Below are 72089 nucleotides of genomic sequence, written 5' to 3'. Positions count from 1 at the left end.
TTTAAAGGCACAGTCAAACTTAGTGTTTGTAAACTTCTGATCCACTGGAATTGTGATACAGTGACATAATCTGTCTGTAAACAATTGTTGGAAAAATTATTTGTGTCATGCACAAAGTAGATGTCCTAACCGACTTGCCAAAACTATAGTTAGTTAACAAGAAATGTGTGGAGTGGTTGAAAAACGAGTTTTAATGACTCCTACCTAATTGTATGTAAACTTCTGACTTCAATTGTACAGTTGCGGTCATAGCCTATAGGCTTGTGTTTACATTGTATAGACAAAGCTAATCACACAGCTGTATAGGTTTTATTTTACTATTTAAGACATATAGCTGCAGCCACAGCCACAGCCTATAGGCTTATGTTTACATTGTATAGACAAAGCTCAGTGTTATATTTTATTATTTTCTACAATTTCTTATTTATGTTAATGTTATATTAACTTATCTTAAGATTCTATAGAAAATATTATATTCAATAAATATTGTTTGTTTATACCTCATTCTGTTCTATATAGGTCCACTTATTCTTAGACCAACAGATGGAGCAAACTGTTTTAAAGGAGGGAGGATTGTAGTGGGAGCACTGGGGTGTCAGGTGTGACTGTGTGGCAATAGCAAATGGTTTACATGGCTCACAGGTCAAGTAGGAGTGCCCCTTAGCAGATTTTTGCTTAGGGCCCCAGGGAGGTCAGGACCAGCTCTGCTGCCCAGTCATGTGAAGTCCATAGATTAGGGCCTAGCGAATTTATTTAAATTGACTGATTTCCTTATGAAATGTAACGCAGTAAAACCATTAAAATTGTTGCATGTTGCACTTATATTTTTGTTCAGTAAATCAGCACTAGAGACGATAATCTGTTTCTTGCATATCTAAAAAATATATTTCATACATCTGCAATCCCTGCTCGTCACATGAGCTCTGGCTTTGATGACTGACTGACATGATGTGTATTGGAGATTTTTAATCCTGTAACATTTTAATCTGTCTCTGTCTGTCTGTCTGTCTGTCTGTCTGTCTGTCTGTCTGTCTGTCTGTCTGTCTGTCTGTCTGTCTGTCTGTCTGTCTGTCTGTCTGTCTGTCTGTCTGTCTGTCTGTCTGTCTGTCTGTCTGTCGGTGTGTGCCTCACCTTCCCACATTTTGGGAATTATCAGGTTGCCATGGTAACTGAATGAGTTTTGTAACAACAGCACCAGTATTTGTAACAGTGTTGCGGCCCTAAGGCAGAGAGGGGTTGGTGTGTTCCAGAGAACCAAATATTTTAGCATTTTCAGGAAAGAGATGTGATTTCACTTCAGACGCAGCGGAACTTAAAATCCACTGCCCACAAATCTGATCTTGATCTCATGCCATCCTTCTTCTCTTGCGTATTATAGTCACGCCTGCTCCTGCTCTTTGCCCCTGGCGCTCGAGGGCGCCAGGCTGCCCTGCATCACGCACTCCTGTCATCATCAATTACGCACACCTGCCTTCCCTCGTCACTTGCATCAGCGATATTGGACTCACCTGGACTCGCTCAATCACGTTTATTACCTCCCATGTATTTGTCAGTTCCCCAGCTCTGTTCCCCGCTACTGCATTAATTGTAATTTGTCTGTGTTACCCGTGTGCTGACGCTGTTCCTGTCTGGTTCTATGTCCGTTCCCTATTAAAATGTTTGACTCCCTGTACCTGCTTCGCCTCTCCAGCGTCATCCCGTGACATTTATTTTCTCATAGCTTTTCTAGACAGATGATAGTCTTGCCCTTGATCATACTACAAGAGCAACACTAGGTCTGACAGTTGGTCTGTCCCCGGTAAGCTGCCTCTTGGTCTAACTACTGTATAATAGTCTCCAGTTTGGCTAGAAACGTCGACTTGTCACAATCTCACCTGCAGTCCACCAGGTTTTAAGAGCTTTATGAGGCTCTACTGAGAATGATAATTGTATTAGGCCTTTCATGATGTTGGCTACTGATAACATTAATAATGATGCTTATTAAGACCTGGCACCAAGTGATATGGGGGATTTGGCTAAAGCTGCTAGTGTAAGTCTCAGTATTTAACATGGTACATGATTTAACCTCTTGCTCCTTGCTTTAAATGATTAACCACAACTAACCTTTATCTTTCAACAGACTAGGAAGGCCTCAGTCATTTAGTATTGGTTGATAAGTAGTTAATGAAATACACAATGGGACATGATCTGTTGAGTGCCGGAGACTTGGGTTTATTGTAGGTGAAGGCATCCAAGGTTCTGGAGATTGTTGTCTGGGCTGATGTCATTCACCTCAGGCCGCCCTTTATCGTCTAGACTTGTACCATCAGCATTGTACTTTGTTTGTGTGCTTGTGTTCACACAAGTATGAATGTGTGAGAAAGAGGAGCGCCCGCTTTAATAAACCAAGGCCGTGCTGTGCTTGTCGTAAACTGTGAACGTTTTGAGACGAGCTGTTGGAACAGGACATTCAGCAGAGTGACCTTAAACACTGGCAAGATGTGACTCACAGAGTACAAAGGCCATGCACACGTGAAACAAATCACATCACATTGAAAGCACCATATACAGCACAGGTCTGCCTACATCAGGGTTGTTGATGTAATCAGTGTGACCCATAGAGGTACCTATAGCTGAGAGACAACCAAAAGTGTTGTGTTGGAGAGTAAGACGTGAGCACTGTGCTGTATCTGAACAGGTGCTTATTTTACCTTAGAATTATATCACAGCCTGTTAAACAAACCACTTCGATCAAGGCTTTAATAATACCGCTACACAACCTCCGGTCCAATGGGCCCTGGAGATCAGCTGAGATCTGGCCGTCTATTGGTCACTCTGTGTGAATGTGGGCTACATGACACCTGTTCTGGAGCTGTACACACTGCCCTCTGCCCCTATTGCCCATGGCCCACAACAATATTAGGTCTTATGACTTTGCCCCTCTGCTGCAGTCATAGATTTAGAATGGAATAGCTGATATGACAGGTGTTATATATTGAAAATTCAAAACCTTGTACATATTTTTATTTTATACACTGTGTTTTGAGATTCATCACACCTGACCATTAAAACCCATGATACAACACCAGTATAACAAGTAGTAAGGTTAGTAGGAGGACACTCCAATCATTGACAGACAATACCAGAGATCAGGGCTGAATTGGTACACTACATGACCAAAAGTATGTGGACACCTGCTCGTCGAACATCTCATTCCAAAATCATGGGTATTAATATTGAGTTGGTCCCCCCTTCGCTGCTATAACAGCCTCCACTCTTTTGGGAAGGTGTTCCACTAGATGCTGGATAATTTCTGCGGGGACTTGCTTCCATTCAGTCACAAGAGCATTAGTGAGGTCGGGCACTGATGTTGGGCGATTAGGCCTGGCTCGCAGTCGGCGTTTCAGTTCATCCCAAAGGTGTTCGATGGGGTTGAGGTCAGGGCTCTGTGCAGGCCGGTCAAAATCTCCCACACAGATCTAAACAAACCATTTCTGTATGGACCTTGCTTTGTGCACGGAGGCATTGTCATGCAGAAACAGGAAAGGGCCTTCCCCAAACTGTTGCCAGTTGGAAGCTCAGAATTGTTGGAAGCACAGAATCGTCTAGAATGTACGCTGTAGCATTAAGAAAAAAAATAGAATGGGGTTTACAAGCTTTATTTTCTGATGGTGTTTTCAAGCTTCTGAGTCTAGCGGGTCACATTGAGATTGACTTTCAATTTAAAGGTAGACTCGAAATAAACATGTATCTAACCCCCATATCACGCACTCACAAATGGAAATCATAATATAATATTATGTATGTACACATTGTACAATCAATCAGTGGTTGACAATAGAGCCGCCCACAATGCAGGCAATGGCTGCAGAATGAAGTCAGTATGGGACGGGTCGTTAAACGGGTGTCCTGACTCTCTGTGGTCACTAAAGATCCCATGGCACTTATCGTAAGAGTAGGAGTATTAACCCCGGTGTCCTGGCTAAATTCCCCATCTGGCCCTCATACCATCATGGCCACCTAATCATCCCCAGCTTCCAATTTGGCTCATTCATCCCCCTTCCTCTCGCCTGTAACTATTACCCAGGTCGGTTGATTTACGCTGCTGTTACTCTGTTTATTATCTATGCATAGTCACATTAACTATACCTACATGTACATATTACCTCAATTAGCCCGACTAACCGATGCACCCGCATATTGACTCTGTACCGGTACCACCTGTATATAGCCTCGCTACTATTTTCACTGTCATTTTACAGTTTTTTTATTTCTTTACTTATCTATTGTTTACCTAATACCTATTTTTTACTTAAAAATTGCGCTGTTGGTTAGGGCTTGTAAGTAAGCATTTACCTGTAAGGTCTACAGCTGTTGTATTCGGCACACGTGACAAATCAACTTTGATTTGAAATGAGAATGTGTTCTCAGTCAACTTACCTGGTAAAATACAAATTAAATAAAAGGAGCAACTGTGGAAACTTGCAGTCCACTGCAGTCAAAACTTGATGACCTTTGATCACATCATTTTGTAAAGTTCATGCAGTCATGTATTCCCAGAGTGCAACACACTTTGAGACTTGACAAAAGGGATCTGCTCGAACACGTCTATTCAGACGAGCTTGCTCTCAGACAGAGTGCACGGTTGTGCTTCACGCTGGTACAACATGGTAGCTAGGGGACCAAAACAGTGGAGAAATGTAGCTTTGCCCTTCAATGCTCCTGGTTGTTGCAGACATTTACTCACTACTACTGTTTACTTCGTGCATCTAAGTCATCTCCCTGAGTCTACCTTTAACCTCCTACCAGGAATTCTAATAGCATAATACAAAAATCCCCATCAAAATCCATCTGTTTTTTATTATTATTGGATGCATCTCAATCCACCTCATCTGCTGATGTAGCCCTTCTGGTGAAAGGTGGCAGAGCTACAGGATGCTTGTCAGACCATGAGACATCCTGAAAATCCGTCTTCTCACGGACACCTATGTAGCGCCCAAACGATTTGGCCTGCAAAATAGTACTAAACTTAAATTAAATAAAAACTAGTAAAGTGAAAATGAAAACGAATTGAAACTAAACAGAATTTCTAATAAAAATCTTTAAATGAATATTAAGACACAAAACTATAATGACCTTGAACAATACCTCTATAGCAAATATAACACACTGGATCCACTATAAACACACCATCACACTTTATATTATTGTCCTTTTTTGTTTCTCTGTTTCTTCCTCTCTTTCTCATATACACACATTTTTACATCAATCTTTCTAAAGTTTGTAAACACTACATGTACAGCACTGGCCTTACATAACCACAGACTGATTTGACAAACACGCCAAACAAGAGCTTTGTCATTACTGTACAGCTCAGGCTCTGGCCAATGTAATCTCACCTCTATTCACAAAACACAGGAAGCCCTTCTTATTCATTCACTGAATGTGTAACTCGGGCTGTTATGGGGACCGTATTGAGGTGACGAGTCATGATGGCAGTCAAATTCGACATGACCGTTTAGTCACGGTAATTAGGATTCTCCAAGCTCTGATGCTGCGGATAGTCATTAGTAGCCTACCAAACTTGCTAACTGCCTGGTACCCTGCACTCTATTGTCGCTCTAATCACTCTGACATCAATGCAAATGTAATCGGAAATCTAATCAAACACTTCATGACAGCCCATGATCTGATGTTGCGCAACATTTCTTTAGGCTCTGCAATTGCATGAGGAAACAGAGTGATGGCCTCTATTAAAAAGACGAGGATCCCATCAGCTTTCTATAGACTAGGCCTACTATATTTATTTCTCAACTTTCCTAATATTAGGCACATTGCTTCACTTTAAAACTATAGCCTACCTGGCTGGCATGAAAATTAACCATGGAAAAGCATCCTCCATTCACTATTTAAGTGCATCGATGACATGTATTGATAGGTGCATGATAATGGTCCATTCTAAATCAAAACAAATTTCACACAAATAGTATTTAGTATATGTAAAGACAAGATTAAATCAAGAATAGTGTGATGGGCGACAATATTAGCTTGTGAATGATGCCCAGTTTAATGCAAACAGCGCATGCTTTTTTTTGCGACTCTTTCAAATCAAAGTCACACACCTCATGTACCCTAGCCCATAGGCCTATATGTTTTGATAAGGTTTGTATCACAACTAAAGTGGCCAAATAACTTCTTAAAATTAAGCACATTAATCCTCTTTACAAGGGGTGTAGAGCCTAACTGGCATACATAAGCAGCGCAGGAGTTTCAAGCTTGCAGAAGATCATTTTCACCATAAAAATGCACCTTTATAATAAAAGCATTACATGCATAATCGCATTTGTGGTCACTTTCGAGAATGGTGTTTTCCTGCTAATGGAACATACATGCTTATAGCCTACTGCCGTGTGTGCATTGCTGCGCTTATAATATGAAGAAATAGCCTAGTAGTTTATCAACATTTTAAGCTAAACGTTCTCATTTGTTGCGTCAGACTCATTGCTTAAAACAGTTTTTTTGATGCTAGTGGTTGTATTCATTTGGGATCCATCACATCCCACAACTGTCCCAGACTATGTTTGGAATATTTATTTCTCGCACAGAATAGGAGTAGATCAACTTTGTACTATGGGGGATAGTAGATTGACATAGGCTAGTGCTTTTGCTGTTCGTTAGGCCTCCTCATCTTGTTGGCTAATGAAAAGTAAATGTGAACAGTTCTTCCAATATCTTCAATATGTGCCTCGGAATTGGAAAAGGACGCACGCTGTTGCATCCCCAATGTGTCTGTCTTCACTTGTAGCCCGTGAGAAAGACCCGATCACGTGACTGAGAGCCATGTGAGTGAGAGGTGCTTCCACATGCAGCCAAGAGAAGGGAATTATAATTATTATATTCAAAGGCACAACGGCCACTGGCCGCAAAAGGCATGGATTTCTTTAGGGGGCATTATGGCCACACAAATGGAATGCAGCCGGAAACTTCAAGGCATTATCAAGTGCTTGTCAAATTGTGAATGAGAGACTGATGAAGTGTGTACAGCCTGCTCAAAAAACAAAGCAGAGCTCATGCCTTTCATGCAACTTTTTTCAAATCATCATTAGAGTCACATCATGCAGCCTTAGAATGTATTAAAAATCAAAACATATAGGCCAGCATTTGTATCACAACTAAAGTTACATAAATAACTCTACATTTAGCATATAGGAGTACCTGTTTCTTTGTTAACCGCTCAACACAGAATAGCTGCATGGGTGGACTCCCTCAAATCGTTTGGAGAAAATATCCTTTCTATTTTATTCAGCTATGTTCAATTGTATTCTTCATACTATGAAATAAAACAAAAGAATACCATGGAATTCTAAGCAAATCTTGACTGCTAAATGAACAAGTGTAGCCCACAGCCATATGGCAGAGTATTCTGTTGTTCTGAAATAGACGACATTTTCTTTATATCATGTTTCTTTAGACCTGTCTAAAATAAAGAATGGTTTATTGTGATGGTGTAGGTTATATTAAAATGTAGATGTTCCAAAGGTCTGCATCAGTGGCTTGTAGGCAATGCGTGGAAGCCAGGAGATGCTAAATGTGTTTATGCTAATTAACGGTCAATTACCTTGAGACCGGCAGTTATTTGCTTGACAATCACCGGCTGACAAAATTTCATGACCGCCACAGCCCTACACTCCTACGTTTAACCTCCATATCTAATTGGGTAAGTGGCAATTAAGGGCAGATATGCTGATTGGGGCTTTAATAAAAATATTCAATGCCAAAAAAGTCTTAATACAAAGGGAATGATAGGACAGGGCTCAAAATCATCAGATGAGTATAATATTACAAATATGTTACAAATATATTACAAATATGTTATTTAAAGTCACTAACTGTGACTTTAAATAACACAGAAAGGACTAGAGGGGTTGGGGAGCTGTCTTTTACAGCTCTGCATGAGTAGTCTTGAATAATCTGGATTAAACCTTTGGACTGGACAGCAGTACTGAAGGACTGTGCTTACTGCTGTTGGGTTATGTCGTTCCTCCATCTATAACACCACAGTCTGTCAATCAATGGTAGAGAGATACTGCTGACGCTCCCAGGTTAAGTGGGTTTGATTCTCATTAGGTTTAACCTGAGCCATAATTCTACAGGTCAGAACACAGGCCCTGAGCCCCAAGCATTTCTGAGAAATGAAGAACAAATGGCTCTACAGTAATTGTAGATAAAAAGATGTGGTGTTATACTGTGCTGGACAATTGAGCTAAAGGGTCATTAAAAAATATGATAGTTTTACATAGCTCCATATGATGTGTATAGATGAGGTACACAACGTGTATAGATTATAATTAACCATTTAATGGTCATGAACATTACAAATTATGTTTTTCATGGAATTGGATGATATTTGAAGGAAACCAGAACAAAGTATGATGACCAAAGTATAGAAAATGACTCTTACTTCAACACTGATAAAGTTTGATCATAAAGTTACTGGTCCCCTCCCACATGTCAAATCAAATCAACTTGTATTTGTAACATGCGCCGAATACAACAGTGAAATGCTTACTTACTTAACCAAAAATGCAGTTTTAAGAAAATAGAGTTAAGAAAATATTTACTAAATAAACTAAAGTAACACAATAAAATAACAATAAGGAGGCTATATACAAGGGGTACAGATACAGTCATTGTGCGGGGGTACAGGTTAGTTGAGGTAATTTGTACATGTAGGTAGGGGTAAAGTGACTATGCATAGATAATAAACAGCAAGTAGCAGCAGTGTAAAAACAAAGCGGGTGGGGGGGGGGCTTGGCCCAATGATATACTGGGCTGTACGCACTACCTTCTGTAGCGCCTTATGGTTGGATGCCGAAGCAGTTGCCATACCAGGCGGTGATGCAACCAGTCAGGATGCTCTCGATGGTGTAGCTGTATAAGCTTTTGAAGATCTGGGGTCCCATGCCAAATCTTTTCAGTCTCCTGAGGGGGAAAAGGCATTGTCGTGCCCTCTTCACAACTTTGTTGGTGTGTTTGGACCATGATAGTTTGTTGGTGATGTGGACATCAAGGAACTTTAAACTCTCGAACCGCTCCACTAAAGTCCCATCGATGTGAATGGGAGCGTGTTCAGCCCTCCTTTTCTTGTAGTCCACGATCATCATCATCTTGCTCACGTTGAGGGAGAGGTTGTTGTCCTGGCACCACACTTCCAGGTCTCTGACCTCCTCCCTATAGGCTGTCTCATTGTTGTCTGTGATCAGGCCTACCACCGTTGTGTCGTTAGCAAACTTAATGATGGTGCTGGAGTCATGCTTGGCCACACAGTCGTGGCTGAACAGGGAGTAGAGGAGGGGACTAAGCACGCACCCTTAAGGGGCCCCAATGTTGAGGATCAGCGTGGCAGATGTGTTGTTGCCTACCCTTACCACCTGGGGGCGGCCGTCAGGATCCATTTGCAGAGGGAGGTGTTAAGTCCCAGAGTCCTTAGCTCAGTGATGAGCTTTGTGGGCACTATGGTGTTGAACACTGAGCTGTAGTCAATGAACAGCATTCTCACATAGGTGTTCCTTTTGTCCAGCTGGGAAAGGGCAGTGTGGAGTGATAGCATCGGTTTGTGGTGGTAAATAGATGGCTATGAAAAATATAGATGAAAACTTGGTAGATAGTGTGGTCTACAGGTTATCATGAGGTACTCTACCTCAGGCAAGCAATACCTCGAAACTACCTTAATATTAGACATCGCGCACCAGCTGTTATTGACAAAATAGACACACACACACCCCTCATCTTACCAGATGTAGCTGTTCGGTACTGCCGATGCATGGAAAACTGTATATTATCCGTTGTCATTCAACCACGACTTGGTGAAACATAGTCTCGAGTGGAGCTTCTCCAGTTTATTCTCCAGTGATTGCACATTGGCTAATAGAATGGATGGTAGAGGCAGGCTACCCACTCGCCAACAAATTCGCACAAGGCACCCTGATCTCCGCCTCCTGTATTTCCTTATTTTCTTCATGCGAATGACTGGGATTTGGGCCTTGTCTGGGAGCAACATTATATCCTTTGCGTCCGTCTCATTAAAGAAAGAACGTTGTCCAGGTCGAAGTGAGTATTCGCTGTTCTGATATCCAAAAGCTATTTTCGGTCATAAGAGGCGGTAGCATCGACATTATGTACAAAATAAGTTACAAACAATGCGAAAAAACACACAAAATAGCACAATTGGTCAGGAGCCTGTAAAACGGCAGCCATCCCCTCCGGCGCTATTGGTGGAGTCAAACACTACTTGGATTGATTGTTAAGGGGACAAGGTGACAACACCTTCATTCTAATTTTAATTCACCAATGGTAACATGATATTCTCTTACCTAATTTAAATAAGTATCGCCTTGTAACCAACACACTCTACTGGTGCCAACATTTTACTGTAGGGTGTCAGCAAATACAGAACAATTAAAAGTTTACCCTATTCATCTATGGCAAAGATAGTCATACTGTATGTTTCCCCTTTAATCTGTGTCTCATGTTAGCTAGTTGCTGGCTAGCTAGGTCTTTAGCCAGCATGGAAGAAAAGGGGGGAGGGTCGTTCAAAACTCAGACACAGTTGTCAACTGCATCACAATAGACATGCCAAATGGGAGATGAATAAAAAGAGTGATGTCATTGATGCAATTTCAACGTTGTTTGAGTTGCTTTGTGTATGACCAAATTTGATTGAGGGGATTTTACTGCAACACTGCTCACTGCATCCAAGTTGCTTGACATAGCTGTTTCAAAGAGCTGTCAGTCATGAATATAAGCTCCACGCCCACTCATGACTGTTCAGGACCTTTAATGATTGTGAGTGAGTGGATGAGTGAAGGCAAACTGAAGACATTAAGGTAGTAGAGTGAGAGTTCTCCATTGCTGTATTGTTTATACAGCAGCAGAATGGTGGTGAGAGGGACTTTCTACTCTGTCAGTCATGTTGGACTTCTCTACTCTGCCTGACTGGACAATATGTCGAAAAATAACACCCACATATAGTACTACTGATTCCAGTTCAGTGCTTAAGGGTAACTCCTGTCAGCGTCATGGCCTACTACAGGTCAGAGAACAGCAGCTCAGCTACTTGTGTGTAAGTGAGAGAGTGTTTGTGGGTGGATGTTTAATCTAGAATTTTCCTGCAAGTTACACAACACTTGAGGTTGTGAGTGGCAATGAGCACTCTGTTTCTGAAACCTAGTTGGGACCAGCATTTAACAAACAATAGCACTGTCCCCTATAACCAGTAGTAATTCAATGTGGATAATCATGTTCATCTGCTTTCTAAATATAACCATGATTTGGCAAAGACTATTACCAAGGGGAACATCCCTAATTTATTACTGCTATATCCTGTGTTTATACAAAGAGCAGCAGTGATAGGATGGTTTTATGCAAGACACAACACTGATTACATTTAGTTATAGACTCTCTGATTGGTAGGAAACAGGATGAAAACACAGACAACTGCCCATCCCTTTCCATCCCTGTGACTATGATGTGATATCAACCAAGCTTAGTCCAATCCCCACCTCTCTGACAAATATTGTCCCTCCTATCTCACTCCCAATAACTTCTATCACACACAGACCTATGCACACAAACAAACCCACAGAGTTAAACACACACTGCAGTCAGTCAGAAGAACAATGTTTTTCATTAGTAGTAATGGTAGCGGGAAAGAGAATGGGACAACAGACAGAAAGCAGGGGGAGGGATTATTGATCTCTAAGATGTTTACATAGTCCCAGGGGCATGAGGTCAGCTGGTTACGGACACAATGTTCTTCTGTCTGACTGACCACTGCTGCCAAGGATTATGGGACAGATTAAGCCCACTGAAGTGAATCACTCTGGCCTTGACCTCTGTGGAATGATTGGCGACTGATTGGCGATGGTGGTCTGACTGACAGACAGCTGATCGTATATGGGACACATCTCATCTCTGCGGGTCACCAGGAAGATCATGGGGGCTGTTTACTTGACGTAGACTAAATATACAAAATTAGTGGAATCAGCTATTTCAGCCACACCCGTTGCTGACAGGTGTATAAAATTGAGCACACAGCAATCTCCATAGACAAACATTGGCAGTAGAATGGCCTTACTGAAGAGCTAAGTGACTTTAAATGTGGCACCGACATAGGATGCCACCTTTCCAACAAGTCAGTTCGTCAAATGTCTGCCCTGCTAGAGCTGCCCCGGTCAACTGTAAGTGCTGTTATTGTGAAGTGGAAACGTCTAGGAGCAACAATGGCTCAGCCGCGAAGTGGTAGGGCACACAAGCTCACAGAATGGGACCGCCGAGTGCTGAAGGGCATAAAAATCATCTGTCCTCGGTTGCAACACTCACTACCGAGTTCCAAACTGCCTCTGGACGCAACGTCAGCACAAGAACTGCTCGTCGGGAGCTTCATGAAATGGGTTTCCATGGCCGAGCAGCCACACACAAGCCTAAGACCACCATGCTCAATGCGAAGCGTCGGCTAAAGCGGTGTAAAGCAGTGGAATAGCGTTCTCTGGAGTGATGAATCACGCTTCACCATCTGGCAGCCCGATGGACGAATCTGGGTGGACGAATCAGGAGAACGCTACCTGCCCGAATGCATAGTGCAAACTGTAAAGTTTGGTGGAGGAGGAATAATGGTCTGGGGCTGTTTTTCATGATTCACGCTAGTTCCAGTGAAGGGAAATCTTATTGCTACAGCAATGACATTCTTCCAACTTTGTGGCCACAGTTTGGAGAAGACCCTTTCCTGTTTCAGCATGACAATGCCCAGTGTGCAAAGTGAGGTCCATACAGAAATTGTTTGTCGAGATCGGTGTGGAAGAACTGGACTGGCCTGCACAGAGCCCTGACCTCAAACCCATCAAACACCTTTGGGATTAATTGGAACCCCGGCTGCGAGCCAGGTCTAATCACCCAACATCAGTGCTCGACCTCACTAATGCTCTTGTGGTTGAATGGAAGCAAGTCCACGCAGCAATGTTCCAACATCTAGTGGAAAACCTTCCCAGAAGAGTGGAGGCTGTTATAGCAGCAAAGGGTGGACCAACTCCATATCAATGCCCATGAGATGTTCGCCAAGCATACTTTTGGTCATGTAGTGTATGTTCCCCTGAGCAGGGTCCAAAGGCTATAGGCAGGGGCTAACCAAACATAGAGCAGCAAACCCTACTCAGTACACACAATACACTACAGCAACCTATCATTCCTCCTATACTGTACAGTACACTGTCAATCAGAGAAGTCTGTCTGCATGCAAAAGTAGTAACCCAAGCCAAGAATAGAACAGAGATAATCTGTTATGAGTTAGATGTTATAATACAGAAAAGAGAACGATGTTTGACCCAGCAACAGGGGATATTATATTACCTAATAATAGAAAAGAACACTGCTTGATTGGGCTTATGATTTCAACATATAGAATTCTGATAATAACAGGCTAGGGTGACAATCATAATCAATCGTTATATCTGGTATTATTACTGTCAGACGAAAGAGCAGTCAGAGAGAGGACAGAGAGAAAAGGAAAATGATCAAAGGGAGAAAGACAGGGAGAATAGAGAGTTAGAGACCATCAGAGTAAGAGAGGGGTAGGGAGAGAAAATGAGAAGAGAGAAAAAGACTGGTAGAAGAAAGAAAGTGAGTCCTTTGAGTAGGGTCATGTCCTGGGCTGTTTCATTGTTTCTGGTGTGTTCCAGTTAGCCATCAGACAGATGGAAGAGAAAGAGGAGGAGGTGCCTCTATTAGATGAGAGAAACATGGTAGTCATGAGATTGTGAACTGTGAGCTTGCTATTGGTCTATTTGAAGTAATTGGTTATGTTTGGGTTAATTGATTGCAGGTGTGATCGTGACCAGCATCTCCACCTGTTATCTTAATGTCTGCATTTCCTGGAGCCAGGGAAAGGGCCTAGATGGTTAGTGACAAACTATGAGGCCTGGAGAGGGAAGTCAGGAAGCGAAATGGTGGCGAGTACTTAATAGGAAATTGAGAAAAGTTGATGAAACAACAGCTGTGCTGGAATGCGAACAATATGGGTGCTACTTCGAGAACACAGACTCTCGCATCTTTCACAGCAAAGAGCGAGGGAGTCTGGGGGATGACTGGAGGAGCAATGGCAGAAGTATTGTATGATTCTTTTAGCGTGAGTACAGTTGGTGAGAATGAGTGGACGATGGTGAAGAAGAGTAGAGTGAAAAGGGCTAAAGTTGGAAATGAACAGCAGTTTATGGTTAGTGCGATTCAGAAGCAAGTATGTTTTTTTTGGGTGACCTGTTTGCAGTCTGGAAGATGGTGAAGGACAAATTGGGGAAAATGGAATTGGTTCGAGTGACCAGGAGCAGTATGATGATGATTTTGTGTGTGTCAACAGCGCAAAAGGAGAAGGCTCTGTGGCTTAACAAGAAGTCAATGTATGATGTGGAAAGCTATGACTTTCAGAGTAGGGCACCGGTTGAAGGTGTCATCTCTGGTGTTTCGCTGGACATAGAGGCTGTGTGGATTAGGGATAACATTCCAGGAGTGGTAGACGCACGTCGATTGAATCGAGTGATAGAAGGAAGGAGCAACGCCTATCGGTGTCATTGTCGTTTGGTGAAGTGGTTCTCCCAACTTATGTAAATTTTGTGTATGTGAGAAATGCAGTGAGACCATACGTACAGAAGCCGTTGCAGTGTTAGTTGTGAAAAGTTTGGACACGTGGCAAGCATTTGTCGAAGGAATAAATATGTAGTAGTTAAAGAGTCAGATGAAGCATATTGTAATTGTGATGGGAATCACGTTCCCAGGGTGCCCTGTACGGATGGAGGTTGCAGAATCTACGATCAGGACCATCTAGTGAGTAGAGAGGAGATGATAGTGGATGTCCCACAGTCTGCAGTGAATGCCATGCACGAGAAGAATCCCGACATACTAATAGTGAAGAAGGTGTACTTTGTTGCGTTCATAGCGCAGGTGATAAATTGCACTAGTCATTGTGAAGGCGGCAAATAGATTTCTGGCTCTCCAGGACTTTACAGCCAAAATGTTACAGGGAGTACTGAATGAAGAGGTTCCCCACTCCCAAGTTCCTGAGCCTGTGTAGGGATCTGAATAGTACAGTTTTTGTTTGAAATTCAGGGTAGTGGTGTGAATTTGGTTTGTGTATGATTTGTTCATCCAAAACATTTTTTATTGTTGGTGTTTTTTACTACCCCGTACAGTAGGAGGCAGCAATACACCTTATGAGTGTAGTCTGCAAATAAACCTCAGAAGGGAAGGGACAGGGACAGAACTGCTGCTGTCTCCAAGTCCTTGCAAAGCTGCACCAGCCATAGGACGTGTTCCTCTGCTCAGACGTTGCTGGCGCATGCCAGATTTTACAACGCCTAGATAAGTGACGGCACAGTCGATGATGTGGCACGCAACCATTGGTTGATGCATGCAATGTCTGAGCAAGGGAGCATGACCATAGTCTGCAAATCTACATTTCCAGTTTGCTGTTGACAATCCCTTTTCACTCCATGTGTATTTGAAAGTGCTAAATGTAAGTATTCTTTCTGAGTACAACTTGTTTGGTGGCTGTGTTGGACTTGGAGACAGCCAGCAAAGGTATTGCTTGTGTTTTAATGTGTATTTGTACAATGACCTTATTTATTGCAAGAGCAGTCTGTTTATTTATCTCTACTTGAAGTATTGTGTGTGAAGTTTGTCGTGTCTACTTTGGAGATTAGCTGTGCCTTTTGAGATGCGTTGATTATTTAAGAACAGAACATTGCATGCAAACATTGACTTGAGATTCACCATAAATTACCTTTGAGCTCTTTTCCAAGCCCACCCACTACAGACCTGTTGTGCTATTTTTAACCTTAGATCATTGTTATATAAGTGACATTTCTATAATCCTGTGTGTGTTCCATACTGGTACCCAGTTGGTCTCTATTGACCCTGCTCAATCCTATAGCCTGTGGTTGTTACAGGAGGATAAAACAGCAGGGAGGAGTGACTCACTGCTCAGTCCCGTGGTGGTCTTGTGAGCTCTACTCCTGTCACGACCTGACCATAGAGAGCCCTTGGTTCTCTATGGTATAGTAGGTCAGGGCGTGACTGGGGGTGTTCTGTTGTTTATTTCTATGTTGGTGTGCTTGGTATGGTTCCCAATCAGAGGTATCTGTTTAGCGTTGTCTCTGATTGGGGATCATATTTAAGCAGCCATTTCCCCACTGTGTTTTGTGGCATCTTGTTTTTGTGTAGGTGCCTGTTTGCACTTTACCGTCTTCACATTTCGTTTGATCATTTATTGTATTTTGTATTTTGCTGAAGTTTCACGTTATAATAAAGATGTGGAACGCTGTGCCTTGGTCCAATCAATACGACGAGCGTGACGACTACCACTAGTCACACACAGACACACAGAGAGAGAGAGACTTCTACCGTGCAGAAACACAACGTGGTGTGGTATACTGCGTGTGTCTGCGTGACTGCATCTGTGTATGAAGTGAAATATACCCGACACTCTTATCTAACCTTCACTGCACCTGTCCCTACCACACAACCCACTAATGCCTTGCCTTGAGAGAATCTCAATTGCATATTCCTCTCTCCTCACCTCCTTCTCAAAACCCATTGGAAGAGAAGGTAGCTTTCTCATCCAGTGGGTTTTGAGAAGGAGAGAGGACGTGAGGAGTATGCAATTGAGATTCTCCACTAGACTTCCTCATACTGTCCTCCATTAACCCCCACTTTCACTTCCTGGTTTAAGAGGTGGCTGTCTGAGAACAAACAACAAGAACAAGCCAAACAAACTCTCAATCAGCCCAGTCAGGAAGACGAAGAACATCAGTACAGACAAAACATGGTAGTAAAACCAACATTTGTATTGTAGTCCAATGTTTCATTCTGTAGAACGATGATCTATTCCAATAATTCCTTCAGGTGTTGAAAACAATGTTATTACACTAAAGGCCTACTGTACTGTAGCACACCATGAATGACTGAAAGGGTGTGAAATACATGAAAGAGGTAATGTATAGTGGATCGTAACATAGGCGTGTGCTCTATGACCTAGTTTAGATGGAGGACAGACTAGCTGATCTGTGGAGAAACAGAATGAAAGAATCACCTGCGTCAGCAGCAAGGTGCTGGAATGTCCCCTATAGACAGACGAAGAAAGGCAAAGAGGATGAAAAAGGAAGTGTGGTGTGTGACAAATATCCTGTCACGTTTGAATATCACAAGTAATTCCAGGAAACCATCACACAACTGTTTGTCATTTGGTGATTGTGCCGATTTACATTTACATACACATTTCAACATTTCACACATTCCTATTTCACAACTGTTTGTGTTTCCTGATCAACAAAATTACATTACAGCTGGGGGTCTGCATTTTTTTCTCAAGATAAATAATATAATTGAAAAAAGTTTTTTTATGAATAAATCAAATAAAATTATATTTGTCTCATGCGCCGAATACAACAGGTGTTGACCTTACAGTGAAATGCTTACTTACAAGCCCTTAACCAACAATGCAGTTTTAAGAAAAATAAGTTAAAGTATTTACTAAAATAAAAAATAAATAAAAATAAAGACGAAAAATAACATAATTAAGGAGCAACAATAAAATAACAGTAGCAAGGCTATATACAGGGGGTACCAGTACAGAGTCAATGTGCAGGGGCACAGGTTAGTCGAGGTAATATGTACATTTAGGTAGAGGTAAAGTGACTATGCATGGATAATAGCAGCTGTGTAAAAATGCAGGTGTGGGGGAGAGACAATGAAAATAGTCTGGGTAGCCATTTGATTAGCAAATAAACACATTTTTAATAACATACCTAGAGGAGAATATCTTATTTCTAATGATGTCAACTTTATAACGCCTAATATTAAGCAAATTACACTCTTTGGAGCCAATTACACTCTTCAACCTAATCTATAATTATAAAAACATATTTATGAAAATAATTATATTTCTTATTCCGATTTTTCAGGGGGTGCTGCAGCACCCTTACTTTTCGCAGCTATGCAGACAGGGGCAATATTGCCAATATCAGTAACATCAGTAGTATAACGGTTAGCCCATAATCATATACACATAATTCATTAAGTATTTCAAACACTGAACCTGAATCTGCCAGAAGGTCTATGCACTGAAATACTGATTGGTAAGAATATGTTAGATGTACTGCTGTAATAATAAGGATGTGCTGTTTCCTGTTGGTGACTTTGATGACATTATCTGAGGCTCTCAGACAAGCAAACCCACAGCTGAATGTTGCCAGACAAAACACGTTTGCCTAAGTAGACTAGAATGAACAGAAAAGTTAAATTTTTGTCCCATGCTGGGCTCTTCATTGAAATAAAGTGATTCACTTGTATTCCTTTGCAGGAAGTCATCCATCTTTTATTTAACGCCAATGACGTGTCCATGTTTTTATGTCTCTATATAATAATAATAATAATAATAATAATATCCATCAAAGACATCAAATTTTTCATTGAGACAGTGAGATTTCAGTGAGATTATGAAAAAACGGACCTACACTGTACTGTAGACTACTCTATGTAAACTGGAAACCACATATCCTGAGGCTGCATTTATTGTAGCTGGGGATTTTAACAAGGATAATCTGAAAACAAGGCTCCCTAAATTTGATCAGCATATCGAATGCGTGACCCGGGCTGGCAAAACCCTGGATCATTGTTATTCTAACTTCCGCAACGCATATAAAGCCCTCCCCCGCCCTCCTTTTGGAAAATCTGACCACGACTCCATTTTGTTGCTCCCAGCCTATAGACAGAAACTAAAACAGGAAGCGCCCGTGCTCAGGTCTGTTCAATGCTGGTCCGAGCAATCGGATTCCACGCTTCAAGATTGCTTCGATCACATGGACTGGGATATGTTCCGCATAGCGTCGGACAATAACATTGATGAATACGCTGATTCGGTGAGCGAGTTTATTAGCAAGTGCATCGGTGATGTTGTACCCACAGCGTCAATTAAAACATTCCCCAACCAGAAACCGTGGATTGATGGCAGTATTCGCGCAAAACTGAAAGCGCGAACCACTGCTTTTAATCAGGGCAAGGTGACCGGTAAACATGACCGAATACAAACAGTGTAGCTATTCCCTCCACAAGGCAATCAAACAATCAAACAATCTAAGCATCAGTATAGAGACAAAGTAGAGCCGCAATTCAACGGCTCAGACACGAGAGGTATGTGGCAGGGTCTACAGTCAATCACGGACTACAGAAGGAAAACCAGCCCCGTCGCGGACCACGATGTCTTGCTCCCAGACAAACTAAACAACTTCTTTGCTCGCTTTGAGGACAATACAGTGCCACTGACACGGCCCGCTACCAAAACCTGCGGGCTCTCCTTCAATGCAGCCAACGTGAGTAAAACATTTAAAAGGGTCAACCCTCGCAAGGCTGCCGGCCCAGACGGCATCCCCAGCCGCGTCCTCAGAGCATGCGCAGAGCAGCTGGCTGGTGTGTTTACGGACATATTCAATCAATCCTTATCCCAGTTTGCTGTTCCCACATGCTTCAAGAGGGCCACCATTATTCCCATTCCCAAGAAAGCGAAGATAACTGAGCTAAATGACTATCGTCCCGTAGCACTCACTTCCGTCATCATGAAGTGCTTTGAGAGACTAGTCAAGGACCATATCACCTCCACCCTACCTGACACCCTAGACCCACTCCAATTTGCTTACCGCCCCAATAGGTCCACAGACGACGCAATCGCAATCACACTGCACACTGCCCTAACCCATCTGGACAAGAGGAATACCTATGTAAGAATGATGTTCATCGACTACAGCTCAGCATTCAACACCATACTACCCTCCAAACTCGTCATTAAGCTCGAGACCCTGGGTCTCGACCCCGCCCTGTGCAACTGGGTCCTGGACTTCCAGACGGGCCGCCCCCAGGTGGTGAGGATAGGTAACAACATCTCCACCCCGCTGATCCTCAACACTGGGGCCCCACAAGGGTGCGTTCTCAGCCCTCTCCTGTACTCCCTGTTCACCCATGGCTGCGTGACCATGCACGCCTCCAACTCGATCATCAAGATTGCAGACGACACTACAGTGGTAGGCTTGATTACCAGCAACGACGAGACGGCCTACAGGGAGGTGGTGAGGGCCTTCGGAGTGTGGTGTCAGGAAAATAACCTCACACTCAATGTCAACAAAACAAAGGAGATGATCGTGGACTTCAGGAAACAGCAGAGGGAGCAGCCCTCTATCCACATCGACGGGACAGTAGTGGAGAAGGTGGAAAGTTAAGTTCCTCGGCGTATACATCACAGACAAACTGAAATGGTCCACCCACACAGACAGCGTGGTGAAGAAGGCGCAGCAGCGCCTTTTCAACCTCAGGAGGCTGAAGAAATTCGGCTTGTCACCAAAAACACTCACAAACTTTTAGAGATGCACAATTGAGAGCACCCTGTCGGGCTGTATCACGGCCTGGTACGGCAACTGCTCCGCCCACAACCGTAAGGCTTTCCAGAGGGTAGTGAGGTCTGCACAACGCATCACCGGGGGCAAACTACCTGCCTTCCAGGACACCTACACCACCCGATGTCACAGCAAGGCCAAAAAGATCATCCAATAACAACAACCCCCCGAGCCACTGCCTGTTCACCCCGCTATCATCCAGAAGGCGAGGTCAGTACAGGTGCATCAAAGCGAGGACCGAGAGACTGAAAAACAGCTTCTATCTCAAGGCCATCACTAACATTGAGTGGCTGCTGCCAACATACTGACTCATCTCTAGCCACTTTAATAATGAAAATTGATGTAATAAATGTATCACTAGCCACTTTAAACAATGCCACTTTATATAATGTTTACATACCCTACATTACTCATCTCATATGTATATATTGTACTCTATACCATCTACTGCATCTTGCCTATGCCGTTCGGCCATCGCTCATTCATATATTTTTATGTACATATTCTTATTCATTCCTTTACACTTGTGTGTATAAGGTAGTTGTTGTGAAATTGTTAGGTTAGATTACTTGACTAGATATTACTGCATGGTCGGAACTAGAAGCACAAGCATTTCGCTACACTTGCATTAACATCTGCTAACCATGTGTATGTGACAAATAAAATGTGATTTGATTTGAATACACACCTGTCTGACCAATGCATTATGGGCCAGTGCTGTGCTAAAAAGACCAAGGGGAACAGGATAAAAATATTGTTCTTACTGCATTGTTTTCAATTACATTTTCACTCTAGAAACTAAAGAAGCCAAAGATAGTGGATAAATGAAGATAATTCACTCGTTCAGCCATTTAGGCGGGCCGGCGAAGAGATGTGGCAGGTTGATGGCGGACGCACGGTTCTTTTGAAAGGGATCCAAAGTTTATCAACAAATATACTACCAGGAGATGATTGAACTTTGCTGTCGGGGGTTCCGCAGGTAAATCAAATCAAATTTTATTGGTCACGTACGCGTTTAGCAGATTGTGGGTGTAACAAAATGCTTGTGTTTCTAGCTCCAACAGTGCATTAATATCTAACAAGTAATATCTAACAACTTCACAACAATACACACAATACAATACACACTTATCTAAAGGAATGGAATTAAGAATATATAAATATTTGCACGAGCAATGTCGGAGTGGCATAGACTAAAATACAGTAGAATAGAATACAGTATATGCATATGAGATGAGTAATGCAAAATATGTAAACATTAATAAAGTGACTAGTGTTAGCGAGGGGAATGAGAGGGCAAGAACGAGATGTGTGTTAGGAGAAGTACAATAATATCATAGGGAGACGTATACTTGGAACTGCATGGCCAGGCACGACTCCAACACCATCATTAAGTTTGCAGACGACACAACAGTGGTAGGCCTGATCACCGACAACGACGAGACAGCCTATAGGGAGGATGTCAAAGACCTGACCGGGTGGTGCCAGAATAACAACCTAACCCTCACCGTAATCAAGACAAAGGAGATGATTGTGGACCACAGGAAAAGGAGGACCAAGCACACCCAAATTCTCATTGACGGGGCTGTAGTAGAGCAGATTGAGAGCTTCAAGTTCCTTGGTATCCACATCACCAACAAACTAGAATGGTCAAAACACACCAAGACAGTCCTAAAAAACCTTGACAAAACCTATCCCCCCCAGGAGACTGACAGGATTTGGCATGAGTCCTCGGATCCTCAAAAGGTTCCACAGCTGCAACATCGAGAGCATCCTGACTGGTTGCACCACTGCCTGGTACGGCAATTGCTCAGCCTCTGCCCGCAAGGCACTACAGAGGGTAGTGCGTATGCCCAATACATCACTGGGGCTAAGCTTCCTGCCATCCAGAACCTCTACACCAGATGTTGTCAGAGGAAGGCCCTAAAAATTGTCAAAGACCCCAGCCACCCTAGTCATAGACTGTTCTCTCTGCTACCACATGGCAAGCGGTACCGGAGCGCCAAGTCTAGGACCAAAAGGCTTCTCAACAGCTTTTACCCCCAAGCCATAAGACTCCTGAACAGGTAATCAAATGACTACCTGGACTATTTGTATTGTGTCCCGCCAACCCCCTATTTTACGCTGCTACTACTCTCTGTAATCTAGGCATAGTCACTTTAACTATACCTACAGTTGAAGTCGGAAGTTTACATACACCTTAGCCAAATACATTTAAACTCAGTTTTTCACTATTCCTGACATTTAATCAGAGTAAAAATTCCCTGTTTTAGGTCAGTTAGGACCACCACTTTATTTTAAGAATGTGAAATGTCAGAATAATAGTAGAGAGAGTGATTTAATTCAGCATTTATTTCTTTCATCACATTCCCAGTGGGTCAGAAGTTTACATACACTCAATTAGTATTTGGTAACATTACCTTTAAATTGTTTAACTTTGGTCAACCGTTTTGGGTAGCCTTCCACAAGCTTCTCACAATAGGTTGGGTGAATTTTGGACCATTCCTCCTGACAGAGGTGGTGAAACTGAGACAGGTTTGTAGGCCTCCTTGCATGATGCTGCCACCCTTGTGCTTCATGGTTGGGATGGTGTTCTTCGGCTTGCAAACCTCCCCCTTTTTCCTCCAAAAATAATGATGGTCATTATGTCCAAACAGTTCTGTTTTTGTTTCATCAGACCAGAGGATATTTCACCAAAAACTACGATCTTTGTCCCCATGTGCAGTTGCAAACCGTAGTCTGGCTTTTTTTATGGCAGTTTTGGAGCAGTGGCTTCTTCCTTGCTGAACTGCCTTTCAGGTTTTTTCCTTTTTTTTCTGAGGTCTTGGCTGATTTCTTTTGATTTTCCCATGATGTCAAGCAAAGAGGCACTGAGTTTGAAGGTAGGCCTTGAAATACATCCACAGATACACCTCCAATTGACTCAAATGAAGTCAATTAGCCTATCAGAAGCTTCTAAAGCCATGACATCATTATCTGGAATTTTCCAAGCCTGTTAAAGGAACAGTCAACTTACTGTATGTAAACTTCTGACGCACTGGAACTGTGATATAATGAATTATAAGTGAAATAATCTGTCTGTAAGCAATTGTTGGAAAAAGGACTTGTGTCATGCACAAAGTAGATGTCCTAACCGACTTGCCAAAACTATAGTTTGTTAACAAGACATTTGTGGAGTGGTTGAAAAACGAGTTTTAATGACTCCAACCTAAGTGTTTGTAAACTTCCGACTTCAACCGTACATGTACGTATTACCTCAATTAGCTCGGCTAACCGGTGCCCCCGCACATTGACTCTGTACCAGTACACCCTGCATATAGCCTTGCTACAGTTATTTTCAGTTTTAGTTTTTTGGGGGGGGGGGGTGTTCTTTCTTTACTTGTCTATTGTTTATCTAATACCTATTTTTTTCCTTAAATTGCACTGTCGGTTAGGGCTTGTAAGTAAGCATTTCACTGTAAGGTCTACACCTGTTGTATTCAGCGCACGTGACAAATAAACTTTGATTTGATTAAGAATAATGGTGGAAAATGTAAGCAGAGTGAGCTGTATGTTGGATCGAATACAGGAGAAATTATGAATCTGTTAAAGATGATTTTGTGATGGAGTGACATTTTTGGAAAAAGTGGACAGTTGTCTTTTGGCTGATCCATGTGTGGTTTAAGGGTGGGTGAAAACAGAGTTGGGTACTGTGGAATCAGTGAGGGTAACCAGAAGTGGTCTTGTGATAATTGTGTTTCTGCTGGTCAGAGGGAGTAGGCACTCCACGTCAAGCGAATGGGGACAAGTGATGTAAATTGTTTTGATCTCAAGAAAAGGGCCCCATTGAAAGCAGTGATTACTGGGGTAGCGGTGAATGTGAAAGTTGACCAACTGAAGGGGAAAATTCCGGGTATTTGTGATGCTCGTTGTTTGGTGCGATGCAGACAGGGTGGCGTGAATGGTGAAACAGAAAAGTCGTTGTCTGTTATTTTGAGTTTTTTGCCGAATACATTACATTGTTACAGGTGTCTAGCTTATGGGCATGTGGCAGCTGTGTGTAGGAGGGAGGTTCCTACGTGTGAGAAGTGTGAAGGGCATGAGACAAAGGAATGTGTAGCATTGGGGAAAGAAGCTGTATGTGTTTATTGTAGTGGTGCCCATGTAGCTGGGGATCAGAAATGTCCAGTGTGAGAGAAGCAGGTTGAGGTTTCCAGGGTTAGAGTTGTCGTGTTCTGAGGCAGTGAAGAAAGTAGAGGAAGATGGGTCAAGGTGGAGGTATCCTGAGAGGAGTGGTATGAGTAGTAGATTTGTACAAGTACAGAGGAATAGGCCAATAAGTGATATGTTTCAGTAAGATTGGATTTTTTTGTTGTTGCATTTATAGCAATGGTTATCAACTGTACTGAAGGTAAGTCGCAGAAAATTGAGGTTGTGGTGGCAGCTGCAGAGAAGTATTTAGGTGTACGAGACTTGACGTCAGAAGGGTTACAGAGTGTGTTGGGTGATGGTGTCCCATCCTTTCAGGCTGTAGGCCTGAGGTAGGACTTGATAGATTTAAATAGTGGAGTATGGTGGTGGGTGTTTAATGAGTGTAAGGTTAGATGTTAGGATATTCGTTGATTTATTTCGTAATTTTGTATTATTATTTTTTTTTAAGCAAGGTATAAGGGAGTTATACTCCAGTCTAGTACGTGGCGGTAATGAAACATTTATTGGATGCCGTTAACCATTGAAAAAAAGGTTAGTTCCGGTCTACTTAACTGGGTGTGACACCAATGCCATAGTAGCTGGGTCTGGTATTATTTAGTTCATTGAACCAGGGAAAAAAACGAGTGTGTGTCTCGCTTCCTCTTCCGTCTCTATTGGAGCGCTTGTGTCAAATATTTTTTATAACTAAACCAAGATAGACCACAGCTTGTCGTTTCCAATGGGAAGAAATTCGTCATAGTGGGCAGAACAAGCAAGGATGGGGCAGAGCCAAGCGTGCATTAGCGCGTTCTAGTATATAGCGGCATATTTCCCGTCAGGGAACGCCTACTCTGTGAAATGCGCGTGTGCAATAACTACATTAGCCTTTGCACTCCTAAACAGCGCGATTTCTATTTTTGCAAGGGGTAAGGTCTAGAAAACGTAGCCCGCCCTGTTCATAACCGATTTTGGGAACAGAAAACTGCATTAAGATCAAATGTTTAATCGATGAGAAAATGTGCAGAATGTCGGCCAAAATCAACCTCATCCCCTCTTCTCCCACTGCGCGCCAGTAGGCTTCCTCTCGCTACCATATTTGGTAGTGAGTGGAAACGCCAACCGGATGCTTCACATTTATACATCCAGTGAAATATCTGTTTCATTGTTCTATCTTTGCTTGTGTAGTGTTGACGTGTCTCTAAAGCGCTTTCTTTCTCAGCTGTAGAGCGTTTCGCCGGTAGTCAGACCGAAAGCTGGAGAGACCTATTGACACATAAGGATCACACACTCAAAGATCGTAACGCTTGAGAAATCATCATGGGCAGTGAGTATCCCCCAGACTAAAGTAGCTAGCTAAAGTAAAGGACGATTTCATATAATCGGGGAACTTTTGATGAATCCGATGCAGGCTATGTCATTTTTCAATGATTGGATCTAAGGCCATTTTCATTGTAGCTAGAGCTAACTGTTAGCTAGCTGGATGACAAGTGGTCTTTGTTTCAAGCATATTTTTAACTCCTGTCTTCAACAGCAATGTCTGCATGAAAATGGCTAGTTTTGTCAGTTGTCAAGAAACGGAAGTTTAAAAGAGCTAGCTAGTTAGCTAACGCGTTAGCTGGCTATCAGTGTCACTTGCTAACTAACGTTAACTATCTAGTTTGCTAACGTTAGCTGTACAGATGTGAACTACTTTTTATTATGTCCAGTCAGCTAACGTTACATTGATAACTATATATCAACCAATGTTACATGGTAATTGATATCTCGGAGCATGATTTCTACGGCATACTAGTTAACATGTAATGTTATCTAGCTAGTATAGCTAATGTTAGCTATATTGGATGCAGACCAACACATCCAGATTAGTGATGACGACGCATAGCAAACAGCCGGTGTTTGACACGGGTTTAAATATCTTGTATCATAAGCAGTACATGTTTACTGAAACACATTTGCTGGTATGTTAAATGTTTTAAATTGGATTAACAATTGTGTATAGAAAGATCTGTTTTCATTGTGAATTCGCTTAGTTTATAGGCGAAGATCCAATCCCCTATGTATGTACCGCTATGCCACGTCCCCCTATAAATTGTTAGGTCATTCACTGGTCTTGATTTATGTTTATTATGGCGAGTCTATTGAATAACATCCCTCCTTTTGTCTGTTTTCAGTCAAATTCCTGGAGGTAATAAAGCCGTTCTGCGCGGTATTACCTGAAATCCAGAAACCTGAAAGAAAGGTACAGTATTTACTTTATGAAGAAAAGTATGTTTTACTTTCAACTGTATAAACCTCTGTTGTGCCTGCTGTCATTGTTGCTTCCATGTCTCACTGTAATTGCTGTGTTCAACAGATCCAGTTCAGAGAGAAGGTACTATGGACAGCCATCACTCTCTTCATTTTCCTTGTGTGCTGCCAGGTAAATATCTGCTGTATTGTTCACACACTCTCTTTTCTAGCATTTTAATTGAGTAGAATAAAAACTCACGCCTGAATGTCTGTCACCTATCCTCCAGATTCCCCTTTTTGGCATCATGTCCTCAGACTCTGCAGATCCCTTCTACTGGATGAGAGTCATTCTGGCCTCCAACAGAGGTGGGTTGTCACTTTTGCAATGTAGAAACAACAAGTGAATAAATTAATCTCTCTGTGAATTGATACATCAATCAACGGACATGGCAATGAATGAGTCAATTAGTAACTGAGTGTGTGAATTGATAGTCTTGAGTGAATGATGAATGACTTGAGTGTGTAATTGGTATCTTTTCTGATTGAATGGCTGAACAACTCTATGGCTCTGCTCTCCCGTTAACGTCCCCTGGGTCTCTCCTGTCCATCCAGGTACCCTGATGGAGCTGGGTATCTCTCCCATAGTCACCTCCGGCCTAATCATGCAGCTCCTGGCCGGGGCTAAGATCATTGAGGTGGGAGACACCCCCAAAGACAGGGCCCTCTTTAACGGCGCACAGAAATGTAAGACCACAATCCCCACTTCTTGTTCTTAGTTTGACCTAATTCTGTCAAGTTTAAGCATTACTGTGAATGAGGCCATATCATTTCTAACCCATTGCTATCTCCTACAGTGTTTGGTATGATCATCACCATTGGTCAGGCCATCGTGTATGTGATGACTGGAATGTACGGAGACCCCTCCGATATGGGCGCTGGGATCTGTCTGCTCATCATCATCCAGGTGAGCCCTCCACTCCACCCCTCTGTCATATTCTTATCCCCCCCTCAGATTCAGGCCTTGGTCCAATACTCCTTTCTTGCTACCTTTTCAGAGGTTATCACTATGAATCTGTAAGTGATTGGATAATTTTAAAGCGAGGTTCACATCCTACTTTTTAACCAATCCAACCTTCTCCGATTACTTCAATGAATGTATGAAGAAAAGGTCTATTTAAAGGAAGTCAAACAGGCCTCCAGTGTGAGTGGTTTGTCTCGGTCTCTAACTCACCTGTCTCCCCCTCCAGCTGTTTGTGGCAGGTCTAATCGTGCTGCTGCTGGATGAGCTGCTGCAGAAGGGCTATGGTCTGGGCTCTGGTATCTCCCTGTTCATTGCCACCAACATCTGTGAGACAATTGTCTGGAAGGCCTTCAGCCCCACTACTGTCAACACTGGCAGAGGTAAGACACCAGAGCAGACGGCTGTGGGAGAAGGACAGCCGGTCTCACGGGCTAAACTGAGGCATTGAAAATGATGTGCCCTGTCTGGGTGTACATTTAGGACAGACTCACTAATTTCCACTATCAGAGATAATACCTGGCAAGTGGTAATTTCACATAAGACCAACTATCAAATCAAATTTATTTATATAGCCCTTCGTACATCAGCTGATATCTCAAAGTGCTGTACAGAAACCCAGCCTAAAACCCCAAACAGCAAGCAGTGCATGTGAAAGAAGCACGGTGGCTAGGAAAAACTCCCTAGGAAAAACTCCCTAGAAAGGCCAAAAACCTAGGAAGAAACCTAGAGAGGAACCAGGCTATGAGGGGTGGCCAGTCCTCTTCTGGCTGTGCAGGGTGGATATTATAACAGAACATGGTCAAGATGTTAAAATGTTCATAAATGACCAGCATGGTCAAATAATAATAATAATCATAGTAGTTGTCGAGGGTGCAACAAGCACGTCCGGTGAACAGGTCAGGGTTCCATAGCCGCAGGCAGAACAGTTGAAACTGGAGCAGCAGCACGGCCAGGTGGACTGGGGACAGCAAGGAGTCATCATACCAGGTAGTCCTGAGGCATGGTCCTAGGGCTCAGGTCCTCCGAGAGAAAGACAGAAAGAGAGAATTAGAGAGAGCATATTTAAATTCACACAGGACACCGGATAAGACAAGAGAAATACTCCAGATGTAACAGACTGACCCTAGCCCCCCGACACATAAACTACTGCAGCATAAATACTGGAGGCTGAGACAGGAGGGATCAGAAGACACTGTGGCCCCATCCGATGATACCCCCGGACAGGGCCAAACAGGCAGGATATAACCCCACCCACTTTGCCAAAGCACAGCCCCCACACAACTATGGCTCCTATAGATCGACTTGGACTTGAGAAGAACCCCAAGGGTCAGGTTAGTTTAGGTGGACTCTAGATGTGAGGCTGATGTTTTAGTCTCTTGTGTTTAGGTACAGAGTTTGAGGGAGCCATCATTGCCCTCTTCCACCTGCTGGCCACGCGAACAGACAAAGTGCGTGCCCTGAGAGAGGCCTTCTACCGCCAGAACCTGCCAAATCTTTTGAACCTCCTCGCCACCGTTTTCGTCTTTGGTGTAGTCATATACTTCCAGGTCAGTAACTGTCTTTCTTTCTTAAAACCTGTTAAAGGAGTTGAACACATTTGTTATTGTCAGAAAACAACACATTGCATAATTTTTTTTAAACGTTTTATTAATGACCATTTAGACATTAAATATTTATGATATGGGTATGTTCTACCCTCTCTTACCATGTCTCTCTTCCTCCCGTCTCTCTACAGGGCTTCAGGGTGGACCTGCCCATCAAGTCTGCCCGTTACCGTGGCCAGTACAACACTTATCCCATCAAGCTCTTCTACACCTCCAACATTCCCATCATCCTCCAGTCTGCCCTTGTGTCCAACCTGTACGTCATCTCTCAGATGCTCTCCACTCGCTTCAGTGGCAACTTCCTGGTTAACCTGCTGGGCACCTGGTCTGTAAGTACACACCATTTTAAACCATTTCCCTGAACTACCATGTCTCAACTCTAAACTCAGGGTTTGTCACATTAACATCCACACAGTACCCTGAACTTAAGTCACTGTTACTAGCCCGCTACCAGCCGGTATTCATCCCTGCACCTTAGACTGCTGCTCTATGTACATAGTCATTAAACACTGGTCACTTTAATAATGTTTAAATACTGTTTTACCCACTTCATGTGTGTATACACTGTATTTTATAGTCAAGACTCATCATATATAACTACCTGTTGTACACACCTTTCTATCTATATACTGTCCATAATGTCAATACACACCATCTTATACATTACACTATATATTTATATTCCGGACTCTGACGTTGCTCATTCTAATATTTCTTAATTCCTTATTTTTATTTTGGGGATTTGCATGTATTGTTAGGTATTACTGCACTGTTGGAGCTAATACACCTGTGATAACATCTGCAAAATATGTGTACACAACCAATCAAATCTGATTAGATTTGAACATATCCAGCAACACAGAATGTATAAGCTGACCAGACTTGTGTGTTTGTAGGACACATCGTCAGGCGGTCCAGCTCGTGCCTACCCAGTGGGTGGGCTCTGTTACTACTTCTCTCCCCCGGAGTCGTTTGGCTCGGTCCTAGACGACCCCATCCACGCTGCCATCTACATCTGCTTCATGCTGGGCTCCTGTGCCTTCTTCTCCAAGACCTGGATCGAGGTGTCTGGCTCTTCTGCCAAAGATGTAAGTCCTTCTACCACATGTGCTGTACATTTCTTAGACTATGTCATCATAAATTCATAATTTTGATGTAGGAATCTCCTAAAATGTCTAGGGCTGTCTGGGTGTAGAGGACCTGTACATGTGTTATGTAATGTAATCCATGAGTGTGTGTTTGCTTTCGCAGGTGGCTAAGCAGCTAAAGGAGCAGCAGATGGTGATGAGGGGACACAGAGAGACCTCCATGGTTCATGAACTCAACAGGTAAACTATCTTAGTCAAAACTATAACCTTTTAGCCACAACAATCCATGTCTTAATTTAACAGGGTTTAATATTACACTTTTCCAAACATGCTTTCTTCAGGTAATGATTGGTGCGCTACTACTTGAGTTTGCCTTCTGTATCAAGCTGGAATCTTGCCTCTGTGCTTTCCAGGTACATCCCCACAGCGGCGGCCTTTGGTGGTCTCTGTATCGGCGGTCTATCTGTCATGGCGGACTTCCTGGGTGCTATTGGCTCAGGCACCGGTATCCTGCTGGCCGTCACCATCATCTACCAGTACTTTGAGATCTTTGTCAAGGAGCAGAGTGAAGTGGGCAGCATGGGAGCACTGCTCTTCTAGTCAGACACCTGGCTGCAACACCTGTGACGAAGCAACCCTCTTAATGCACATGGACATGCCCCAGATCAGACCAAGTCCTACCAAACTCTTATTATTCACATTCTTTTATCTCCATTTAGATTTTTTTTATCTGCACAATGAATCTGTTCTCTCCTGTGTCATTTTCCGGATGCTTTCTGGCATGTCCCCTGACATGGCCTACAGGAGGTTCAGCCCAAACAGAATGGTGTGTGTGTGTAGTGAAGTGGTAGGACTGACTACATCCTGACATTCACAACACTCCGATCAACCGCTCTGTACCAGTTTGCCTGAGACTGGTTAGCCTCCTCAGGGTCATCTGAAGTGTTTCATATCTATTAAAATGGTCTGATCCACAAGCGTTTATGAGGGGGTGGAGGTGTTGTCCCTTTTCAGACTGTGACAACGGCTCTGTAGTATACAAGCATGTATACTGCACTGGGATGAGAAGTCCCTCTTACTGGACTGACTTCATCCACCCAACACAGTATACATAGGAATGCTTTGGTTTTCTGCTTAAATTCCATCGCCTCAATTACCTGGAGGATATAGGCGTGAATGTAGAGTGTACCTTCACAACTGGGCTCTTTGGTATGTTCTTTTGAGTGGCCATCAGATTTTGACCTGATGGCCACTCATTTCTCTGATTGAGTAGCAAGGGAAGGTTTGGTCAAGAATCTCAGAATATAACCATGTTTGTCCGCCAGACATGTGACTGTTTAAAGCCGCGCTCCAATAATACTGTAGGATCAGAAAGTGGAGCGTAGGGCTCTTAGAATGTGGTGCAGCTTTGTCAAGTGTTTACTTTTTATGAAAGTGTGCATTGGAAGAGTTATCAAGTGAACCACTCATAGGTCCTCTCTGTTGAAACTGGGCTGAAGGGAGGTGGTGTACGTTTAGGGAGATGTAATCGTACTTATATGCCACATTCATACCTTTTTGCCCATTTTGTTGGGTGAGGAAAGATTTATTTTTATTTTTATTGTCTGCTTTGAGCATGACAGTATTAAACACTTTCACACCGTGAATTTTGGTTTTCTGTATATATATATACTATGCATTGAATTCATCTACAGTGTAAAATAACTTTCTTTTTTTATATGTAAGAATGTTGTTCTGAACAAATGTATTCTGGGCAGAAAAACAATTTTTGTCAATAAAAACTCATTTTGGGGAAAGTTTTAGTATTTTCTTTGTGTGAAGACTGTAGAGATTTTCTTGTTCTCTGTTGCATGTTTGAGTTTCTAGCCATTCTGTACCTTTCAGCTCACGTTGTCGGCCTCGCTGGCCTAATGTACATTTTGTCACAAGTCCTATTTAATAAGCACTCGAGGGGAAAAAGGGGCATTCCCTCCTTTCGTCGTAATGTCTGTGCTCACGTGGGTGTGGTCACTGACCGGTTAAGACTTCATATGAAAAATAATTATCTCATTTAGAAGGCTAACATTACATCTTCTGACAAATAATTTAATCTAATATAAGTCCACAACATCTAGATGTGAATCTGATCACTGGGAAATATACACACTCAGAGATGCAGTTATGTTGTTCTACTGTCCTTAGTTACATCACAAATTAGTAAAGAATTCGACATGATTGTTCTTTAAGTACCCAAGTATCCAACTGTTTGGATTACAGAAATATTGTTTAATTATTCAACCTTTTGATCTTACCGTACTGCAACGTCTCTCTCTCGTAACAAAGGGATTTAACTTCCATTTCTGAAAGAGTGGGAGAGAGTTTTCCTTTAGGTATTTATGACCGTCATAAAACTGGTGAGAGAGAGAGCGAGAGAAGGGGGGATCTGGCCTATGATCCTCGCCTAAAAGGGCAAGTCATGACAATAGCCATCACTAGCCGGCTTCCAACCGGTTATTCAACCCTGCACCTTTAAAGGCTGCTGCCCTATGTACATAGACATGGAATCACTAGTCACTTTAATAATGTTTACATAGTGTTTTACTCATTTCATTTTTACCTTTTTTTTAACTAGGCACGGCAGTTAAGAACAAATTGTTATTTACAATGACGGCCTACCCCGGCCAAACCCAGACGACGCTGGGCCAATTGTGCACCGCCCTATGGGACTCCCAATCATGGCTGGATGTGATACAGCCTAGAATAAAACCAGGGACTGTAGTGACACCTATTGCACTGAGATGCAGTGCCTTAGACTGTTGCGCCACTCAGGAGCCCTAAAATTTCATATGTATATACTGTATTTTAGTCAATGGCACTCCGACATTGTCCGTCCCAATATTTAGACATTTCTTAATTCCATTATTTTACTATTAGATTTGCGTGGATTGTTGTGAATTACAATACAGCAATAACATTGCTAAATATGTATATGTGACCAAATAAAATGTGATTTGATACTCTGGTCGCCATATTGAGATGCAGCTACCCCCTTCTCTATCAGTGTGACAGTTCACTACGAATTACATCAGGAACTAAGAGAGGCAGATAAAAGGGGTCCTTCGTTCTTATGTCCTGCCGTCTAAGATTTGTATTACTAAGCCAAGATAGACCACAGCCTGTCGTTTCCAATGGAAGCAAATTAATCATAGCGGAGCAAGCAAGGCGGGCAGACAAGAGCAGGCAGAGCCAAGCACGAGCTAACAAGATGCTTTTGGCTCATTCTAGCATATATTTGCATATTTCCGTTAGGGAACGCCTACTCAATGAAGTGCGCATGTGTACTAATTCAATTCGCCCTTGCACTCCTAAATAACTCCGTTTTTTTAAACTTTGGCAAAGGGTAAAGTCTACAAAACGTAGTCCACTCTGTTAGTAACAGATTCTAGTTTTGGAAACAGAAATGTATTGAGATCAAAAGTTTAATCGATGAGAAAAGGAGCAGAATGTCAGCCAAAATCCATCTTGTTCCATCTTCTTCCACTGCCGGCAACTGGGCTTCCTCTCATCACCATATTTGGTATTGAGTGGAAACGCCAACCAGATGCTTCGTATTTTGGTTTATTGTTCTATCTGTGACAGTACAAGATAGGTAGAAACTGCTTCTCCAATAGACATCCCGATCACCCTTGTAGACGATGTCATGGTGACATTGGCTAGCTGAGCTCATGCGCAGAAACACACCGGCGCGAGAGGATGTTAGTAACGTCGTCTTGCGCCGAACTGTGCATGTGCATGCCGTCAAATCATTTTATGTAAAGTTGTTTTTTTACAGAAATAAAACGTGCCAGTTTGTCACTTTCACGAGGTTGGAGTAATAACATGTTCAACTACATAAGACATTGGCTCGAATCTAGGTTGTGCCTTTAGATTTCGAGAAAATGAACAACTAAGGAAAAATTGACTTCTCATTGAATTCTCAAACCCCGGCCTGGTCTGCTTGGGTTCCCGGAAGTCTCGCGATCTTGCGCCTCTGGGTTGAGAAACTCTGTGCTGACGTCATCAGATGCACCAATACAAAAACAGTGTACTGTAACCCTTTTCTTAACCTTAACCTAAGTCTCCTAACCTGCTGTAAAAATGATCCTAACCTGCTATGAAAAAGTCACTTCAGGTCGTAGCTGTACTCCCTCTAGTCAGAACAATATGAAGGAGCTAGAAACCAGTGGCGGCTGCTGAGGGTAGGATGGCTCATAATAATGGCTGGAACGGAGCAAATGGAATGGCAATTCACCATGTGTTTAATGTATTTGATACCATTCCACTGATCCCCTCCAGCCATTACCACGAGCCAGTTCTCCCCAATTAAGTTACTCACAAACCTTGTGTGTTAGCTACCTAGTTGTGAAACTTATCTCCAGGAAACTCGGGACCACATTGACACCTAGAACAGCAGAGATAGATACCACATCGAAGAAATGTCCTGGTCAAGGAGGAAGGTAGCCTAACGTTTACTTTACGTATAGCCCAAAGCGCAGCAGATGACGATATTGAGTTCATCTTACCGTCCAAATGACTTGTATGCAGCCGGCAAAACAGTCTTATCCCTTGTGGACCAGTTGGAAACCTAAAACATTCTCCATTCATGCTGCAAAGGCTTCGATTTCCTCAACTTTATTTCATGGCAAAAATATGCATACTTTCTTTATGAAACACCATTTACACCACCATGCTAGAATATTGTTCTTGACCAACTACGCATCCACCAAATCCAGCTCCAATAAAATCACTCAGCCTATCTATAAATATACAATCACTGTAAAAACATACCCTATATTGTCTACCTAATCTACTTACATGAAATAGTATATATAGTTAGTGTGTGTAATGTAGAAAAAGTATTGTTGTCCATCAATAATGAGAAACCACCTGGTATTGACAACTTAGATGGAACGCTACTGAGGATGGTAGCGGAGTATATTTCTATTTTTTATTTATTTTATTTGAGTCTGGAGAAAAATGTTTGTCCTGAGACCTGGAGGGAAGCCAAAGTTCTTCCACTATCCAAGAATGGTAAAACACCCTTTACTGGTTTTAACAACCGACCAATCAACTTACCAACTCTTAGCAAACTTTGTAAAAAATAGTGTTTGACCAGATAAATGCTACTTCTCTGTAAACAAATTAACAACAGACTTTCAGCATGCTTATAGAGAGGGGAACTCAACATGTACTGCATCGACACAAATTACGGATTATTGGTTCAAATAAAAAAGAAGGTTATGGGCGCTGTACTGTTAGATTTCAGTGCAGCCTTTATATTATTGATCATGACCTGATTTTGAAAAAACTTGTGTTATGGCTTTTCAACCTCTGTCAAATCGTGGATTTAGAGCTATCTATCTAATAGAACACAGAAGGTTTTCTTTAATGGATGCTTCTCTAATGATAAACATGCCGCATGGCAGCTCTCTTGGCCTTCTACTCATTTTTACCAATGACCTGCCACTGGCATTAAACAAAGCCTGTGTATCTATGTATGCTAATGATTCATCCCTATACGTGTCAGCAACCACAGCTATCACTGCAACCCTAAACAGAGAGTTGTAGTCAGTTTTAGAATGGGTGGTTAGTAATAAACTAGTCCTAAATATCTCTAAAACTAAGAACATTGCATTTGGTACAAATCATTCCCTAAGTTCTAGACCTCAGCTGAATCTGGTAATGAATAATGTGGCTGTTGAGCGAGACTAAATTACTTGGTGTCGCCTTGGATTGTAAACTGTCACGGTCAAAACAGGGCAGCAGCTCCTCTTCCTGGGGTCCAAACACACCAAAGCACCCACTTTACATATAAAACAAAAGATAAATCAGTTGAACTATGTTTGTAATGAATGAGCTAAAGATAAAACAGTACATCACATAACATCCCTACACCACCACATATCCACAACACAAAAGGTTCAATACCACCATACAACAATACCCCAATTTGTGCATATTGATTCAATGGTTGTGAAGATGGGCAGAGGTCTGTCCGTCATAAAAAGATGCTCTGTTTTTTTGACACCACACTCCACAAATCAAGTCAAGCAGGGTCTAGTTTTATCTTATCTTGATTATTGCCCAGTCATATGGTCAGGTGCTGCAAAGAAAGACCTAGAAAAATTACAGCTGGCCCAGAACAGAGTGGCTCATCTTTCTCTTCACTGTAATCAGAGGGCTAATATCAATACTATGCATGCCAGTCTCTCTTGGCTAAAAGTAGAGGAGCAACTGACTGCATCACTTCTTGTTTTTATAAGAAACATTCATGTGTTGAAAATTCCAAATAGATTGCATAGTCAATTTACACACTGCACTGACACCCACACTTACCCCACCAGACATGCCACCAGGTGTCTTTTCACAGTCCCCAAATCCAGAACAAATTCAAGAAAACGTAGTGTATTATATAGAGCCATGATTGCATGGAACTCCATCTCAGATTGCTCAAGTGAACAGCAAACCTGTTTTAAAAAAAAACAAAACAGATAACGCAACACCTCACCGCACAACGCCTCTCCCCTATTTGACCTAGGTATTTTGTGTGTATGTACTGATATGTAGGCTATGTAGGGGAGAATATAATATCTATATAATGCTATGTTTTAAATGTATGTAGTTCTGTCCTTGAGCTATTCTTGTCTCTTAATGTTCTGTATTATTTCATGTTTTGTGTGGATCCCAGGAAGAGTAGCTGCTGCCATCACAATAGCTAATGGGGATACTAATAAAACACAAAATACCAAATGTAACAACACAGTGTGGTCAAAGACTTAGTTGTAGTCATGATCTGGTTACCTATAAGTACAAACATCGTTATGTTTTGGGGTTATTACCTATTTATTAACTTATTTCCGGATATCTTCTAAACTATCCACAATGTACTATTTCTCAACATCATATGTAGGATCTACTCGGTGCTATCTCTGTAGCTAGCTCAAGCTGACTAATGTTAGCCACACCTCATGCTCTTCACAGACATTGTGCTGTGTTATCTAGTGGGAACCCTTTAGCACGGTAGGCTCTGGTGCCTTCTTGACATGGGCTCAAAATGAAAGATAAATTCATACCTGCTTCTCTTTGTCTAGTACCTCGTCTGTTCTTTTAGTTTTGTAAACTTTTCGTCATGTTCTCTGTGAAGTAGGCTTCGGGAGTTTTGTAACTTTTTCCACCTTGGCTTAGTGCTAGAGCACTAGCTGACTGACATCTGGAATCTATCTATTTTGGATATTTTTTTCAGGATTCCCCTGACTCTCTATCGGCCCGTTGAAGCACCGCCTCCCCCTCGCTTTGGTTGCTAACTCAGCCTGCACTGCATGGATGGGCCCCAGCCATCAATCTGTAAGTCTCTGCTCTCTCTTTGTTTATGTTTTAGTTGTGTATCATTAATTGGGTTCTAGCTGGTCTCCAGTAGTTGGGCTCTAGCTTGACAACCATAACCATGGTGGTTGGCTAGGCTGGTTAAGCTAATAGCTAGGTGGCTAAATAGCCAATGTTAGCTTGCTGGCTAGCTTGCTGGCTAAGATAACTGCATAAAGCTAACATTCTTCGATAACTGGTTAGATGGCGTTATGTTTTTCCAAAAACGTTGGTTTATTTTAATGTAGCTGCAAACTAAGTGTTGATAGCAACTGGCTGACTCATTCAGTGATAACGTAATGTTAGCAGTCTGGTAGGGCTAACATTAGCAAGCTAGTAGGGCTAACGTTAGGAGGCTAGTTGGCTGGCAATCTTGCAAGTTGATTTGTACGTTTTCGTGAGAAGACAGACTTTCGGGATGTCTCACGGTCTGACAAACACTGCTGTAGCTCGGCCACCATCCACTGCAGATGCGGAAGGCTGACATATGCTGATGCGGTGGATTGAGACGCAGACCATGCAAAAAACATGATATCTCTAGCTTAAACTGACGGATTTTGATGGGGATTTCTTTATTATGTTACTTAGATTGACTCACGGGTGGACTCTTAAGGATTACAACACAATCTATATTTGAACTCCATTCAACTGGCCTTGAGTTCTGGATCAGCAGTGTGTGGCTGTAAACTGACTACTTCTACAGAAAGGAACCTTGTCAGTTCTGAGCATGTGCATGCTAAATGATGAAGACAGGTAACCATGACATTTCTTGGGGGGTGAAATGAAGAAGAAAATGTTTTTAAGTTGATTGCATCCTGGACATAATTGCTTCCTACCCTTATTAATTCTCAAGCAACCTATTTTTTGTGGTTAATACTTAGTTATTATTATAGGTGGTTCCATTGTATTTTCCTTATTAAGGTGTGTTTGAGTGGGGGTAACATGGGCCTGGCCAAAGGTTCTGAGAAGCGCATGTGAGTGTTTTTATTTTGTGTAACTGAGTTACATGTTTTAGCTGAGAGGTCAGAGGTCAGTGCCAGTTTGTGTCCTAAATGGAACCCTATTCCTTAAGTAGTGCACTACTTTTGAATAAGGCCCATAAGGCTGGCTCTAGTCAAAAGTAATGCACTACTTAGGGATAGGGTGCCTTTTGGGATACATCCCCAGTGTTTGTCGACTGAAGCGTGTGCCACATCATGTTCACTAGAAAATAAATTATTACCACACACCCTTCTCTGGCTCTGCCCTGCTATTGGTGGGGTGAGGAGGGGAAAGAGGCCAGATAGCCAATGGAAGTGGCGAGAGGAGGGTGACCCTTATCTCAATCTTATACCGGTAGCTGTCCCACAGACTACAGACCCTTTACTCTGATAAACAGTGGTCAGCAGTGAGCTACAGAGCTGCGTGCCCATTTTTCCTGCGTTCCCAGACATTGTGTGTCTCTCTGGGTTTGTCGCTCCTCTGATCCTGCTTAAATCCCCCATAGTGTGACAGGACACAGTGGACAGGATGTCAAACCTGAAGGAGTTGTGTAGCGGCCTGCCTCTGGACCCCATGCCATCCAATCGGGGCCGGGACCCCAGTGTGCCACATGCACCCGTCAGGACGCCCAACCTCACTCCAGAGGAGGAGAGGGTGAGTCCACAGACATATTGTCACATCTCTGAATGCAGAACGTGTCAACGAGCATTGACGTCATACTCAGGGATTTATCTGCAGATTGAGTATTGCAATACTGATAAGTACTTTTGCTTTTAAGGCCTCTCTGTTTTTCTATGAGTGAAACCATAATGCTTTTAATGTGGTATGTTAGTAGTAAACTAGACCAAAGATGCATATCTTCACAAGATGATTATACATCTACACTGAGTATACCAAACCCGCCCCCCTTTTGCCCTCAGAACAGCCTCAACTTGTCGGGGCATGGACTCTATAAGGTGTCGAAAGCATTCCACAGGGATGCTGGCCCATTTTGACTCCAATGCTTCCCACAGTTGTGTCAAGTTGGGTAGATCCTTTGGGTGGTGGACCATTCTTGATACACAAGGGAAACTGTTGAATGTGAAAAAACCTAGCAGCATTGCAGTTCTTGACACAAACCAGTGTGTCTGGCACCTACTACCATACCCAGTTCAAAGGCACGTAAATATTTTGTCTTGCCCATTGACCCTCTGAATGGCACACAATCACAATTAAATCAAATCAAATTTTATTGGTCACATACATATGGTTAGCAGATGTTATTGCGAGTGTATCAAAATGCTTATGCTTCTAGATCCGATGGTGCAGCAGTATCTAACAGGTAATATCTAACAATTCCACAACAAAACCTAACATCTAACACATTCCACAACAAAACATAATACACACAATCTAATGAAGGAATGGGATGAGGATATATAAATATAAAATATATGGATGAGCAGTGACAGAGCGGCTAAGATGCAATAGATAGTAAAGAATAGATAGTGAAGGATTCAGTATACATTATATACATATGAGATGAGTAATGCCAGATATGTAAACACCCTTAAAGTGGCATTATTAAAGTGACTAGTGTTCCATTTATTAAAGTGGCCAATGATATCAAGTCTGTAGGTAGGCAGCCGACTCTCTGTGCTAGTGGTGGCTGTTTAACAATCTGATGGCCTTGAGATAGAAGCTGTTTTTCAATCTCTCTGTCCCAACGTTGATCACCTGTACTGACCTCGCCTTCTGGATGGAAGTGGGGTGAACAGGCAGTGGCTTGAGTGGTTATTGTCCTTGATGATATTTTTTGCCTTCCTGTGACATCTGGGGTTGTAGGTGTCCTGGAGGGCAGGTAGTTTGCCCCCAGTGATCCGTTGTGCAGACTGCACCACCCTCTGGAGAGCCCTACGGTTGTGGGCGGTGCAGTTGCTGTACCAGGTGGTGATACAGCCTGACAGGATGCTCTCAATTGGGCACCTGTAAAAGTTAGTGAGGGTTTTTAGTGACAAGCCACATTTTTTCAGTCCCTTGATGTTGATGTTCTTTAACACACTGTCTGTGTGCTTGGACCATTTCAGTTTGTCGGTGATATGTACACAGAGTAACTTTCCACCTTCTCCACTGCTGTCCATCGATGGGGATAGGGGGGTGCTCCCTTTGCTATTTCCTGAAGTCCACGATCATCTCTGTTGTTTAGCTGACATTGAGTGTGAGGTTATTTTCCTGACACCACACTCCGAGGGCCCTCACCTCCTCCCTGTAGGATGTCTCGTCGTTGTTGGTAATCAAGCCTATCACTGTAGTGTCGTCTGCAAACTTGATGATTGAGTTGGAAGTGTGCATGGCCACACAGTCGTGGGTGAACAGGGGGTACAGGAGGGGGCTGAGAACGCACCCGTATGGGGCCCCAGTGTTGAGGATCAGCGGAGTGGAGATTTTGTTTCCTATCCTCACCACCTGGGGGCAGCCCGTCAGGAAGTCCAGGACCCAGTTGCACAGGGCAGGGTCGAGACCCAGGGTCTCAAGCTTAATGATGAGTTTGAAGGGTACTATGGTGTTGAATGCTGAGCTGTAGTCAATGAACAGCATTCTTACATAGGTATTCCTCTTTTCCAGATAGGGCAGTATGCAGTGTTATGGCGATTGCATCGTATGTGGACCTATTGGGGCGGTAAGCAAATTGGAGTGGGTCTAGGGTGACAGGTAGGGTGGAGGTGATATGATCCTTGACTAGTCTCTCATGATGACAGAAGTGAGTGCTACGTGGCGATAGTCATTTACTTCAGTTACCTTAGCTTTCTTGGGAACAGGAACAATGGTGGCCATCTTGAAGCATGTGTGGACAGCAGACTGGGATAGGGATTAATTGAATATGTCCGTAAACACACCAGCCAGCTGGTCTGCGCATGCTCTTAGGACATGGCTAGGGATGCCGTCTGGGCCGGCAGCCTTGCGAGGGTGAACACATTTAAATGTTTTACTCCGTCGGCCATGGAGAAGGAGAACCCACAGTCTTAGTTAGCGGGCCATGTTGGTGCAAAGAAGTTGTTTAATTTGTCTGGGAGCAAGACGTCAATGTCCGCGATGAGGCTGGTTATCTTTTTTTAATCCGTGATTGTCTGTAGACCCTGCCACATACGTCTCGTGTTTGAGCTGTTGAATTGTGACTCCACTTTGTCTTTATACTGACGCTTTGCTTGTTTGATTGCCTTACGGAGGGAATAACTACACTGTTTGTATTCTCCCATGTTTTCTGTTGCCTTGGCATGATTAAATGTGGTGGTATGTGCTTTCAGTTTTGTGCGAATGCTGCCATCAATCCACGGTTTCTGGTTAGGGAAGGTTTTAATAGTCACAGTGGGTATAACATCTCCTATACATTTCCTTATAAACTCGCTCACCGAGTCAGCGTATACGTCAATGTTATTGTCTTAGGCTACCTGGAACATATCCCAGTCCACGTGATCGAAGCAATCTTGAAGCGTGGATTCTGATTGGTCAGACCAGTGTTGGATAGACCTAAGCACGGGCGCTTCCTGTTTTAGTTTATGCCTATAGGAGGGGAGCAACAAGATGGAGTCATGGTCAGATTTGCCAAAAGGAGGGCGGGAGAGGGCCTTGTATGCATCGCGGAAGTTAGAGTAGCAGTGGTCAAGTGTGTTACTCGCTCCTGTACTGCAATCGATATGCTGATATAATTTAGGTAGCCTTGATCTCAGATTAGCCTTGTTAAAATCCCCAGCTACAATAAATGCAGCCTCAGGATATATGGTTTCCAGTTTGCCTAAAGTCCAGTGAAGTTCCTTGATGGCCGTCTTGGTATCCCCTTGCGGGGGTATATACACGGCTGTGACGATAACCGAGGAGAGTTCCCTTGGGAGATAATACGGTCGGCATTTGATTGTGAGGAATTATAGGTCAGGTGAACAAAAGGACTTGAGTGCTTGTATGTAGTAATGATTATATCATGAAACACTCCCGCCCTTCTTCTTACCAGAGAGATGTTTGTTCCTGTCAGCGCAATGCACTGAAAATCCCGTTGGTTGTACGGACTCCGACAGCATGTTCCCAGCTAGCCATGTCTCCGTGAAACAGAGTATGTTACAATCCCGGATATCGCTTTGAAAAGCAACTCTTGCCCTAACTGTATGTTAGAGAGCAATGGGTGGGCGGTGTGTTGGTGTGCGCACATCCGAAGATTCACTAGAAGACCGCTTCAGCACCCTCTCCTCCGATGGCATTGTTTTGGGTCGGCCTCTGGAATCAGTTCAAATGCCCTAGGAGGTGCAGACAAAGGTTCTGCTTTGGGAAAGTCGTATTCCTGGTCGTAGTTGTCAGAACTCTCTACGAGAGGTGGGTGTAGAAGTCATGCGCAGGAGAGGAGTAAATATGGAGAAAGCGTATTTATTACAGTTCATCAAAACTCTACAGGCACAGACAAAAATGCAGTCCACAAAAATCCTCTAGAACAAAGTCTCGGGAAAAACACCTGATAGGAAAAATGAACAACAATAAACGCCACCCAAAACCACAGACAGGGAAAACGCAAACAAACCCACACAAAACAAAGTGGGTAGAGCGAGAATAAATACCCAAACTAAACAACCTAAACAAGACACAGGTGAACAATCAAAACAGACATGACCAAACGAAAAAGAAAAAAGGATCAGTGGCAGCTAGTAGACCGGCGACGATGACCGCCGAGCGCCGCCCGAACAGGGAGAGGAGCCACCTTCGGTGGAAGTCGTGACAGTAGTGGTATTTGTGCTGGTAAGTTGACATCTCTCTGATATACAATAGTTCTTCCCAGCTGTATGTAATAACAGTTAATGTTTTCTGGGCTAACAATGTAATAAATAATACATACAAAAACAAAATACTGCAGAGTTTCCTAAGGACTTGAAGCGAAGCTGCCATCTCTATCGGCGCCATCTTACAATCCATGTCTCAATTGTCTCAAGGCTTAAAAATCTTTATCTTCTTTAACCTTTCACCTCCCCTTCATCTACACTGATTGAAGTGGATTTATTAACAAGTGACATCAATAAGGGATCATAGCTTTCACCTGGATTCACCTGGTCAGTCTATGTCATGGAAAGAGCAGGTGTTCTTAATGTTTTGTATACTCAGTGTATATCCCCACATCTTTGTTGTAGTTTGCATTTTGTCACTATAAAAAGGCATTCGCTTGTCTTACCTGATCCAGACAGAGGTAGAGTGATTGTGAATGTAATAAAGATAGGAATTGGCAGTTAATGTGTCAAATCATACCCACTGTTTTATTACTTGTTGAGAGTGAATCTTTAAAGCTGAAGGGGTTGAGATTCAAGCTTGTGGAATGTTGTATCCACATGCTGTTGGAGAAACTTGAGGACACAGTAACCAACAATGCACAGTGCATGTGAATTATTTTATTCAATCTATTGGGATCAATAAAACACAGTTCACACACTCAGCACAGTGGAATGTTTTGGCTTAAGGGTAGGAGACAGTGTTGGTTCATCCCCTCAGAACCTTCTATCAGCTTCGCTAATGTTTGCCAGGACTGGGAGCAAAGGGCACTGTCAATGATTAAGAGAGATAAGAGTGAGTGCTTTCATGGATAGAGAGGGGGAGTGAAACACAAAGGACCAGAAAGTTAGGGGGGAAAAGGATGCAAAAGAAGAAGAGGGCCACCCCATTCTGAACTCCTATTTCACCCCCTCATCAACTCCCCCTCTCTAGCTGGCCCTGAGGAATGTCCTGCGCTACTTTCCCCCCTCCCACCACAACATCCTGGCTGCTGAATTTGCCCAGGAGCTCAGGCAGTATGGACACATCTACATGTACCGCTTCTGCCCCCTCATACATATGAGGTGCGTACAATATAATCACCTAACACCACCTCTCATCTCCCCATCTGTAGTATTCCTCTTTATCTGTTGATGCCATGATATGGTCTACCACACCCTGATCAGTCCGTGTGTGTGTGTGTGTGTGTGTGTGTGTGTGTGTGTGTGTGTGTGTGTGTGTGTGTGTGTGTGTGTGTGTGTGTGTGTGTGTGTGTGTGTGTACTGCACGGGCATGCGTGTGTCCTCAGGGCCTACCCTATAGATCAGTACCCCTGTCGTACACGCCAAGCTGCCTCCATCATGCTCATGATCATGAACAACCTGGACCATGCAGTTGCCCAGGTAACCACCACTCTCACATACTGTACACAACAGCTCACTTTATTTTATTTAACTAAAACAATGTATTAATCCACCTAAGTCACGCTATCTATGGCTGCTTTATCATCTTCCCATGCTCTGCTCTCCAGTTTCCCCAGGAGCTGGTTACCTATGGGGGAAATGGACAGGTGTTCAGTAACTGGGCCCAGGTAAGCACAGAACATGCAATTATGATGGCATTATGTAGATATCTGTGTATGGTAATGTGTGTGTAATTTTATTTGTACCGTGTGGAGACAGAATTGAATGAATCGCTCTATATCTTTGCGTATGTGTGTTTGTGTGTAGTTCCGCCTGGTGATGTACTACCTGAGTGAGATGACAGAGGAGCAGACTCTGGTCATGTACAGTGGTCATCCAGCGGGGCTGTTCCCCAGCCTGCCCTCCTCCCCCCGTGCTATCATTACCAACGGCATGGTAACCACACATCCCTCCCTCCGCCTCTCCTCACTATACTCTTGGAAAAAAGGGTTCCAAAAGGGTTCTTCAGCTGTCCCCATAGTAGAACCCTTTTTGGTTCCAGGTAAAACCCTCTGTGGAAAGGATTCTACATAGAACCACAAAGGGTTCTAGCTGGAACCAAAATGGTTATATCTAGAACCAAAAATAGTTCTTCAAAGGGTTCTCTTATGGGGACAGCCGAAGAACCCTTTTAGATTCTAGATAGCACCTTATTTTCTAAGACTGTGCTCTACAGCATTTCAGTTAGATACTGATTTGGCGTTACCATTTAGGTTTTTCCCAGTTTGATCTCCCTCCTTCCCTCTGCCATCATCCTCCCATCCTCTCTCTCGCTCCCTCTCAGGTCATTCCAAACTACTCCTCCAGAGAGCAGTATGAGAAGATGTTTGCTTTGGGTGTATCAATGTAAGTAACAAATATAACCCAGTTACTTTTTTTTACCCATTCATAGTTTTTTTTAACCCCCCAAAGATGTGTTTTTTGTTTGTTTTCCTAGGTATGGTCAGATGACTGCTGGTAGCTACTGCTACATTGGGCCTCAGGGGATTGTCCATGGCACCATGGTAAGTGCTCACAGTCAACAGTAGAGGGCACTATCCCCTTTGAAACTCACATTGACGTTGTCTTTCCTCTCCTTCCCGTCTCTCTCTCTCCCTCCTTCTTTAGCTGACAGTGTTGAATGCAGGGCGGAGGTATCTGGGGTCTGATGACCTGAGGGGCCGGGTGTTGGTGACATCGGGGCTGGGGGGCATGAGCGGGGCACAGGCCAAGGCTGCTGTCATCGCTGGCTGTGTGGGGGTCATTGCCGAGGTCAGTGTGTTTACTTTGTTATTGGCCAATAACACCCTCCCTGCTGTTAATCTACCTATGTGATGGTAGCGATGTCTGTTTCGTTTTTGTGTGATGGAGAGCTTTGGGGTGTGTTTTAAAGTGATATGTGATTGTGTTTTGCATGGATCCTGTTTAGGTAGATGAGGTGCCCCTGAGGAAGAGACATGAGCAAGGCTGGTTAATGGAGGTCACCAGTGACATAGAACACTGCATCCAACGCATTAGGTAATTGCAGATAAAGACACACACACACACACACACATACACGGGGCACACGTCATGACTTTAGCACCTGTGTGTTTACGTTATGTGATTTATCAGATCGTCCCTCTGATTTTGTATTCTACAGAGAAGCCAAGAGATCCAAGACTCCCCTCAGCTTGGGTTACCATGGCAACATTGTGGACTTATGGTAAGTATGGGATGTCAACCAAGGGCTGGACTTAAGTAATACCATGTCTGTATTGGGCATCTACACCTCAGTCACTATTAGTGTAAATACCTTTGGGATCCCTTGTTTCCTTCTCTGCCAGGGAGCGTCTGTTGACGGAGTATGAGAGGACAGGAGAGCTGCTGGTGGACCTGGGCTCAGACCAGACCTCCCTCCACAACCCCTTCAGTGGAGGGTACTACCCAGCTCAGCTCAGCCTCCACCAGGCCAACCAGCTCATGGCCACAGACCCAGCACGCTTCAAAACCATGGTCCATGAGAGGTTAGACTTTGATGCTGTACCTTTTTTGAAGGCAGTTGGTCTAATTCAGGGGTCTCCTCCAACTCTGGTCCTGCAGAGCTACTGGGTGTGCCAACTATAGTTCCATCCCAGTCACAACTCACACAACTGATTCAGCAAATCAACTATTCATCAAGAATGACCATGATTGAGTTGGAGACCCCTGATCTGTTTGTGGTTAAGGTTGAGGGGGTTGTTCTCTAACCTGTGGTGGTCTTCCCGTCCTCTCCCCCAGCCTTTGTAGACAGGTAGCTGCCATCAACAAGCTGTCTGAGGCAGGGATGTTCTTCTGGGACTATGGCAACGCCTTCCTCCTGGAGGCCCAGAGAGCAGGTGAGTCCTACAGTTAAACCACCACCACCATACTGATTCACTGACACAGGGTCGGATATTATATCACCCCCCTAATGGTTAATATTAGCATTGGGAGTAAGGTAATGTGATCCAAGATCTGTGGTTAATGCTAAGGGGTAACTTTAAGGTCCCAATACACATGCTGAAGAATAGACTGAACACAGCATGTCTAGTGACGTCAACAGTCCTCTTCAGTTTGATAACATCTAGGTTTGTGTTCATCTCTCTTTATTCAGGAGCGGAGGTAGAGAAGGAGGGAGGTGGAGCGACAGAGTTCCGCTACCCATCCTACGTCCAACACATCATGGGGTGAGTGACAGGGTGAGTTTTCTGGTCAGGTCACATGATCAGGTCAAACTCTTGGCCCTAACCCTTGACCACTCTGCAGTGACATCTTCTCCCTGGGCTTCGGACCATTCCGCTGGGTCTGCACCTCCGGTGACCCCCGTGACCTGACACTGACTGATGACATCGCCGCCACTGTCCTGGAGGAGATCAGCGCCAATGTGACTGAGCGTGTGCGACAGCAGTACAACGACAACATCCGCTGGATCCGTGAGGCCGGAAAACACAGCCTGGTATTAATTAATAGGACACATATAAGACACGATGTTAATCATTAACATCCTGATACTAGATAAATAAGAAATGTATTATACAACCGCCAATGCCATTTCTGAATGTTCTCTGTGTGTAGGTGGTGGGCTCCCAAGCCAGAATCCTCTACTCAGACCAGAAAGGCCGTGTGTGTATTGCCTTGGCCATCAATCAAGCTATTGCTGATAGGAGAGTTTCGGTAAGTCTTACTTACCCATCTCTATGTTATGGTTGTTTATATGTTCATATAAAATTATATGTTTTGGTTGGTGTCCAGTCAGTGGGTAGGTAAATCTATGGTGATAGAGTGTGTGTGTGTGTGTGTGTGTGTGTGTGTGTGTGTGTGTGTGTGTGTGTGTGTGTGTGTGTGTGTGTGTGTGTTTGTGTTTGTGTGTGTGTGTGTGTGTGTGTGTGTGTGTGTGTGTGTGTGTGTGTGTGTGCTCACCACTTAGCCTACCTTCTCCTCCAGGTCCTGGAGACCAGCAGTGAGCTAGCAGTATGCAAACAGACACAGTGACACTGTGTGTGTTTTCTGTCCAGGCTCCTGTGGTCATCAGTAGAGACCACCATGACGTCAGTGGAACAGACAGTCCCTTCAGAGAGACCTCCAATGTGTACGACGGCTCTGCCTTCTGTGCAGGTACACTAGAGTACACTCATCATTTAGACAGACATTATTTTGTCATGATCATCATTATATTAGTCAGTGTGTTAATCTAGATGGCTAGAAATCATCCACTTTGACTGAACCCGGGTATGTGTAAGTGTGACTGTGTGCCTGTGTGACTGTGTGACTGTGACTGTGTGACTGTGTGACTGTGTGCCTGTCTTGCCCCCTGTCAGACATGGCGGTCCAGAACTTCGTAGGCGATGCATTCAGAGGAGCCACCTGGGTGTCCCTGCACAACGGTGGAGGGGTCGGCTGGTAAGATCTGAGTTTCAAACTGGGGATAGGAAGGAAGAAAGAAGGATAGGATAGCACACAAAAATCTATGAGACCAAAACCTATAAGACAATTACTAACTAGGAAACATTGTGCCTGTGACAACCAAAATGTTGGGGTCTTTCTCATGGATGGACAATCTTTCAACGTTTTTGTTTCCCCCTGAAGTTACCTAATCACAGTTTAGAGCCCCAGTCATGTCCCCTCCTCCGCTCAGTCAGACTGCGTTGTCTGTCTCCTGTCTCTCTCCAGGGGTGAGGTGATGAACGGAGGGTTTGGTCTGCTCCTGGACGGGACGGAGGAGGCAGCGAAGAGAGCCAGTCTGATGCTCAACTGGGACGTCTCAAATGGGGTGAGAGAGGGGTGATGATGGGGACTGAAGGGGGAAGCTGTCTTGGATATCTATTCACAAATACTGTTCTTAGAATTATTATGACAGAATAGGTTGAAAGGCTGCATGTAATATAAATCCCATTGTGTCACAGATCCTATTAATAAAGGATTCATGTTTTATACTCGAGTGACATAAAACTCCCTGGCACCTTATCCCTGCAGGTGGCTCGTCGGTGCTGGTCGGGGAACTCCAACGCCTATGAGACCATCCAGCGTACCATGGAGGAGCAGAGGCAGCTTCGAGTCACTATGCCCTACCCTGTGCAGGACGAAAATGTGTTAGACAGGGCCCTGCAGGGCTAGATCAGCACACTGCTCACAACACAGCTAGCTAGTCACAAGGAGTAGCATGATCAAGGACACACACAGAATATTCATTGTGTCAATCCACACCACCATTCACAATACCAGATTGTCCTGAATTAAGAGCAGAACCAAGATGATCACTTGATCATGTATGTCATACAGTTGAAGTCGGAAGTTTACATACACTTAGGTTGGAGTCCTTAAAACTTGTTTTTCAACCACTCCACAAATTTGTTGTTAACAAACTATAGTTTTGGCAAGTCAGTTAGGACATCTACTTTGTGCATGACACAAGTAACTTTTCAACAATTGTTTACAGACAGAATATTTCACTTATAATTCACTGTATCACAATACCAGTGGGTCAGAAGTTTACATACACTAAGTTGACTGTGCCTTTAAACAGCTTGGAAAATTCCAGAAAATTATGTCATGGCTTTAGAAGCTTCTCATAGGCTAATTGACATAATTTGAGTCAATTGGCAGTGTACCTGTGGATGTATTTCAAGGCCTACCTTCAAACTCAGTGTCTCTTTGCTTGACATCATGGGAAAATCAAAAGAAATCAGCCAAGACCTCAGAAAAGAAATTGTAGACCTCCACAAGTCTGGTTCATACTTGGGAGCATTTTCCAAATGCCTGAAGGTATCACGTTCATCTGTACAAACAATAGCACGCAAGTATAAACACCATGGGACCACGCAGCCGTCATACTGCTCAGGAAGGAGACACGTTCTGTCTCCTAGAGATGAACGTACTTTGGTCCAAAAAATGCAAATCAATCCCAGAACAACAGCAAAGGAACTTGTGAAGATGCTGGAGGAAACAGGTACAAAAGTATCTATATCCACAGTAAAACGAGTCCTATATCGACATAACTTGAAGGCCACTCAGCAAGGAAGAAGCCACTGCTCCAAAACCTCCATAAAAAAGCCAGACTACGGTTTGCAACTGCACATGGGGACAAAGATTGTATGTTTTGGAGAAATGTCCTCTGGTCTGATGAAACAAAAATAGAACTGTTTGGCCATAATGACCATCGTTATGTTTGGAGGAAAAAGGGGGAGGCTTGCAAGCCGAAGAACAGCATCCCAACCGAGAAGCACGGGGGTGGCAGCATCATGTTGTGGGGGTTCTTTGCTGCAGGAGGGACTGGTGCACTTCAGAAATTAGATGGCATCATGAGGATGGAAAATTATGTGGATATATTGAAGCAACATCTCAAGACATCAGTCAGGAAGTTAAAGCTTGGTCGCAAATGGGTCTTCCAAATGGACAATGACCCCAAGCATACTTCCAAAGTTGTGGCAAAATGGCTTAAGGACAACAAAGTCAAGGTATTGGAGTGGCCATCACAAAGCCCTGACCTCAATCCTATAGAAAATTTGTGGGCAGACCTGAAAAAGCGTGTGTGAGCAAGGAGGCCTACAAACCTGACTCAGTTACACCAGCTCTGTCAGGAGGAGTGGGCCAAAATTCACCCAACTTATTGTGAGAAGCTTGTGGAAGGCTACCCGAAATGTTTGACCCAAGTTAAACAATTTAAAGGCAATGCTACCAAATACTAATTGAGTGTATGTAAACTTCTGACCCACTGGGAATGTGATAAAAGAAATGTAAGCTGAAATATATAATTCTCTCTAATATTATTCTGACATTTCACATTCTTAAAATAAAGTGGTGATTCTAACTGACCTAAGACAGGGAATTTTTACATGGATTAAATGTCAGGAATGATGGAAAACTGAGTTTAAATGTATTTGGCTAAGGTTTATGTAAACTTCCGACTTCAACTGTATATATACAAGTCTTATTGCCAATCATCAATTGAAAACAATGAGTTAACATGGTGTTCTTTGATGTACAGTGCATAAGGAAAGTTATTCAGACCCCTTGACTTTTTCCACATTTTGTTACATTACAGCTTTATTCTAAAATGGACTAAATTGCTTTGTTTTTCTCATCAATCTACACACAATACCCCATAATGGCAAAGCAAACCATTTTTTTGAATTGTTTGCAAATGTATTATAAATAAAAAACGGAAATATCACATTTACGTAAGTATTCAGACCCTTTACTCAGTACTTTGTTGAATCAACTTTGGCAGCGATTAAAGCCTTGAGTCTTCTTGGGTATGATGCTACAAGCTTGCACACCTGTATTTGGGGAGTTTCTCCCATTCTTCTCTGCATATCCTCTCAAGCTCTGTCAGGTTGCATGGGGAGCATCGCTGCACAGCAATTTTCAGGTCTCTCCAGAGATGTTCGATCGGGTTCAAATCTCTGGCTGGGCCACTCAAGGACATTGAGAGACTTGTCCCGAAGCCACACCTGCGTTGTCTTGGCTGTGTACTTAGGGTCGTTGTCCTGTTGGAAGGTGAACCTTCACCCCAGTCTGAGGTCCTGAGCGCTCTGGAGCAGATTTTCATCAAGGATCTCTCTGTACTTTGCTCCGTTCATCTTTCCCTCGATCCTGACTAGTCTCCCAGTCCCTGCTGCTGAAAAACATCCCCACAGCATGATGCTGCCACCACCATGCTTCACAGTAGGGATGGTGTCAGGTTTCTTTCCGATGTCACGCTTGGGATTCAGGCCAAATAGTTCAATCTTGGTTTCATCAGACCAGAGAATCTTGTTTCTCATGGTCTGAGAGTCCTTTAGGTGCCTTTTGGCAAACTCCAAGCGGGCTGTCATGTGCTTTTTACTGAGGAGGGGCTTCTGTCAGGCCACTCTACCATAAAGGCCTGATTGGTGGAGTGCTGCAGAGATTGTTGTCCTTCTGGAAGGTTCTCCTATCTGCACAGAGGAACTCTGGAGCTCTGTCAGAGTGACCATCGGGTTCTTGGTCACCTCATTGACCAAGGCCCTCCTCCCCCGATTGCTCAGTTTGGTAGTCGGCCAGCTCTAGGAAGAGTTGCTGGTTCCAAACTTCTTCCATTTAAGAATGATGGAGGTCAATGTGTTCTTGGGGACCTTCAATGATGCAGACATTTTTGTACCCTTCCCCAGATCTGTGCCTTGACACAATCCTGTCTTGGAGCTCTTCGGACAATTCCTTTCACCTCATGACTTGGTTTTTGCTCTGACATGCACTGTCAACTGTGGGAAATTATATAAACAGGTGTGTACCTTATGGTATGTTACATTTCGATTGGTATGTATAAATATGTGGATTTCCATCACCCATTTTGTGTTTATACGAATCACAATTCGTATTATATGTTACGAATTAGCAAAACGTAAAATATGTCACACATTTTTTAAACATACTATATGTTACAATTTGAAAAACGTATGATATGTTACAAATTCTTGCTAGGTGGCTAACTTTAGCTAGCTGGCTAACGTAAGCTAGGCTAGGGGTTAGGGTTAAGGTTAGGATTAAGTTTTGGAGTTAGGTTAAAAGGTTGAGGTTCGGGGAAGGGTTAGCTAAAAGGGTTAAGGTTAGGGTTAGCTATCCTCCTAAGTAGTTGCAAAGTAGCTAAAAAGTATTAAATACTGGAAAAGTTGCTAATTAGCTAAAATGCTAAAGTTGTCTGTGATAAGATTCTAACTTGCAACCTGTGGGTTGCTAGACGTTCGCACTATACGCCCACCCAACCACTCTGACCAACCATCCTGCTTTTGTTTTTTCTTAAGTAACCATATGTCTTATGTAACCATAGCAAACTTACATATCATACCAATAATTTGAGTATCCCAGGTTTACATTTACTATGTTATGTCTAGTCTGTGAGACCAGGCTGACTCTACTTGACCACTGCTCACTGGTGACAACCTGCACTCATGGAGTGGCCACTGAGCAATGCAACAAAAGGTTCCATGGTTACCATGCATAAACATGCACGAGTGGAACCCGCTGCGCTCCCTAACAGTTGACAGCCTTGAGAAGTCACCAAAATGCTGAAACCAAAACTGCTGTCTGTATTTCTCCATTTGAATGAAAAAAAGAAGAAACCTGCACACTGCTCTTGATAGTATCACTGCTCTTTAATAAGCTTTAGGTATCGGCGACAAAGTAAATATACATCTAAAACCATTTCATTTTACAAGATCTATAAGAGCATAAAAAATAAAAATGTATGATTTGGAGATAGATGAACAACTGGCGTGGATTAAAAAGAGAGATTTAGTGCAGACATATTTCTTCAAAATAGCAAGCAGAGTGTTCGGTCCCACTAAAACAAGGGACAGGGTTTTCATCGCGCCACGGGTGCCCAAACGACCCGTGTGCATGCTTAAGCCTGCAAGCCAAGTGCCGACAAAAAGTCAACATGGGTCAGTGGTGGCCATGGCATCAGGAGCAGGGGACAGAGACAGTGGTGGCCATGGCATTAGGAGCAGGGGACAGAGACAGTGGTGGCCATGGCATCAGGAGCAGGGGACAGAGACAGTGGTGGCCATGGCATCAGGAGCAGGGGACAGAGACAGTGGCGGCCATGGCATCAGGAGCAGGGGACAGAGACAGTGGTGGCCATGGCATCAGGAGCAGGGGACAGAGACAGTGGTGGCCATGGCATCAGGAGCAGGGGACAGAGACAGTGGTGGCCATGGCATCAGGAGCAGGGGACAGAGACAGTGGTGGCCATGGCATCAGGAGCAGGGGACAGAGACAGTGGTGGCCATGGCATCAGGAGCAGGGGACAGAGACAGTGGTGGCCATGGCATCAGGAGCAGGGGACAGAGACAGTGGTGCTACAACGACAGAGATGCCTTTTGATTTTAATGACGCCAAACACCAAGACTGGGTTAACCAAAGGAGGTCCATTGTCAAGAGTTCGATAGTCTATGAGATTTGTTTAAGTGAACAAGCCGACGGTGACCGACCTGGAGACGTTGGTTGAGGAGAGAAAGAAAAAGATTCAGAGAACTCCCTCACTTGTCCTGCGTTTTACTTTGACACCCTCTAAGGCTTATGAGGTAAATCATCAATGAGTAGTGCTACCATGGCTCTTAGAGCCCATTATATTAATTGTCTTAGTCACCTTTCTTTGTCTCTTCTCCAGGCCAGAACACTTGCCGGGCTGACCGGTCCTTCTCAACGGACTAATGTGCCTTGTGTGTGAGCAGTCCGGTCCACACAGTGCAAGGTAAACAGGTACCCCTGCACTCACAATCTCCGACCCTCTGAAGTGGCCAAAACGCTTGACAAACATGGCAAGGGATGCATCAGTCAGAATGACCCTCAAGCTGTGTTTGAGAAGGTAGTGATCTTATCAAAAATAACATGGCAATCATTATCTGCCTGATTGTAGGCCTATGTGTGTGTTTATTAACATCGATGCAACCCCATCAGCAGGGCATCCCTGTAGTGTCAGAGCGTCTGGATGACCTGATGTCCAGTCCAAGCAGAATGGAGGGGGGCAAAGTGACAGTGAAGGATTTGGCAGAGGGCATCAAGGCCTGGAGCCAGGTGAGGGAGAGGGAGGAGAGGGCCAGCTGAGGTCACAGGAGCCTGCCAGAGAGCGGAGAGCTAATACCCCTGGAGCTGGAGAAGGGGGGTAGCGGACATAGAGAGAGTGAGGGGAAGGGAGCAGTGGGCCCTGAGCCCCCCAGGTTAGTAAAGATGGAGACATGATCTTCTCAGCTCATCACCCAAACAGCATTGTGTAGCATTGTGTTAGGTTGTATGATGTGATTGAATGGCTACAAATGCAGTGCTAGAAAGACCTCCCATTGTCTACTCCCCCCTCCTCTCCTCTACTGTCCTATCCTCCACTCTCCTCTCCCCTCCCTCCCCTCCTCTCAGTGCCGAGGCCAATATGGAGCCGTGATTTCAAGCAGGGCTTGGGGAGGCAAGGTGCCAAACTCCTGTCCCTCCCCAGCCCTGAGATGTGTCTGGAGACTCCTCTGTCTCTGGAGGAGCAGCAGCAGCGCCACAACAGAATCAAGGTGAGGGCAGGACCCTTACAGTCAAATCCTACAGGCAGGATAACTCCTGTCCTGAGACAGTTGTCACTACAGAGCATCAAGGCTCTTAAGGCCACTCTCTCTTTCCATTGGCCCTATCATGACCTAACCTCAGACCTCTAACCTTGTCGGGCACTAGGGCATGCAGGATAAGGAGGTGCTGGCCATCGTGCAGACGGTGTGTATTGGGAACCCCACCCAGGACGCGCACTCCCACCCGTCCTCTCTGGGAGGAGACATGGCCAGAGTGGTGGACAGGTTCAGGAAACAGTGTCTGGGGGAGTACCTGGACTCACTGGACCAGTGTCACACAAAGCGGGTCACAGTCAACCAGGCCACACTGGAGAGAGGTGAGAGCCATAGGAAAACACACACACACACGTACATAAAATATACTCACACCCACAGTACACAAACACACAAGAAAACACCTTGAGGCAGGCATTAGGTAAAGCACACACACATACTCCTTTGCCTATACACACAAACAATTCCAGATGATGTTGACACCTTTTCTGTTCTAATCACATAACCTCATGTCACACAAGTACCCTTCATTACTGAGTAATATCACTTTAAAGCAACAGTAATTACACCTTAAAGCACCTTGATTGCACTTTAAAGCACCAGTAACATCACTTTAAAGCACCAGTAACAGCACTTTAAAACACCAGTAATCACACTTTAAAGCACCAGTAATCACACTTTAAAGCATCAGTGAAAACACTTTAAAGTACCAGTAATATCACTTTAAAGCAACAGTAATCACACTTTAAAGCAACAGTAATCACACCTTAAAGCGCCTTGATTGCACTTTAAAGCACTAGTAATAGCACTTTAAAGCAACAGTAATCACACCTTAAAGCACCTTGATTGCACTTTAATGCACTAGTAATAGAACTTTAAAGCAACAGTAATCACACTTTAAAGCAACAGTAATCACACCTTAAAGCACTAGTAATATCACTTTAAAGCACCAGTAATATCACTTTAAAGCAACAGTAATATCACTTTAAAGCACCAGTAATATCACTTTAAAGCAACAGTAACATCACTTTAAAGCACCAGTAATATCACTCTAAAGCACTAGTAGTATCACTTTAAAGCACCAGATATAATATTGTAATTGCAAAGGGTAGTTCAAATACTTTTTTGATGTTGGAATATGGAATATGGTTACTGGGCTATTATTTTGTATTATTTTGTATCACACTTTAAAGCACCAGTAATCACACTTTAAAGTACCAGCAATATCACTTTAAATCACCAGTAATCACACTATAAATCACCAGTAAAGACTACCACTGACTGACTAGCATTTTTGTCCTTTTCAACTTTTTGTTTCAAGTGTAAGGATAAGAATTGGATGTTAGTGATTGGTTCGTAATGACTGACGAGTTGATATGAACAGAGATCTGTATATAAAGACGAGATACTAATGTATCCGGCCTAACAATGGGAGTAGTTGTCCCAAAGGCGGGAAGACAGGCCACAAGTTTACATCCAAAATAAGCCCATTGTAACGCATTGGGTTTATTTCGGACAGATTTTGGCGAGAGTGAAAACTCTCACTTCGCCTCTTCCTCTCTGCTATAAACTGGCAGTGCCTTCTTTACGCGTGGTGGCTCCTTTAAGATAAACACAGTGTGAATGAATTTGAGCCGTGCTGCGCTGACGTAGGGGACTTTAGTGTAGACCCAGACGAGGGTACAGGAGAGGAGAATAACAGAGAGAATAAGGACTGTTATCCTGGTTTTATTTGGCCTATGGTTTTGCAGGAAATGTTCTTGGCATTTTGATCAACCAAACTGGACATTCGGTACAAATTTATTTGCCGGGGTACAATGACCTGTGTTCCATTTATTGAGATACAACATCATATTTTACATAATCAAAAGTAAACTATACCACAAATTAGAATGTCCTTCATAGTGATGTTCAAAATGCTTAATACAATACAATTTTATGCTATTTTTCTCGTAAAATAGTGATTATATTCCAACCGGGCAACGTTGTATTCATTCAAAGACTGAAAGAAAAAAATGGAGAAGTCTCGTGAACGCGCATCTCCAGTGTCACTGTCCCCAGGCTGACCACTTATAAACTCTGCTCCTATACTTTGCCCAAAGACAGCAGACACCCCATTCCACTTTCTGGCGGCTTTAGAGAGCCAATGGAAGCCTTAGAAAGTGTCACGTTACAGCACAGATGCTGTAATTTTGATAGAGATGCAACAGAAGGACAACAAATTGTCAGACAGGGCACTTCCTGCATGGAATCTTCTCAGGTTTTGGCCTGCCATATGAGTTATGTTATACTCACAGACACCATTCAAACAGTTTTAGAAACTTTAGAGTGTTTTCCATCCAAATCTACTAATTATATGCATATTCTAGTTTCTGGGCAGGAGTAGTAACCAGATTAAATCGGGTATGTTTTTTATCCGGCCGTGAAAATACTGCCCCCTATCCCAAAGAAGTTAACCTGGGCCACCATGGGAAAATGTGTTTTATTGAGTTTCTATTTCCCAAATTAACTCAAAGAATATCAGAATATCGATTTTACAACAGTCGCTAAATTAGTCAACCTCTAGTCTCATGTCTGAACGTCGCATAATCCGGGAATCTGCACGAACCCGGGCTACACCAAGGAGTTTACCACACCAATCTTAGTTGATTATTTATTTACTAGCAAGCTAAAATGATGATAAAAATACACATATACAAAACACAGTCTAGGCTATTGATTAGGACTTAGTATAACAGGCCAACACACTATGGCGCGTGTTACCCAAAATGAGGATTTAAAAGAGAGAGAAACAAAGAAAGTACACGAGAGAAATATACATTTGGGTTCATTTGTCAGCTATGCTTATTTAAACCTAGCCTTGCCCTGAACTGCCACTCTTATGGGTCAGAATATAATGATGTAATTACGTGTTGGAGATCTCAGAGGGGCGTCCCGCGTGGCTCGTTTAGGCTTCTCAAGGGCGCACTGCTCCGACGCAACTCTCTGATTGTCCTCACGATGTCAGTGTCCTTCTTGGCTTGGTGGTCTGATTTCTTCCCTTTTCTCTGTGGTGTTGTCTGAGGACAGACAGCTCTGTAGCTCAGAGCTCACAGCGCATGAATGAAATAGCGTAGATACCACGATTCGATGAAGAGTGGAGGCTAGGTGGTTCGGCTTGAATTCACCCGCTTAGACACAACTACTCATCCGTAGCTTGGATTGAAAAAGATTTCTTTGTCTTCAAACTTTGTGTTGCGTTTTGGGGTTTGTTGACCATTTAGACCTTTGCTGCAGCTTGGGGTCTCTTTTAGTCTACAGTTTATTCTTCAGTCACATGTTTTATTCCCTCGGGTCAGAAGTGGGCGTAACCGCCTTTAGGGCAGTTCTCTGGGCGTACCAAGTTAAGGGACAAGGCCTAGATTTTACTCAAATCCAATTTTAGACACTAACTTCACATTTCATCTTTACCAAAACATTCTCTTTGATTTTGATATTTTCCACACAACGTACAATGTATAAACATCAGGCATATACTGGGAAAACTCTTAAAGGTACAATGTTTTCATAATAACGTCATCTGTTAACCTTTAATAAAAAAACAAAAATGACATACATTTTCATATTCCATCTCTCGTCATGACCACCATTGTGGCTGATGGATCCATTGTTCCAAAGTCCCTTTATTGCATGTTTAATGTTCTGAGGCCAGTTCTCCATAGTGAGGACAAAGGGATTTCTCTGTGGCCTAAGACTATCATGGGCGTGAGGGGTCATAAAACCCCCCACATCTTCAGACCCCTAGATCTCTCCTCCTCTGTTGGGGGTTGAGAGAGACCCTGTAGGATTGTGGTCTCCTGTAACCTGACCTGATCAGGACAGTCATGACAGTGCCAATATTATTATATAGTAGCTATTCCTCTGTCACAACTTCTGCCGAAGTCGATGCCTCTCCTTGTTCGGGTGGTGCTCGGCGGTTGACGTCACCGGTCTTCTAGCCATCATTGATCCATTTTTCATTTTCCATTGGTTTTGTCTTGTCTTCCTACACACCTGGTTCCAATCCCATTCATTACATGTTGTATATTTAACCCTCTGTTTCCCCTCATGTCCTTGTCAGAGATTGTTATGCTCATGATATTATATTGGTGCGTGACGGGTTCGTGTACCCACGTTTATTTTATTATGTACTTTGGTTTTGGAGGTTTTGTTTTACGTTATTAAACATCTCCATTTATACCAAGTTTGATTCTCCTGCGCCTGACTTCCCTGCCACCTACACACACGGCATGACATCCTCGAAAGAAAGAAAACAATTGGGGATTAGTTAAAATATATAACTGAGTCTCAGAGAGAGGGAGGGGTTCAGTGACCCAGCGGCCGGACATTGGACAGGGAGGGGAAAAGTGACATATCCCCAGGACACCACTGCCTCTTCTCGCACTCTCTCTCTGTTCCCCTGGAGAGCACAGAGGGGGACTTGAACAGAAAGAGACACATCATGCAACATAATGGTAATGAGAAGGAGAAGCAGTCGGTGAACCAATCCGACCCTCAGCTCCAGGGGACGACTGGAGAGAGAGACCCACCCAAGTGGAACCATGTATTTTAGGTCTTGCTTTCTTTTCTTACCCACTGCTGTAAATGACAGGAAACATGATAATGTATTTGCGGTGGGGGAGAATAGTAATCAATTATTCACTATTCTTCCATCTCAGACTGTCTCCTCCTCCTCTCCTCCTCAGTCTCTTGCATCTTCCTTATTGGTTTGCTAGTACCAATGGAATCACGTCCTTTGTCTGATTTGCGTTGGAGTTGTATGAAGGACATACGCCCACCTTGGATATATTGCTAAAAACATATGATTGCCAGTCACATCCCAATAATTTACAGTACATATGTGGGCATCAGTGCACATGCTTGCAGTATACAGTGTCTGATGTGCAGAAGTTGACATTCGAGCAGGGAAGTTACTGTCACCTGAGTCTCCCCTACTTCCTCCAACAAACAAGACCAACAACAAACAAGACGAAGTTGCCTGTTTCTCTTTTAAAGAGGTCCACTTAAGCACTGATAACACCAATAGATCAGGGCAGATTTAACTGTCTCTCTGTGAACCGGTTTGGAGAGGAGCCACAGGCGGCAAAACAGTGCTGCCCTTTAAACTAACTAGATTACTCCTGCACATACAGATAGTGGATTAATCTGGGGAGAGACAGGGATGTGCTGTCTGGGACTGGGTCTTATGCAGAGGGTTTTTTGTTAATGCCTGTGTTCAATGTCATTTTGTATGGACAATGCCATGCTCTGTCTGGACTGATTCTATGTTCCATCTAGGAGGATTTACTCTGGTGAGGTCCTAAATCAGGGATGGGCAACAGGGACCACAGTGTGCAGACTTTTGTTTCAGCCATGCTCTGACATACCTGATTCAACTCATGAAGGCATTTAGTTCACATTACTATTAGTTAAACCTGGTGTGTTTGTACTGGGCTGGAACAAAAGCCTGCATATAATGCGACCAAAACTGTCCATCCCTGTCAAGTTCTGCCTTGGCATGCACTCTACGCTCTATCTATCCTTCTGGACACGGGGTTCTGTGGTCTGATTAAATGTTGAGTCTTTACTTCCGTTCTTTGAAGGTCAACCACTGAAATAGTGAGCAATTTGGAAACAGTTCTACGTTGTCAAGTTGTGTAAATTCAAAACCTGCAAAGTCAGTTAGTTAGCATGTCCACCAGCGACCAGGAATATTCTTAAACAACAACTGAAACCCCATGAGCCTGTTTTCATTGGAACAGTCTCAATCTCCAAAATAGTTACACATTATTTTTTTCCAGGTACACCAAAGATAGGTTGATGAAATGTGATGAGGAGGAGGATCAGTTATACTGGCACATGTGAATACATGCTTATGTTCTGTTCTGTCGGTGTTTGTGTTATGAACAATGTTTAGGCTGAGTATTAGGTTCCTCCTCTATAAACAGTTTAATCTCAACCTGCCCTCTCCTTCCTGTCCCACAGTGCACTAGTTCCTGTCATAGACAGAGGAGAGGCTAGTTTCTCTGACTGTGGTGTCTGGGGATATGGGATCCCTCCCAACCTCACATCCAATCCCTTTGCAAGGTTGTTATTACCGGTACATTTTGAATGCACTCATAAAATGCAGCATTCATTCTAAAAGTTCTGCAGGGAATCCTCCTGCAAAGCAAATAACATTTTTTTCAATCCCTTTGGTGCAATTTTAAGTATGTGGTACATATAAAAAATTATACGCACAAAAATCTAAACAGAATCTAAACCAAAAAATCTAAACAGATCATCAAATGGCTCATGTTTCAATATTCTAAGCACATTTTCAATTGACTGAGTACAACAAATACCTATGGGACCTATGATTTCTTAATCCGGCTCGGTATGTGCCACCATTTGGAATTATACTGTAGTGTACAATGCACTGCTGAAATGCCTGGGCTGTACTAGGCTCCCGAGTGGTGCAGCGGTCTGAGGCAATGCATCTCAGTGCTAGAGGCATCACTACAGACCCTGGTTTGATTCCAGGCTGTATCACAACCGGCCGTGATTGGGAGTCCCATCGGGCGGCGCACAATTGGCCCAGTGTAGTCCAGGTTAGGGTTTGGCCGGGGTAGGCCGTCATTGTAAATAAGAATTTGTTCTTAACTGACTTGCCTAGTTAAATAAAGGTTAAATAAAAAAAGAAATAATAATATATAACAATATATTCCACTCATTATCTGAATTTCTGTTATACACTGTAAGCCGATAGATTTCAAGCAGAGAGACAGGAGAGGCGATACTGTATCAGTTAACAAGTCACGTAGAAAAGGTGATATTTTTCAATGTTGCATGGGGCAGGAATGGCATGCAACTCGGTGCTCCTTTTTTTTTACAATAGCCAACTGCTTTAAAATACACCTATTTCTTATGATTTGTCCTACAAATCAAATTCTTATGATTTGTCCTACTTTGTACTCTATAAGGATAATGAAACTGTAAGAATGACATACTCTCAAAATGCCCACAAACTGTAATTGGATACACATTATAAAAATAATTGTGCTTGTCAAGTTACAGTATTATCAAATGATGTATGAAAAATTATATTTACCATCTACTATTCTTTCTATTCAGCACTTCAAAAAGAACAGTTTTGAAATGTATATATAACATTTTTTGCTATTGGATTAAATGGTAGTTAAAATGACTAAATGGTGAGTCTATCAATATCTGATGTATTGGTGACTAAACTAAATGTATTTTATGGAAAACTTAGATTTTGCATGAATGACTCAGGGATGAAAGATGTGTGAAACCCCAAGCAATGCAAAATCAAAGGTTCTGAACATGAAATGTTTTATGTTTAATTTGATATGCTTGTTGACCTATGACCATACCCTCTGTAGCCAAACAGCTGATCAACCAGCTGCTGAAGACAGACCCAAACGAGAGGATGACCATCAGGCAGTTCATGAACCACCCCTGGATCAATGTGAGGGTGCTACTTACTGCATGTCTGAGAACACTGTCTGAGTGCGGTTGATAATATGAGAGTCATTCACACTGTGTGTGTGTATGTGTGTATGTGTGTGGGGGGGGTTGTTGACATTAAAGCAGTCGATGGTGGTTCCTCCGACTCCTCTGCCCACATCCCGTGTTCTGACAGAGGACAGAAAACTGTGGGACGATATCAAGATGAGTTTAGAGAGCTGTCAAACACTGACACTCTGTGCTATGAAAAAACACTGCATATCAATGGCCCAGTTTAATCTAACACTAACAATAAGAAGCCACTAGATGGGGTTAAACAGTAGATTTGTAAGACCCATATTGCAACTATCTACAGTGCCTGTAGAAAATGATCATACCCCTTGACTTATTACAAATGTAATTAATGTTGTTGTGTTGCTGCCTGAATTCAAACTGGATTAAATATTTTTTTTTCTCACCCATCTACACACAGTACCCCATAATGACAAAGTGAAAACATGTTTTTAGGAAAATGTGGCAAATATTTTGAAAATGAAATACAGAAATATCTAATTGACATAAGTATTCACACATCTTTTCTATGACACTCCAAATTGAGCTCTGGTGCATTCAATTTCCTTTGATCACCCTTGAGATTTCACTACAACTTGATTGGAGTCCACCTGTGGCTAATTCAATTGTTTGGACATGATTTAGAAAGAAACACACCTGTCTATTAAGGTCCCGCAGTTGACACTGCATGTCAGAGTGGAAACGATATTATGAAGTCCGTGGAACTGTCCGTAGATCTCCGAGATTGTGATGAGGCATATATCTGCGGAAGGGTATAAAACATTTCTAGAGTGTTGAATGTTTCTGGTCTCCATCACTGGCAAATTGAAAAAGTATGGAACTACCCAGACTCTGCCTAGAGCCAGCTGTCTGACCAAACTGAGTAACCAGGCAAGAAGGACCTTGGTAAAGGAGGTGATCAAGAACCAAATGACCACTCTGACAGAACTACAGAAGCCCTTGACTGAGATGGGAGAACCTGCCAGAAGGACATCAGTCTCTAGAGCACTTCACCAGTCTGTGATTTATGGGAGAGTAGCCAGATGGAAGCAACTCCTGAGAAAAAGGAACATGACAGCACGCCTAGGGCATGGTGGTGGCAGCATCATGCTGTGGGGATGCTTTTCAGCGGCAGGGACTGAGAGAAAGGTAATGGCTATGGAACATTTAGAACAAACGACTGGGTCACGTCCATAGATACAGAAAAAAAAGACTTAACGATTGGCTCGAGTCTCTGGCAACCGAACCAATAGAACGAACAGCCTGCTTGGGTAGCAACCCAAGATTTGTTTCGGGACTATATGTTTGAATATGTTGGTAACTCGTTCTATAAAAGTGTTAATAACCTCGAAGCCAGTGTTTGGAGGACATATTGACACGGTATGCCAGCCCTTGACTTCGCTTCGTGCCTAACAGCACTCATGCTGCATCCTCCAAACACCGGCTTCGAGGGCATTATTTGTAACATTTTTTTATCATAATACAGATCGACAATTTACATTGTTACATCATACAAAACAGAACGCAGGTATTAACAAGAAAATACTAAAACATACAAAAAAAATCTCAATGAAATAATAAAAAAATAAACAATTCTAGTGCAATTGTAATCACTCTGAAAAAATCTTATGATTCAGGAAAATGATATTCTTGTTGTTATTCACTAGGGTTAATGTTTTAATAAGATAGTTAAATTCAATCAAAAATATGTGTAATTTTGGTATAGAATTTTGGAATTTTTGTTTGTGTATAAAGTATTTGGCAACAAAAATAAAAAATAATCACATTTCAATGGTCTTGTTATCATTGCAATAGTAACATATTATATCCTTCATGTAAAAAACATGGGTAGTGTTGCTTTGAGGGCATTATCACTTAAATAACGCCCTCTGAAATGACGTCACCGAACAGAATTCTCAAATGAGCGGTGCTTCGAAAATACCTGCTCATGGGCTTCAATCGTCTCGAGCACACAGATCTAAATATAACTGCGATAAAAGAATGAGACCCAGACTTCCTTAAACCTAAAATAAGTAAAGAAGTCATTTTGTGTGGATGCCCCCCAAAATTTTTTGACGTCAGATGCAGAAGAAAAATAGCTCTCTTCGCAGCCCTTCTCTTGTCGATACGGAGGATGCACGCTGTTTAAATAGCCAACATTTTATTTAGACGTGCCCAAATGTAACACATTTTGACTATCACTAATGTCATGATATGTGTGTTATAGTAATAAAGAAGATTCAATATTTTGGGTAGATGTTTCTAAAACGAATTGTAACTATATATGGACACAGGCACGGCTCTAGGATGAAATGCCTGAGGGGGCATTTTAAATCCATGAGGGGCACAACTAGTATTACTTTAGAGCCCTAATAAAACAAGATAGATTGGTCCTACTTCTGTTCAAATATACAAAATGTATCTGAAATGTAGCAGTACACATCAACAATCGTTGTTTTATACATATATAAGATATGCGCCCCACTGCAACATAAAAGTGTGCTACACATAATTTGCTCCTACCAAGATGCACAGATCAGATCGAGAGGATGAGCACTACTAGGCTATTAAAGATTCTTACAGGGTGATCAGCTTAAACTTCAATAATTAGAACTATAGGCTCAGTGGCGACCCATCATTCAGGGCAGGTGGGGCAGAACTCGTTTTGCATGTTATTTTGGCATTCATTCTGTCACATATCAGTTTGCAAATACTGTATAAACAAATGTATTGAGTGAATAAAGCCTCATACAAACATGGTCTCTTTCTTGCTTTCTTGAGTAAGAAAGGGGCAGCCAGCGGAAAATACAGAGCATAGGTGTTGGTAATCTTCTCTAGTTGTGCCGTGATTGTCTCAGTGTTCTGCCACTTATGGGGACACTACGTCACTGCAGAATCTACAGGGAGAGCTAGGCAGTTCAAGCCCCCTTGGGTTCTGCGATAGATTTACATTAGAAGTGCCCATCCAAGAAGGCTCAAGGTCATTGGCCACAGATAAAATTACGTCAAATCACATTATACAGTCTCTACCGTAGCTTTGATTGGACTGAACATGTCAACATCATACTTTAAAAATCTTAGCTAGCAAGCTAGACAAGTAGTCATCCTCATGAATCACATCGATAATTTACTGGCAAATCCTTTTCAATCCTAGTCACATAAAGAGGAATTATAAATATAAAGTATCAGTGCTCATCGGCCATTAGACATAAACATTACACAACAAGTTGGAAATCGCAAATTTAACAATGAGTTGTTTGGAAGGAATTAGTGGCTAACTGCAAGCGTTGCAAAGCAATCACTATTTTGCTTCCCCTGCCTGCAACTCAGTGGAGAGGGTGTGTAGTCCGAGTCTGGGTTTAAGGATTTAAAACACCTGTCTGAAAGGGTCTCTTTTCCCAGCTTAAAAGGATAAACACACGCAACAACACGGGCCAGAAAAGGTTGAATACATTTGCCATGCTGTCAATCCAGCATGACATCTGTCGCATTGGAACTGGGAAATCTCAGACTTCCGTGAGTTCAAGACAACTTGGAACTCTGAAAAATATGAGCTCCGACAAGGAAAATAACTTTGAACAGTCATCCAACTCAGAATTCGGGAACTCGGGCCTCTTTCTAGAGCTCTGACCTGAAGATCGCTGATGTCATGATTTGACCATGTTTTTTCAGAGTTCCCAGTTGTCTTGAAAGGACCATAAAGCCACAGAATGCCAGACTTTGATGACAAAGTTTGATGACAAAATTTGGCCACACAAAGGACCGCACCACCTAAAACTTAAAAAAAATATATATATACCTTATTTACATAAGTATTCAGACCCTTTGCTATGAAACTCGAAAATTAGCTCAGGTGCATCCTAATGCCATTGATCATCCTTGAGATCACAACTTGATTGGAGTCCACCTGTGGTAAATTCAAATGATTGGACATGATTTGGAAAGACACACACCTGTCTATATAAGGTCCCACATTTGACAGTGCATGTCAACGCAAAAACCAAGCCATGAGGTCAAAGGAATTGTCTGTAGAGCTCCGAGACAGGATTGTGTCAGGGCAAAGATCTGGGGATGGTTACCAAAACATTTCTGCAGCATTGAAGGTCCCCAAGAACACAGGGACCTCTATCATTCTTAAATGGAACAAGTTTGGAACCACCAACACTCTTCCTAGAGCTGTCCGCCTGGCCAAACTGAGCAATTGGGGGAGAAGGGCCTTGGTCAGGGAGGTGACCAAGAACCCAATGGTCACTCTGACATAGCTCCAGAGTTCCTCTGTGGAGATGGGAGAACCTTCCAGAAGGACAAACATCTCTGCAGCACTCCACCAATCAGGCCTTTATGGCAGAGTGGCCAGATGGAAGCCACTCCTTAGTAAAAGGCACATGACAGCCTGCTTGGAGTTTGCCAAAAGGCACCTAAATACTCACAGACCATGAGAAACAAGATTCTCTGGTCTGATGAAACCAAGATTGAATTATTTTGGCCTTTCTTGAACTTCACTGTTGGTTAAGGGCTTGTAAGTAAGCATTACACAGTAAGGTCTACACTTGTTGTATTCAGCGCATGTGACAAATAAAGTTTGATTTGATTTGAATGCCAACCGTCACGTCTGGAGGAAATCTGGCACCATCCCTATATTGAAGCATAGTGGTGGGAGCGTCATGCTGTGGGGATGTTTTTCAGCGGCAGGGACTGGGAGACTAGTCAGGATCAAGGGAAAGATGAATGGATCAAAGTACAGAGAGATCCTTGATGAAAACCTGTTCCAGAGCACTCAGGACCTCAGACTGGGGCAAAGGTTCACCTTCCAACAGGACAATGATCCTAAGCACACAGCCAAGACAACGCGGGAGTGGCTCCGGGACAAGTCTCTGAATGTCCTTGAGTCGCCCATCCAGGGCCCGGACTTGAACCCCATCGAACATCTCTGGAGAAACCTGAAAATAGCTGTGCAGCGACGCTTCCCATCCAACCTGACAGAGCTTGAGAGGATCTGCAGAGAAGAATGGGAGAAACTCCCCAAATGCAGGTGTGCCAAGATTGTGGCGTCATACCCAAGAAGACTCGAGGCTGTAACCACTGCCAAAGGCGCTTCAATAAAGTACTGAGTAAAGGATCTGAATACTTGTGATATTTCCGCTTTTAAGTTTTTATACATTTGCAAACATTTCTAAAAACCTCTTTTTGCTTTGTCATTATTGTCACGTCCTGACCCTAGTAAGATGTAATTTTCTATAGTAGTGTAGGGCAGGGCTTGACAGGGGGTGTTTTTGGGCTGATCTATGTTTTCTAGTTCTATGTTTAAATTCTAGTTTTCTATTTCTATGTTGGGATTGTTTAGGGTTGATCTCTAATTGGAGGCAGCTGATCCTCATTGCCTCTGATTAGAGATCATATGGGGTAGGGGTTTTTCTCATTGTTGTTTTGTGGGTTATTATCTTTTGAGTAGTGTGTTGTCCTCTCTGCGTCACGGTTTGTTGTTTTGTATTTTCAAGTTATTTATGTATTGCATTAAGTTTCACGTTTAAATAAATATGTGGAACTACGAAAACGCTGCATCTTGGTCCGCTCCTTCGAACAGCCGTGACAATTATGGGGTATTGTGTGTAGATTGATGAGGGATAACAACAATTTAATCAATTTTAGAATAATGCTATAACGAAACAAAATGTGGAAAATTCAAGAGGTCTGAATACTTTCTGAATGCACCGTAATATGCCAGGGAGATATGTATACTGTAGCTAAGAAAGTAATACTGTGTGCATGTTGTGTAGTAATCTGTTAGTAGCCCATGTGCCTCACCCTAAAAATGTTGTCCCTTTCCCCCTCAGAACTTAGCCTATTCTTCTGACTTGGTAGTGCACAGATAGCCTATAGCTTGTTTAAAGAAAATGTCATCATCGAATATTGTAAGAGCTTTCATTGTCTGCTTATATGCCCCCTTTATTTATCCTATGGTTCTGGCTTGGTGTATAGGGAGAATACTGTAAGAACGGCCCATGTTCTGAATTCTGTCGCTATACTTTTCAGAAGTGCTGAACAAATAGTTATATTGACTATGTCCATCTTTGCTCGCTCATTAATGTCTTAATGGAAGTTACTGATTGCCTCTTATCCACTCATCGTTCCCTTATGCCATAGTTTGTACATCTCAATTGTTATAGACCTATTGCTTATATAGGTCTATCTCATTAGTATCTTATTCATCATTTTAGGCAATGTTGGAATGATTTCATTGTTTTGCTTTCTTTGTGTATTATAATTAGCTCATAGGCTTTTCTTGACGAGGAGGAGATACTCTATAATGTTGTTGGGCAAGTTAATATTGCAAGGGTTGTTTTCTGTGCGTCGGTATGTTGTATATAAAAGTGGATCCTCATGATTGTATTTTCCTTCCTTTTTAGACCACATAGGCCTAATAAAATACTTCAAATGGTAGGCTAATCAAATCTCTCTCTCTCTCTCTCTCTCTCTCTCTCGTGGTGACTTAAAGAAGAGTAAAGTTAAGGCCTCAACATCTTGCTGAATTTATCTGAATTAACATTTATCTGAATTTCTGTTTGTGTCCATTTTGAAAGTGTTGAACGAATAGGCCTAACTCGTCGCGGCTCATTTGTTTGCACTTGCTTATACTTAGTGCAAAGTGTTAATGATATAAGAATAAACATGAATTTCGGAACATGAATGTAATAATGTTTGTGTATAGGTCAAAACTCATTTTGGCGTTCGTTATAATTGAAGGAGAATGTGGTTCTTATCCACATACACAAATCCACAAGGAGTCAGTAGTAACCACATTTGTTTAAGCAAGTCAGCCATATCAGCTATGGTTTTTAAAAAGCAGTAAATGAGGCTGTTTTAACTGTTTTGCTACCAGACAAGGCACCGCTGAAAGCCAGGTGTAGCGGTGGTAAGGATTCACTCCATGTTGCTGAAAAGAAAGCTCTGCTGTTGGTACAGCTTTATGCAGGCCCTAACAGTTTGTGGGCACCGTTTGTCACCATTACAGTGCAATTAATGTATTGTTTAGTGTTGTGTTGTGGCTTTCCTGGCATGCATAAAACATCATTTTTTTTGTTTGCCCCACCAAGATGTACATGCTAAAATCGGCACCGTATAGGCTACGTTTCTGTCTAATTTGTGACACTACACTATGAGCGTAACCTACAGTAAGCCAAGCCCCCACTTCTCCAGGCGCGCAATATTTTCTGTGGGAGAGTTTCAGAAAAGCAAACTAAATGGTCCTATACTAACTACTGTGACACACAAAATGTAGGCCTATCTGAAATGCAGCCACATACACAACTGTCATTTTGCACACAAGAAAGCACGTGATGTTGAAGAGAAGCTCCATGGAGACTGGTAGCCCATGATGCACTCATTAAAACAACACACACCATAACCATGATTCAGGACCATGGACAGAAGGCTACTGCCAATCAGTGCGATGAAAGGATGTGCTGCCAATTTCAGTACCACCGAAGTGGACATCCAGGACAATAGGAGCAACACACTAGGCCTCACCTCAGAGCACAACCAATAGGCTACATTGGTTATTGTCCCTATACCCATAAAATAACGCAAAGCTGATGTAACATGGTCAGATTGTGTTCACTGAATACATTCTTCAGGGTGGAGAAGGAATTTTCGCACATTGCTGTAAATGCCCCTAATGGTAATCCATGTTTCAGTGCCAACAGCATTGCTGACAAAGGCCCACCGTATCTTTGAAGAACACTGAGTGGGGTCCATTTGTTGTTGTTGGCTATGGTTGCAATTTCACTTTTCAAGAATGTGCGAGCCACAATAAACTCATCTTCCACTGGTTCAGTTTTGGTTAGATACAACAATGGCTTGACCTTGTTCACATCCAAAAAGTCTGGGCTCTTTGGATCCATGGCACACAGAGCTTCCACCAGTTGACTATATCCTTTCCTAAATCGTGATGACATTTCCCCCAGCACAGCATCCAAAGTGCTAAAAAACTGTCCTTTACACTCCCTCTTGGCTCCATCATCATGCTGACCCACTGTGCTTTCAACGAAATACTCTTGCAGGGTTTTACTCATGAGTCTCCGTCGTTTGCTTGGAGCTGGTGTGCTCATGCCCTCCTGGCATGCCTCCCAAAGCTTTTTGAATCCAGCATCACATCACAGTTTTTCAATGCACCCGTACGTACAGCAAACAAGTTTTACACCGGTGTGCAGATCAGTTGCTTCAGACTGCAGTAACTTGTTAGGTGGGTCGAGGAGCCCCAGAATTTTGTGAGTCATATTAGCAATGAACTTAAAGCTCGGCTCTGTCACTGCTTTCAATAAGTCTGTGGCCTCAAGTGTCACATCGATGCCATATGCGTGAGTAGATTCAATTTGACTGAACATCTCTGTGATATTGTCACTTGATTTCAAAATGACTGACACCATGGTGAGGTTGCCAGTCCATCTCTGATCAAGAAGTATTTTCTGTTTTCCCCCATTGTACTGTGTAGCCACCATGGGTTTCCTAAAGAAATTGTACAGGGAAAATGAAAATGAAAATGTCCTCTATTGCCTCCTCAGACGACATAGTGTGTACCACAACCAAATGCAGACCTTGAACCAGGCACTACAAAAAGCCCACTTTCTCACACTGAAAATGCAGCCCGAGTAAGACAAACCTGTCCTGGCTCCTCATCGCCAACTGTAGGTCGTCAGGTGCTAGTTGCTGGGGTAACGGAGGTGCAGGTGCTTGTTGTGATGTTACACTCATGCTGCTGGTGCTAGGCCATGGCTTTTCTCAGTCTTGTTGGTAAGCAGGTGGCGTGGGGGATGAGCGGGTATTGCATTTGCTGCTAGGCTCCTCAACCTAGTTGGT

At 43.0% G+C, this 72089-nt stretch overlaps 3 protein-coding genes across 3 annotated transcripts; all 3 read left to right on the top strand.

Moving 5' to 3' along the window:
- Window positions 1–25814: 25814 nt before the first annotated feature.
- LOC106583199 (protein transport protein Sec61 subunit alpha) lies at window positions 25815–31348 on the top strand. Its single transcript, XM_014167106.3, has 12 exons — window positions 25815–25959; window positions 26807–26874; window positions 26989–27054; window positions 27152–27230; window positions 27477–27608; window positions 27719–27828; window positions 28112–28265; window positions 29272–29432; window positions 29621–29818; window positions 30386–30577; window positions 30741–30817; window positions 30991–31348. Exons 1-12 carry the CDS (start codon window positions 25953–25955, stop codon window positions 31175–31177), a joined length of 1431 nt encoding a protein of 476 aa, XP_014022581.1. The 5' UTR covers window positions 25815–25952; the 3' UTR covers window positions 31178–31348.
- Window positions 31349–39302: 7954 nt separating this feature from the next.
- On the top strand, window positions 39303–51814 carry uroc1 (urocanate hydratase 1). The gene is made up of 19 exons (XM_014167107.3): window positions 39303–39592; window positions 44651–44781; window positions 45006–45099; window positions 45228–45287; window positions 45427–45555; window positions 45944–46005; window positions 46097–46163; window positions 46267–46410; window positions 46568–46656; window positions 46781–46843; window positions 46965–47144; window positions 47398–47495; window positions 47753–47825; window positions 47905–48094; window positions 48214–48312; window positions 48654–48753; window positions 48957–49038; window positions 49309–49408; window positions 49612–51814. The coding sequence occupies exons 1-19, from the start codon at window positions 39467–39469 to the stop codon at window positions 49750–49752; spliced, it is 2028 nt and encodes a 675-aa protein (XP_014022582.1). The 5' UTR covers window positions 39303–39466; the 3' UTR covers window positions 49753–51814.
- A 171-nt stretch (window positions 51815–51985) lies between these two features.
- Window positions 51986–64987, top strand: LOC145862623 (uncharacterized). Its single transcript, XM_082967482.1, has 5 exons — window positions 51986–54961; window positions 55054–55313; window positions 55507–55649; window positions 55807–56017; window positions 63098–64987. Exons 3-5 carry the CDS (start codon window positions 55590–55592, stop codon window positions 63232–63234), a joined length of 408 nt encoding a protein of 135 aa, XP_082823608.1. The 5' UTR covers window positions 51986–54961; window positions 55054–55313; window positions 55507–55589; the 3' UTR covers window positions 63235–64987.
- The last annotated feature ends 7102 nt before the right edge of the window (window positions 64988–72089 follow it).

Source organism: Salmo salar, chromosome 22, assembly GCF_965601325.2.
Source record: "Salmo salar chromosome 22, fSalSal1, whole genome shotgun sequence".
In the NCBI taxonomy this organism is placed as follows: domain Eukaryota; kingdom Metazoa; phylum Chordata; class Actinopteri; order Salmoniformes; family Salmonidae; genus Salmo; species Salmo salar.
The sequence above is the reverse complement of the archived record's forward strand: the minus strand, read 5'-3'. Positions and strand labels throughout refer to the sequence as shown.

Coding starts and splice junctions, on each gene's coding strand:
- LOC106583199 (XM_014167106.3), top strand. Junction 26,875..26,988: donor TCCAGAAACCTGAAAGAAAG/GTACAGTATTTA, acceptor TGTGTTCAACAG/ATCCAGTTCAGAGAGAAGGT. Junction 28,266..29,271: donor TACTGTCAACACTGGCAGAG/GTAAGACACCAG, acceptor TCTTGTGTTTAG/GTACAGAGTTTGAGGGAGCC.
- uroc1 (XM_014167107.3), top strand. CDS start 39,467: ATGTCAAACCTGAAGGAGTTGTGTAGCGGCCTGCCTCTGGACCCCATG. Junction 44,782..45,005: donor TGCCCCCTCATACATATGAG/GTGCGTACAATA, acceptor GTGTGTCCTCAG/GGCCTACCCTATAGATCAGT. Junction 47,826..47,904: donor TACGTCCAACACATCATGGG/GTGAGTGACAGG, acceptor ACCACTCTGCAG/TGACATCTTCTCCCTGGGCT.
- LOC145862623 (XM_082967482.1), top strand. CDS start 55,590: ATGTGTCTGGAGACTCCTCTGTCTCTGGAGGAGCAGCAGCAGCGCCAC. Junction 55,650..55,806: donor AGCGCCACAACAGAATCAAG/GTGAGGGCAGGA, acceptor GTCGGGCACTAG/GGCATGCAGGATAAGGAGGT. Junction 56,018..63,097: donor CCAGGCCACACTGGAGAGAG/GTGAGAGCCATA, acceptor TACCCTCTGTAG/CCAAACAGCTGATCAACCAG.